At 30.8% G+C, this 64202-nt stretch overlaps 1 protein-coding gene across 1 annotated transcript; it reads left to right on the top strand.

Moving 5' to 3' along the window:
• Nucleotides 1-8424: 8424 nt before the first annotated feature.
• On the top strand, nt 8425-55077 carry LOC132720434 (procollagen-lysine,2-oxoglutarate 5-dioxygenase 2-like). The gene is given in 14 exon segments (XM_060704582.1): nt 8425-8710; nt 12670-12758; nt 17631-17764; nt 18969-19023; nt 40853-40984; nt 41883-42004; nt 42416-42517; nt 43308-43433; nt 44592-44724; nt 47049-47231; nt 47711-47788; nt 47790-47816; nt 48658-48804; nt 54925-55077. Coding segments are annotated over 14 exon segments (1560 nt in total). The 5' UTR covers nt 8425-8631.
• The last annotated feature ends 9125 nt before the right edge of the window (nt 55078-64202 follow it).

The raw sequence follows: 64202 nt of genomic DNA, 5'->3' as shown, positions 1-64202 counted from the left end.
ATCGCGAAATTCATCATCGTACCATCGTGTTTTTACCATTGTACCATCGTGCCATCGAGTTTTCACCATCGTACCAACGTGCATCGCGGGTACATACTAAATAAAATGTCACGCTTGTACAAACGGAACACCGTTATCTACAATTTCATTTACACGAAATAATACAATCAGTGTTTGCCTTAAAATGAATTTTCATACCGTACAACCTGGTAGCGGTGTTGATGGTAGTTGGCGCGATAGCTCTGTTGGTTAGACCAATGACTGAGGCTCCTGAGGTTCCCGGATCGATCTTGGGGAACACCGCTTGGATTTTGCAGAGATACTTTCAGTGTTTCCCACCTACCTAGAAGTTTACTGGTAAGAAACACAGCTAGGTAATCCTCGCATGTATCAGTGCTATATACACTGGGCATGTAAAAGAACTAAGGGGTCTTTTCAATAAGAGCTAGGGACTGGTTCCCGGACTCCCTTGTATCTAATAGCTGTCTCTAGAGTCTGGTGAGGTAAGGACCCTAGCTACTGGAATTAAGTGCATGCACTTTCGTAGGTTATCCTTGACCGCCCGGTATAAATAAAATTAATCAATGGGAAGGAACTTATGTACATGCCAGAGCAGAGGTACAAAACGAATAACTGTAGAAAGGATTTTGTAATCAATCACAACAAAAGTGACGTGCAAAGTCCGGGAATTCGAACAGAGTTGCCGAGTTACATTTACATGCTGTACCTATTTAGGTAACCGGACGGTTCACGGGATGTAACCACAAATTATTTTAGATCTATAAATAGCGGTATCACACGTTAAAATTGCAGACATATCAATCACACACTTGTCTTCTTCTATGTATGAAAGAAATATATGAATATGTCTTTTTGAGATAAAAACACTTAATAAATATGTATATTTGTACTACTGTACACATTTTTGATATGACGGTTACGATATTATTTTATTTCTTCTTAATAAACATGTGCGGCGACTTTTGTGCTTTACATAAAAATTGATAAGTAAATACTGACATAAAATATTTGAATATTTTCTGTAGCATCTGTTACATTGTAAATGCACATTTCTTAAAAACGATGCAGCACTGTCTGGATACCACAGCTGTTTCTGGCGTTTATGCTAATATTTTTTGTTTGTATTACTGGTTATACACTATAGATTTTATACTGTATTAATGACATTGTCTTCGATTATTACCTATCATGCCCGGAGAAACACACAATCATGTTTTAAAGAATCTTATTGGAATTAAAATAAAACATGTTTATGAGGAACTAAAACAGCCAGATAGTATTATTCAGAGTTTGCAATGTCCGTAATAACAATTGATTTTTGCCAAATGTTGCTGTTTACCTCCCTTGTAATCCAGCTGTTAAGTGGTGTAAAGCAAAACAAATCAGCCGTCATATAATTTTGTCAAATTAATAGTATCTTTTCAGATCCTGTAGAAGAAAATCAACGACATTTCACACAATCAAATTTCATCGTGTTCCAATGTTTTCAAGAAGAAAGGCCCCTATAGCAACACGAAAAAATATGAGACCAGCAGAGGGCGTTTTTGCCTGCATTACCGAGGAAGATTCGAGTTCATCTGAAAGTAACGTGAGAGAAAAAAAAACAGAATTGATTGACACTTTGTCATATCGACAAAAATGTTTAAAATTAGCAGACATTATTAACCATGGTTGGCGAGTCTTGCAAGAATATGTTGCTCATACGTTTGCGGAATATTCCGACGACGAAAAGAATATCTACATGGTACAAGTTTCAGTAAATAAGTTTTTCACGGTACCCTTCCACAAAAGCTTCGACTGCTGTAGAAATCCGTCCCCAGAATCAGCAATCAACAAACGGGAAACCAGCTTCATGCTTAAATTACGGGAAACCCGGGCATATATATATGAGCAGCGTGCCACGTGGACGTGCCAGTGGATAAGAAGGAAACTATTTTATAATAATAGTAATGTCTCCGGTCGGAAGATTTCAAAGTTGCATTAACTAAAGTACTGACAAGTGGAGGAGCCAGGGGAATCATTTATATAAATTAAAGTGTTGTTTCGGAAGGATACAAGTTTCCTTTTTAATCGTTGCAAATGGTCTGTTTAGCTGACAAAATAACAGGTCTACCAGAATAAAATTTATTTGTATTTGTTTCGCTTGAGATTCGTACCCTTCTCATTAATGACTGCATAGAATTGGTTTCCGAGACGCAACATGTAGTTAACCCCTTCACTTTCGCAAATACTTAGTATAGTAAACAGCCTTTGGTCTTAGACTGCCGACATATGAAAGTACAAATTTTGCTATGTTTTAGTTATGTGACAAAAAGTGGAATAATAAAAATCCAAAAAGAAAGAGCTAATATACCATTTATTCAACTATAATGTGATGTTAAACGATATATAAGTGGAACTGGGGATAAATGATTAAAGACTTGCTTCTATTTCATCATTTTATTGTTGGAAATACAAAAAAAAAAACAGTCTATAAACAAAATACAAAGGAATTACAAATAATTGATTTACAAAATAATAAAATTACACATTTCATCCAATTCATCAATGAAAAAGGATATGACATTAGAAATTTATAAATTCTTACCAGGATCAGCACAATAAACGATGCTCAAGTTTTAACCCTTTACCTCATATATACGCGAAACAACGCGCTTTCGACCCCCCCCCCCCTTTTTAGGCCTGAAATAGTGAAAAAATGTCCTATTTGGGCCCCAAACACATGTTTTCGTTTGAGAAATGTTGCTAAAAAAGTGAGCACTTTTTCGGCGCCGCCCCCCATCCAAAAGATACTAAAGAAAGTACAGTGGGGCAAAATTGAAAATGTTACAGGCTCGGTGTGATTGAGCTTGTTCACGGGCGGTACTGGGAAGTGCAAGTGTATATAAAGGTAAAATTTTTGAATTTATAAGCATCCACAGATAAGTTCATATGGCGGCTTTATCATGGACATGTAAGTGTCATTCCATGAACAGCAGCGTATAGTCCCAAAAGTGAAAAATGCCTTTGCTCTAAACGAGAAAACAGTGGGCGGAACTAAGCATAATGAATTTTTGAAAGAGGATCAGAGGTTATGAAGCCTGCATATTACAGATAAGCTGTCAAAGACCTTTATGCTACACATAGTCTGATATTGGAATTCAGCTTTGTTTATGATCCGCAATGTTTGCTAGATAAAATTTAGTATCGGTTATAACTCTTGCCCGACCACTTGATAATATGTAACACGATTTTCATGAAGATGACGCGGTCTGTTTTTAAAGATTCTTGTTTTGCTTTGTTATCCTTTAGTGATCAGTCAAGCCTAGAATACTGCCAGACGTGAAGCTTAATTAATGTAAATTGTTGAAAGACTAAAGTCATTGTTTTGGCACCAATAAATAAAGAAGGTATTCCTTTTACACAAATAACTATGTTGTTGAGGTAGTGAAAGATTATGAATATTTAGATGTATATCTATTATATTTTCTGCTTCAGGTTTAGTCTGATTTTATTGACCTGTGCATTATGAATACATTATAGCACTGCTTTTATTGACGTGTGCATTATGAATACATTATAGCACTGATTTTATTGACCTGTGCATTATGAATACATTATAGCACTGATTTTATTGACCTGTGCATTATGAATACATTATAGCACTCGTTTAAATATTCGATCCAGCTTCGGCTATTTCCGCATAGTTTACGATAATTAATATGGAATATATAACTTATGTTTTGAAACGTCACACTAGCACAAGGTGAAGGTCCTCGTCACATCCAAAATACACAGTCGGTTAAGTAATTGCCTTATATATGAGATGTCTGTGGTTCGATCCCTTCAGTTGCCATTGTTTTAGACCTTTTCTTTATTTTTAGAAGTATATTTAAATGAAAGCGGCCAAGTGCTTGCAAAATTGTCTACACGGATATGAAACAACTTAGAAACGCTGATTTTGTCTCGTTTCGTATTGTATTTGTCGTGTAATTTTGGTCAAAATTTCTAATGATATAGAAAACATTGGACGTGGTTTAAGGCGTTGACGTGTTTCAGGCTTTATTCTCAAATTTGATGGATGAGAAAGAAAAAATCGCATTTGTAAAATGTGTAACCAAAATGCTATAGAAACCGAAGTCATTATGTCACATTGTGATTGACAGCTAACTTCCTACCCACCGACCGACCTATTTATTTTTATTTAAATCTATTGAGAATATTTAAGTTTTTTTTTTCTTTAAATACAGGATTTATTTTCATCATACCACAAGATGAAAATAAATCCTGTCTTTATAGAAAAAAAAACACTTTAATTTTCTGTTTATTATATACACTTTTCTTTTGATATTACAATTTGAAAGAGTTCCACTTAAATGTTTGTGTATTGGTTGAATTTAGAGAAAAAGGAGTCCGGCAAGACACCGGTGAATATACGGAAAATATGTTTCACTGCAGTGAAAAATAATTTCTACAGTGAAAATAAGGAAACGAAAAAACACATTTTATTTTATCAATATTTTTCCATATTTCATTTAGATCTATAAGTATATCGATCTACATAATAAATTTATAGAGGATATATATAAGATTGAAATATATTTCACTCTAAGTGAACACCCGATGCAATATTTTCACGAGTGGCTACGCCACTCGTGAAAATAGAATATCTGTTGTTTACGAATGAAATATATTTTAATCGTATATATTAAACAAATAGATTTTCTTTTTAATTCATTCTTTTTTTTTAAAGTGAGTTCAAGTATTTTTTTACTGATTTTGCCGCGTAACAAGTTTCAAGTTTCAAGTTTTTATTGATATCTCAAGGCCCAACTGGGCATGTGAGAAAACAACAATATAACAAATGTTTACAAAACAAAGTAAAGTGATACATAATTGAAATGGCAATGTTATGAACATAATTATGTACATAAAAAAGAGAACAAAATAGAATAAAAAAATAGAATAAAAATATAACATATTTATACTTAACAATTTAGAATCGGAGAATGAGATCAAAATGAAGAAAAAAATATATCAATATGTATTATTAAGCACAAAGATTATTTTCTTACAGAATATTGCTAGATTGAATAAAACATTTTTGCTTTCACTATTCATTAAATTTGAAAATTAATAATGTTAGGTCTATGAAAAAATGAATTGTCTAAATATGTCTTTCTCATGTGTTGAAAATAGGAACAGTGAAATAAATAATGAAATTCATCACCTAACAAATTATCAGAACATAAACAGCACACTCTTAGACTTCTATCCAAATTAAAAAATCTACCTGTTTCAATTGGCATTTTGTGGTTCATACATCTAAATTTGAAAAACGCTATTGCTAAATCTGATGGTAAAATGTTAAAGTATTTTTGAAAACCAAATTGAGTTTTAAAAATTCTATAATTCAGACATTTACTGGATTCATGAATAGAAGATTGCCAATCTTGAATAAACTGATCCTTAATTCTAGCAGAAATAATTTTCTTAAAATGTGGGACAGAACTAACTGTTTGAAAAATCCAATAACTTGACAGACCGAGAGAATCTAAAGAAGTATGCACAAATTTCAACCAAGGAAAATCAACATCAAAATCAGAGTAAAGTATCTTTGACATGCAATACAGCATAGAACAAATTTTATCTTTTTTATCATTAATCAGTTTGCCCTAATAGTTCAGAACTCTTGACTTAATTTGCAAAGACAAAGGCAATATTCCTAGCTCGCCATAAATCATACATGATGGGGTAGATTGCTTCAGTCCGAAAACTAATTTAATAAATTTCAATTGGAAACGATCAATTATTTCTACATTTTCTACTCCCCAGACCTCTGATTCATATAAAATAATAGGAGCCAACATTGCATCAAATAAACTCAATTGTATATCAAATGGTAAGGCAAGTTTCCGAGACTTTGTTAACACAGAACACATAGCTTTTCGAGCTTGATCAATCAGTTTTTTCTAGTGCCTAAACAAATTTCCGTTAAATGAAAACTGAACCCCAAGATAATCAAAACAATCTACAATCTCAAGTATGTTACCCTCAAATTCTAGAGGATTAATATTATTCCACCCCCTTTTACTTTTACAGAACACAACAATTTTTGCTTTGGCAGTGTTTACCTTTAAACCCCAAGTATTACAGTAATCAGACATTGCATTTAATGCTTTTTGTAACTCATTAGGACTTTCAGCTAAAATAACTGTATCGTCAGCATAGAGCAACATAAACAATTTAAGATAAACTTCAAAATCATCTGTGCTTAAAGTGTTACTAACACTGTTAGACAGGAAATTTAAACCTTCAAATCTTTGAGACAGGAACGAGTTCAAGTCATTTAAAAACAAAGAGAATAAAACTGGGGATAAGTTTTCTCCTTGTCGGACGCCAGCCAGACTTGAGAAAAAGTCAGAAAATTGGTCACTGACTCTAACACAGGACTTAATATTTTCATACATATTGTGTATTATCTTAAAACATTTACCATCTATATTTGAACTTAATAACTTGTTCCATAAAGCAAGTCTATTTACAGAATCAAAGGCTTTTCTATAATCAATAAAAGCACAAAATAGTTTTCTTTTGTTAGCCAAGTACAAATCTATTAAACATTTAAGTGAAAAAATATGATCAACTGTACTGTATTTCTTTCTAAACCCGGCTTGCTCTTCACAAAGAATATTATCAGATTCTAAAAATTTATTCAACCGACTATTCACAACAGATGTAAATAATTTACCAAAACAGCTCAAAATTGTTATTCCCCTGTAATTGTCAGGATCATTAATATCACCTTTATTCTTGTATAAAGGAAGAATTACCCCTTTACTCCAAATTTCAGGGAAGAAACCTGAATCAAAAATAATATTAAATAGTTTGCAAACAACTGGTAACATTGAACAGGACAAATTCTTAAGATATTCATTTAAGATATTATCCATTGGTGATGCAGATTTGTTGTTCTTTAAAGCCTTTAAAACTGACTGAATTTCATTTACTGTAAATGGTAAATTTAATTCCTCATTATAGCTGCTTATCTTATCAATGTCTACCTCGTTAAAATTTTCTTCATTATGAAAGTCTACATTATTTAGATCCTTAAAATGATCATAAAAAACCTCGCATGAAATTTTATTTATCACAGTTTTTCTTTCACTGGAGTACTTATTAAGAAGATTCCAGTAAGATTTGGGATCACTGTTTTTAAGACCTTTAATTTTGTTTACAATGCAGGTATTAAACTCTTTAAATGTTTTGTTAATTTCCGTCTTATAATGTTTGCTTCTCCTCTGCATATCTTCAAAATTTTCTAAAGATCTGTTTACTCTATACTTATTTTTTGCTAAAAAATAACCATTCCTAGCATTTCTACAACACTGATCAAACCAAGGCTTGTCTGAACATGCTGGCTTCTTAACCTTACTTTTTTTATCTTTTAAAGGATAACTATTCTTGATCAAATTACAGTTTTGAGCTGCAGAAAAAATCACATCTGAAACTTTTTCTGTAAGATGATTTATTTTACGCTGATCAAAAACATTCAATTGATTACAGTCATCTAGTTCTTTCATAAGATCTGATACTACTAGATTGTCATCAAATTTACTAATAAAATCTGCTCTGGCCTCATTGTCCCACAATGCTTTGTGGATTACACTATCAGATTGATAACCATCATTACCCTTGTTTTCATCATCATCCTCTGCCTGAACCTCACAAGAATAACAAAGTTCTAAAACACAGTGACAATAAAGGATCAAATTCTTTAACATCAAAGAAGGTTATTCTTGGAAATAAATTACCAGATAACGTCGCGCATTCTACTTTAAGACGTCATCACATCATGACGTCACATCATCAATTTTGAAATATTGTTCAGATAAATTTCTCTAATTTGAACGTTACATTTTTAACATGATATATGATCAAATCTTTTCTGAAAGAAGCAAAATTTAGTTTGACGTCATTAAATTTATTATTGCCTGTAATTCCATTTAGTTATGATATTCTTTTCATCCGCATTCAGATTTAGTCCGGCTACAGTGAAAATTATATTTTACAAATTTCACTAGATGTTTATCAGACTATAATCACAGTAGAACACTGGAAAGCATGAAATAAATTCATTTCTTTGTTTTCTATTCATTTATTCGTTAATTTTCATTTGAATAAATATTTTTATTCTTATTGACTAATAATTATTGTATCAAAAAAGAACAAAAAGACAAATTAAGGTTAATTTCCCTCTGACATTCACAAGTTATAATAATTTTACCAAAGGTGAAGGAAATGGAAAAATTAGGGTCGAATTGACTTGGGAACAGTTTGATATAATCTAATTTCGGAATACCCATGCTGGTTCCCAGCATTTGCGCATGCGCGAAAATTTATAAAGAAAATCGGAAACCAATCTGCCAAAACCGATTTAGATGGGGGGTCAAATGTCAAACACTATCAAATTTCACAGTGTTTCTTATAAAAAAGAGTTAGTGATGTGGCAGTAAGAGAGAGAGAAGAGAAACGACATTCTCTATCATTAATAACGCTATTGATTTATTTTACATTGCGATTTTGAAGGAATTATTCAGTAGAATCTACACACTGTTAAATTCACAAAAGATGGCTAGAATTCTTTTGCATCTGTTGATGCTGATTTCTACAACGATTCCAAGTTTTTGTTTTGAAAAGGATAACAAAGGTAAATATATTCCACATTTACTTGACGAACATCTAGAGTTACAATATGTAAAGTATTATTATTTTATAAATTTATGACATTTGATTTGCATTATTCAGTCTATGCGAAAGACTTCTGAGTTTTATTGGACAGTTATAGGTCCTGTAAACTGAAACTTTTTACTGGACCAAACATGATTTTACTGGACCGAAAAAAAACCCTGATAAGTATAGCATTTTGAGTCACTTGATAAGTGTCAGCAGTCAAAACATTTTGTGTACAAAAAGAAAATTATATTATCAACGAAGTGAAGTTATCTTTTTTCACCACAATCAAAATGTAAACATAAATATTGTTATACATGTATTCAATGGATTTTGCTATTTAAACTTTAATTCCATACAGACTATATACTAGCAAAATGAGAGGGTAAGTCTGGCATATGTAAACAGAGTTATATTATATATCGGTAATTTAGTGAAGTTGACAGATTAATTGTTCAATGATTTTGGCACCTTCACAGTATAGTTTAATTTTTGTCAACATCTTGGACGATCTTTCATATCCTAATTCGCTGCTTAACACCAGTTGAGCACACGTGTAATTTAGCATTACTCTATGTCTGTGGATTAAAGACGTAAATTGTTCCAATTAATACTCTGACACTTTTTTCTGTGTAAACAAACTAATAGCGGGTAACCTTTCACATCTGGGCCGCTTATGTAATTTACGCGGCCGCTTATTGACTCTTTATTGTACTAGTTGTCGGATGCTTTTATCTTACGTTGTTACATAATAGTTTGCATTATGAGAATGGATAACAGTTGACAAGCATTGCACGAGCTTATATGATGTAATGACAACATTTTGATATGTTTTGAATTTAGGTAAATTATCGGTCTTTGCAAAATGTTGAATGTAAGGTTTTTATAAAACCTTAATTTTTTACCGGACCGTCGGGCCTTCAATACATATATTTTTATCGGACCTTCTGATTTTTTACCGGTCAGGGCCGACGGTCTGACGGTCTTTCGGAAAGACTGATTATTGAGTTTGGGAAAATACTGTAGATTCTCTTCTGTAGTCACTGCCATAGACAGACTAAATAGAACAGTGTACAAAGTTGATGCTACGTGACAACTAACATGTATATGTCAAATGAATGTACATTCATACTAATATACAAACTATATATTAGTATATTGTGTAATGGGAATGGACTTAGAATTCATTTCTGACTTAGGATAAATGTTTTCTATCACAAAGATAATAATGAGACCAAAGATCAAATAAAGACGTTAAAGAAACTAAAACTTCAGTTGTATTATAGTAACAACAATGAACTTAAAAGAATATAAAAACAAAACAAACACAATGGCGCCGACAATGTGTCAGTTTAAATATACAGAGGGAGGAAATAAGAATTAATGGAGTGAATTAGAGTGGGTGGACCAACGCTCGGGGTAAAAATACTATATCTGATATTAGCGAATTCAAATCAACGTCAACAAACCTCAATGTTATATGTCCATTTTCAAGACCGATGATATTGTTTTAAATAGCCATTGTGTAAAATTCGCTAATCACATAATGATGTGCATGGCTGGAACTTATATATAATAGATAGTCCGGATAAACAAGAGTGGTTGCGTGAAATTGTACCATAGCTCGGCGTACAATACAACATGATGCAGGATTGTTTTTCGAATGAAATCTCTTTTTTATCTTATGAAGAAAACACATTGAATAAATTGTAACAACCAAATTAGGTTCATACATTTACAAGTACCCAACCTTTAATTTAAATTTTACAGCGCCAGAACTCTAGTGTTAAAAGATTTTAATAATTTATATGTTGCGGATTACATACGGTTGTTTGTCTGCTATTAGCATATTCAAGTGACTTTACCAGCAGTGAACCACACCAGGATAAAATGGTGAAAGACGTAAATAAAAGCACCTGGGTGACCTAAATCGGAGATAACTTGGGACATTTTTAGATATTCTAAAAAAAATATTTTTTACGCCGAGAATTGGTATGTGCCGAGCATTGGTCCAACCACTCTAATTGATGTGAAGTATAGGCTAATAATAGCATGCTTCGGGCCTTCTTTGTTTATATTTACAGAAATCTCCTATAGTGATGAAATTATTTTTGAGCATAATATATGACATCAACAGAAAGAAATTAAATATTTGTTTACTAGCACCTTTGTGAGAATTATTTCTCCCTTTTCATGTTTTCATATATTTTTGAAACACATAATTTTTGAAGTCTTAAAAAATAAGCTACATATATATGCAAAGAACTAAACAAAAAATTAGTAAAATAACTTCTTTATGTTCTTAAATTCATTGCGTCAACACCTGTCAGCATACAATTTATCAGTTTTCAGAGAAATCTTCAAATTAAAATCTGTTCAGTGATAAATTATTGTCAAAATATATAGTGTTTGAAATTAGCAGTAGTCCGCGAAAAAAATCTTGTGACAAATGAAGTATCTTACTTTATATTATGTTTTAATAAACAAAAGTTAAAGAAGCATATTAATTATTTTTATAGGTATATGATTTTTATGTGATAAGCCTGATCGGGCATTTTAACCAGTTAAATTATCCTCCAGGTACAGTAGTATACTGGCATGCAAGTATTTCCCATTAGGCATAAAAAAATAGTAGTTACTTAAAAACTATGATTTAATATGCTCATCAACAAAATTATTGATTGTTACACATCATTCTAACACTCACGTGATTTTGTCACTATAGACAAAGAAGGAAAAAAACTGGTGTTAAACTGCCAATAAACACCCGTTAGGGACTACTTGTATATGTGCTGTTATGTTTTCACCCTCGATTGTATAGTTTACAAAGCATTTTAAAGCAACAATTAAAAGCATTTTTATTTAAATTTTCAGTTTGTATAATGATTTCTTTTCATACAATACCGAAATAATATCTCACATACACTAACACCACATATTAGATCCATATCAGTTAATAAATATTTTGACAAAACGGCGCCAATCAGTAAGCAGCGTAATGACGTCATCGTAAGTAAACAACTCATTCATAAACACGCTGACGTTATTTCATACAGACAAGAATGATAAATGGGGCACTGATGTAAACACAATACGACGTAAGTTTTTAATGTTGAAAACTTGATAAAATAACGTGTTTTTTCTTATTATTTCTTTTGTCTAATAATTTCTCTATCTTCGCAACAGTAGGGTGCGAAAATCGAACAGCGTTATAGGAAAATCGGCACCGGAAGTTATTTCCGCTTGAAAAATAACATTAGTGATTTTCCTTATTTCATCGTGTTAGAATCGAAATAACATCGGCCTGAGAGGTGTATATCGGCTATTTAACACCGGTTTTGTCGTTTTGATGCGACAAAATTAACCACTCAGGCCTACGGCCTTCGTGGTCAATTCCTACGCATCAAAACTCCAAACCGGTGTTAAATACCCGATATACACCTCTCAGGCCGATGTTATTTCTTAAATATTTGGCTTGTCACACAAATTATGGAAGTCGAAATATGTTCTTAATATAGAAAAAACTTTAAGTAATGAGGCCTGATACGGGGTATTGAAATTACCCATTACTCTCTATGAAGGGAAGTGTAGTTTCCATAAATAAAATACAACACATATAATAATAATACAATGTTTTAATATCTGTCGTATTTTTCATTTAAAATCTATGAAGAAACCCGGGTGAGGGGACTGATGCCAGACCTTTCACTCCCAAGACTTTTTACTATTGTGAGGTTTTACTCCCAAGACGGTTCACTCCCAAGATGGTTCACTCCCAAGATGTTTCACTCCCAATTATTTTCATTCGTTTTTTCAAAGTTTTGTCTTCCTTCACTGTGTACAATATTTGATTAGTCAAGCGTGCTGTCTCCTCCGAAAACTCTTGTTAATTGTATTCATAGTTTGAGTGTATGAATTTGTTTTTCTTTTTTCAAGAACTGCTACTTGTGACCATAGCAACAGAAGAAAATGATGGGTTAAGAAGATATATAAGAAGTACAAAGAAGTATGACTTGGAAACAAAGGTAAATTCATTATAACATTCTATATTTATTATATAATACATGTATGTTACATAAGATAAATGTATATCAAGTAAAGTAAGAATAGTTTGATTGTTTATAATATATAAGTAATAATAAACTCATTGTTTCATGCTTTGTGCAGTATATCAGTATGTTACATAAGATAAATGTATATCAAGTAAAGTAAGAATAGTTTGATTGTTTCAGAATGTTTTTTAATATATAATATATCCACTCCAGAAACACACATATGTCATTCATGAAAACTTAAACAAACAATTGTATATGACTCAGTTACATTTGATGTAGGTTTTTTCCCTTTACATTCAATTTGACAAAACAACATTGTAATAAAGACTTTCTATTTTAAGTATAACTAACTATTGCTGGTATGCCATGAATTTTAAGTATTATGTACTGTTACATTAGCTATAGTACACTATACAGTGAAGATTTTGTACATGTCCAGTATGTTACATTTGCTATAGTACACTATACAGTAAAGATTGTGTACTGTTACATTAGCTATAGTACACTATACAGTGAAGATTTTGTACATGTCCAGTATGTTACATTAGCTATAGTACACTATACAGTGAATATTTTGTACATGTCCAGTATGTTACATTAGCTATACTACACTATACAGTGAAGATTTTGTACATGTCCAGTATGTTACATTAGCTATAGTACACTATACAGTGAAGATTTTGTACTGTTACATTAGCTATAGTACACTATACAGTGAAGATTTTGTACTGTTACATTAGCTATAGTACACTATATAGTGAAGATTTTGTACATGTCCAGTATGTTACATTAGCTATAGTACACTATACAGTGAAGATTTTGTACATGTCCAGTATAAAATAATCTAAAATTTAATTTGCCAAAGAATAACCAATATTTTATATTTTCCTGTTCTGTTACTGATTATATGAGCTAAGAAACCCCTTTAAACCCCTCCATATGTAAATATCTTTACAATCACACATAAATTTTAAGTTGTACCTTTAGGATTAAATAATATCGAGAATTTGTTTCCGAATAATAAAGTGTACCAGTCTATAGTTTATTATAAGTTGTATACAGTACGCTCAGCGCGGCTTTTTCAAAACCCGCGTGACCCCGTGGATGAGGTTTACCGCGGACGAAAATTTGCTCAGATATTGTCCGCGTGACCCCGTGGACAGAAAATTTTCACCACCGTGGACAAATATCGGCGGCTGAAACCGTTTCCCCCGCAGAACGCTGTGGTAAATTGCGGAGGAACGCGGCGGTCAAACACCGGTCAACGCGGTGGAAACCTTAAATTTTAAAAATTAATTACTGTATTTAAACATCAGTATACATACGTACATGTACTGTAACACAGTACATGTACAAATGCAGTCACTCTCCCTGTCGAGATTTAATTCATGAACTGATGAATTTTGATGAACATTCATAAACTGTTTGTGAACTTCATGAATTGTTCTTCAAAAGTTCATTAATGGAGTTCATCAATAAGTTCATGAACCTAACGTTCATGAACTGTTCTCCAACAATTCATCAACATAGTGTAACCAGAGAGTTCATGAACTCACTGATCATCAACAAGAGTTGGCTGACCTTAATTGGTAACACCCATAATGCAAAAGTCAACATGGCCGCCAGAAACAAAGCACTACATGTGTTTTAACAAACTTTCGGTGCAAACTTACTTAAAAATGGAATAAATAACAATGACTTAGCAAAATGAAGAAAAAGTGATGTATTTACATAATGGACTATATAAAATCTTATGGAAAATTGTGTCAAAGAAATAAATTGAAGAGGAAACTGGCAAGTTGTGAATTCTAATGACAATTCAATTTGTACATAGGGAATCAATGAGCACAGTGTTTAACAAGTTTCATTACCTGTGTAATGGGCTTTTGTGTTTTGTATTTGTACTAAAACACTGTCTATTGTGCATTTTATGGCTGGTACAAATCAGCAGTCTTAGAATTAAATGAAAATTGATTGTGATGTCACATTATTATGACCCCTGGGAGAAGTTTTTGAATTGTTCGTGAACATATTCATGAACAATTTCATGAATGTGCATTTGAACAAGTTCATGAATGTGCATGAACAACAAATGAGACTTTTTTTCTTTTGATATATTCATGAATGTTAACGAACATATATTCATGAACATGTTCATGAATATCTTGATTCATGAATTGTCCGTGAACGAAATAAAGTCTCATTTGTTGTTCATGCACATTCATGAACTTGTCCATGAATATGTTCATGAACAGTTCATGAATTATTCATGGAATTCTCGCAGGGGTGTTTTTCTTGTTCTTCTTCTTGTTATTGTGTTGGGTAATGTATAATATGTATTCGACATCAAGATAAATCATTGTCGTCGCAACTTCATGGTAGTGAGAAACTTGAAGTCAAATAATGAAAAATTCAGCATATGACATTTATGAAAAAGATACTACAACAATTTATATGCCAGCTTTTGTTTCTTATTTAAAAACTTTGAAAACGTAACCCTCAACAATTTTATTCAGGCAATATTCCAGGACGTCTCTTTCAATTGTCAGATGCGTTTTACTGTTTCTGTTTATTTGCATGTTGATCATAAAAAATATGACAATATACAATATCTGACAATATCTGACATGATGGCAAAGAGAATCTTTTTGAATTTGTGTCAAATATATATACGGTATGTACAGTATACATAAACTTTTTGGCAAGTGTCATGCATATTTCTCATGTCCATTTTCGACGGGATTTTTACTGTAAAAAAAAAACAAAAAAAAACAAGTCTACCCGTTTTTAAAGAATATAATTGCATACAAATAAATTCTTATAGATGGTTTAAATATCTTTTTCTTTTATTTCTAATATATGTACATGTATTTTATTTATGTCCTGTCTTTTATTCACATTCATCGACCTCTTACAGGACATGTACTGTAGAATTACAGTCAACCCGGCCCCAAGTAAACCCGGCCCCAAGTCAACCAGGCCCCAAAATTGGTCAATCCGGCCCCACAGTATTTTTATTTGGTCAATGCGGCCCCAAAATTAGTCAGTGCGGCCCCAAAATCGGTCATTCCGGCCCCAAAATATATATTTTCAAAGAAAACTATTCAGGTCATTTTGTTGTATGATAGAATAAAAATGATTTATTATAATTTGAATATTATTAACTATAGAACAATAGTAAAAAAACATGAACTGGCATAAAAGTGTCAGTAAATTTAATTGTGCCGATTAAGACTTTAACAGTTTAATTAATACGCAATAGTGATAATGAATAATTAGGCTATATAGCATCAACAATTATATGTACATCAACATTATTCCAGCTACTTGTGATAATCAAACAGTTTAAAAAGGTATAGCTGTGAAAACAAATTCTTTAAATAAGTTGGTAGTATCTTTCATGTCTTTATTCGATGTAAATTAAAGATGGTTTTATGAGTGTAAATGAGATAATTAGGAAGAAATGCATAGAATTTCGAGTTAAAAGGTTTGTATAAATTAAGTTTCCATCAATCTTTTTTCAGTTCATTTGAATGTTTTTATTTAATACGTTCATCAGTATAATTATAATTTGTTTCGTTTTTTATTAACTTATTTTCAAAGAATATTTACTGTTTGTAATAAGTGTTTGGAAAATTGATGTAGTAATAATAGTGTAGTAATGTAGTAATAGTAATGATTTGAACGATGAACACATTAAGGTTTCTTTTCCATGATATTTCAATAAAAAAGTTTAGTTTAGTTTTTTCTTAATACTTCTATCGTAGAGAGGTTAAGGTTGAAGACAGACGTCATCTTATTTTCGCGACGGTATAAATAGTAAACTATGCATGTGTTGCTTGTTTGTTAAAATTGATAGTTTTTATATAAAATAAATAATAAAAGATATCAGCGTTAAACTTTTGTTGTTGTTTTTATTTTATTTCTTGATAAGTGTTTATATTTTAAAGCAAAATAACTAATAAAAAATGGGGCCGGGTTGACTAGAAATAACATTGGTTTGGGGCCGGGTTGACCAATTTGGGGCCGGGCTGACTTGCGGCCGGGTTGATTTGCTTGGGGCCGGGTTGACTTGTACCGGTACTGTAGCGTCAGTCGTCATTGAGAAATCAGCACAAATGTCCTTTTTTTTACTAAGTATCATATTTATGGCTCCCATATAGTTTAACAGCAATAATACTTATAGAACCACAAGGAATGAACAAGTAAAGATGACAGTGATAAATGACGATTTCAGTTGTAAAATTATATTGGTATGTGGACGAATAGTTTTGTGGACGTTTATAACAAAAATATTAAAAACAACAACAAAAACAGGTACAGCTGTAATTATTTTTATTTCAAATTCCGTTCAAATAATTTAACGTATAATAACATTTAAGGAGACGATTGTGGTCAATTTTCAAGTCATTGTGTAAAAAAGATGACGTTAAAAAATGATAAAATGTCTATTATTTTTGGAGGTTAATTTATACTGACCAACTGACCATGGCATTCCCCCGCGGGAAACGGGTGACTGATTTTATCGATAAATGAAGAACGGTCGTCAGAATTTTGTCCGCGTTGGAAACAACTGAACACCGGGGATCGCTGGGAAATTAGGCTTCTCATCGCGGACGAACCCCCGCGTTTGTCGGCGATAAAAAAAAATCGTCCGCGGTGGTATCGCGGAAAAAGCAAAACCCGCGGTGAGAGTACTGTATGTCTGGTATTGTCATTCTTAAGTTTTGTGTAAAAAGGTCAGAAATTAATAATAGATTTATCAAAGAAATTTGATATTTCAGGAATTTGCTCTGTTTTATATTAGATAAGAAATAATTGTGAGCTATTATTTCTCTGCAGGTCTTTGGTTTAGGTTTGGATTGGCGTGGCGGGGACATGACCAATACTGGCGGGGGTCATAAGATCAATATATTGAAAGAAGAACTGTCCCAGTATAAAGACAGAAGTGACTTGATTCTTATGTTTACAGACAGGTAAATATGTATATATCTTTAATATAATTCAGTCATATGTTGAAAAGTTAAACTGATAAAATTGTACAGACAGTTTGTATGTTTAAAATATGTTGTATTTACATGAATACTTTTCTTGTTCTACTTGTAAAATTCTAAAACAATCTGATCATGAAGTTGTTGACATTATTTACTGATTTATAAGTTAAGGTTGATCAAGTCTCCTTGACTGTTCCAGTAATTCTGGGTAAAGTGGATATCTTTATGTGTCAGAAAGGTTGTGGATTCACAATTACTGAAGTTATCTGTTTGTTGATACTTTAATAATAATCATCTGGTAATAGCTGGTAATTGATTGGCATCATTGTTTCTTTGTTATTAAGGAATGATTGTCAGGTTGAAAATTGTTAAAAGTTTTTCAAAATATGGTTACCCGAAACACACCCCAGACACATAGGAACTTTGTTACCTGAAACATATAAAAACTTGGTAACCTAAAACAAATAGAAGCTTGGTTACCTGGAACACATAGGAACTTGGTTACCTGGAACACATAAGAACTTGGTTACCTGGAACACATAGGAACTTGGTTACCTGGAATACATACGAACTTGGTTACCTTAAACACATATGAACTTGGTTACCTAAAACAAATAGAAGCTTGGTTGCTTGGAAAACTGGTACCCAGAGCGAATAGGAACTTTGATGCCAGTAAGCACTATTAAATGTTGGGAATTGAGTACCGATCAAGCCAGTGCTAGGGAGCGTGAGGGATGTTGCATTTATTCATTATCTCTCATGTACAGACTCAATCAAACCAAGTCTGCAATTTTCCTGTAATTTTGTTCTGATTAATGCTTCCGAGGAATCACTTTGTTTACCTTAAACACATAGAAACCTGGAATGATGACATTTTCACAGACTTGATTTTCATGGCCATTTCAATGTTACAAATTTTACCTCTTCTAAAGTATAACTCCCAATATTTAATCGGTGAAGAAATTGATATAATTTGCTAAAAAATAGCAGAAGAAATAGATGGTTAAGGTAATTGGCTTGTAAACTAAGTACAAATTATTTTTTGGAAAAACTATAATAGGATACCAAAAAAATATATTAAATGCTTTTGAATATTATAAACAAAAAAAAAACATTTCTGATGCATAATGTGGCCTTTAAGGTAATTACATATATAATATAAATTTGATCATTTTGTTTGTTTAAGTTATGATGTTGTTGGTCACAGCTGGAGCATCAGAGATTCTAGAAAAGTTCAACAAGTTTGATGCACGTGTTAGTTTTCTCTGCTGAAGGATTTTGTTGGCCGGACAGGTCATTTAGCGGTAATAATTACTGTTTTATACCTTTAACCTGGTGACGAAATCTAACCATTGTGACCAGTGTAGACCATTGATGCTAGCTCATTGTTGATTCTATTTTTGATATGCCCGGAAGAATTTTGGGCATATTATGTTATACCCCCTGGCATCTGTCTGTCTGTTGGCATACAAGTATGTCAAATCGGAGTCAAATCAGCTTCAATAAATTTTCAAGAAGTCAAATCGGTCCTAAATCAGTCAATTTTGCCCCAAAATTAGTCAAATCGGCACTAGAATTACTTTTGTGAAACATCCTATTTCATGTTTATAATTTAATGTCAGAGAACAAAATTTCAAAAAAAGATTTGATCTGAATTTTAGTTCTTCTTTTTTTTCTAACTTAATACTTGACAAACTAAGGGAGATTATGAATTAGATTTTTTTTGCAATAAAAAGACAACTTTTGCCATTACAAAATGATATAATACTATGAACCATAAAGGGTTTTGGAAGAATATATCTGTATTTTCATGTTTGCTTATTGACCAGATATTTAATTTAGTTTTCAGAATATTTTTATTGTTGTCAAATAATTCATCTTATGACATATTTCTACTGTTGTATTAAGTGCCACCCAGCAAATGTTGTTTAAGTTTAAATAAAGAACATATGACAACAATCAGATATAAGTTTATTTATAGAGGAGAAAATAAATTATTGGTATATGACAGTGTCACAATCAGATATAAGTTTATTTATAGAGGAGAATAAATTATTGTTATATGAAAAGTGTCACAATATATGATTTATTATAGTAAATTTTGTATATGACAGTGTCACAATCAGATATAAGTTTATTTATAGAAGGAGAATAAATTATTGTATATGAAGTTGTCACAATCAGATATAAGTTTATTTAGTATAGGGAGAATAAATTATTGTAATAGAGGAGAGGATAAATTATTGTATTGACAGGTCACAATTGTATATAAGTTTATTAATAGAGGAGAATAAATTATTGTATATGACAGTGTCACAATCAGATATAAGTTTATTTATAGAGTTATAGAGGAGAATAAATTATTGTATATGACAGTGTCACAATCAGTATTATTTATAGTCAGAATAAAATTATGTATATGACAGTGTCACAAATCAGATATAAGTTTATTTATAGAGTTATAGAGGAGAATAAATTATTGTATATATGACAGTGTCACAATCAATATAAGTTTATTATAGAGTTTTATTTATAGAGGAGAATAAATTATTGTATATGACAGTGTCACAATCAGATATAAGTTTATTTATAGAGGAGAAATAGAATTATTGTATTGATGACAGTGTTCACAATCAGATATAAGTTTATTTATAGAGGAGAATAATTATTGTATATTGACAGTGTCACAATCAGATATAAGTTTATTTTAAGAGGAGAATAAATTATTGTATATGACAGTGTCACAATCAGATATAAGTTTATTTAATAGAGGAGAATAAATTATTGTATATGACAGGTCACAATCAAGAGAATAAAGAGGAAGAATAAATTATTGTATATGACAGTGTCACAATCTGATATAAGTTTATTAATAGAGGAGAATAAATTATTGTATATGACAGTGTCACCAATCAGATATAAGTTTATTATAGAGTTATAGAGGAGAATAAATATTGTTATATGAACAGTGTCACAATCTGATATAAGTTTATTTATAGAGGAGAATAAATTATTGTATATGACAGTGTCACAATCAGATATAAGTTTATTATTAAATTATGTCACAATCTGATATAAGTTTATTATAGAGGAGAATAAATTATTGTATATGACAGTGTCACAATCTGATATAAGTTTATTTATTTAGAGGAGAATAAATTATTGTATATGACAGTGTCACAATCAGATATAAGTTTATTAATAGAGGAGAATAAATTATTGTATATGACAGTGTCACAATCAGATATAAGTTTATTTATAGAGGAGAATAAATTATTGTATATGACAGTGTCACAATCTGATATAAGTTTATTTATAGAGGAGAATTAAATTATTGATATATGACAAGTGTCACAATCAGATATAAGTTTATTTATATAAATTATGTATATGACAGTGTCACAATCTGAGATATAAGTTTATTTATAGAGGAGAATAAATTATTGTATATGACAGTGTCACAATCTGATATAAGTTTATTAATAGAGGAGAATAAATTATTGTATATGACAGTGTCACAATCAGATATAAGTTTTATTTATAGAGGAGAATAAAATTATTGTATATGACAGTGTCACAATCAGATATAAGTTTATTTATAGAGGAGAATAAATTATTGTATATGACAGTGTCACAATCAGATATAAGTTTATTATAGAGGAGAATAAATTATTGTATATGACAGTGTCACAATCTGATATAAGTTTATTTATAGAGGAGAATAAATTATTGTATATGACAGTGTCACAATCAGTTTATTTATAGATAGAATAGATTATTGTATATGACAGTGTCACAATCAGATATAAGTTTATTATAGAGGAGAATAAATTATTGTATATGACAGTGTCACAATCGAGATATAAGTTTATTTATAGAGGAGAATAAATTATTGTATATGACAGTGTCACAATCTGATATAAGTTTATTTATAGAGGAGAATAAATTATTGTATATGACAGTGTCACAATCTGATATAAGTTTATTTATAGAGGAGAATAAATTATTGTATATGACAGTGTCACAATCAGATATAAGTTTATTTATAGAGGAGAATAAATTATTGTATATGACAGTGTCACAATCAGATATAAGTTTATTTTATAGAGGAGAATAAATTATTGTATATGACAGTGTCACAATCAGATATAAGTTTATTTATAGAGGAGAATAAATTATTGTATATGACAGTGTCACAATCAGATATAAGTTTATTTATAGAGGAGAATAAATTATTGTATATGACAGTGTCACAATCAGATATAAGTTTATTTATAGAGGAGAATAAATTATTGTATATGACAGTGTCACAATCAGATATAAGTTTATTTATAGAGGAGAATAAATTATTGTATATGACAGTGTCACAATCAGATATAAGTTTATTTATAGAGGAGAATAAATTATTGTATATGACAGTGTCACAATCAGATATAAGTTTATTTATAGAGGAGAATAAATTATTGTATATGAAAGTGTCACAATCTGATATAAGTTTATTTATAGAGGAGAATAAATTATTGTATATGACAGTGTCACAATCAGATATAAGTTTATTTATAGAGGAGAATAAATTATTGTATATGACAGTGTCACAATCTGATATAAGTTTATTTATAGAGGAGAATAAATTATTGTATATGACAGTGTCACAATCAGATATAAGTTTATTAATAGAGGAGAATAAATTATTGTATATGACAGTGTCACAATCTGATATAAGTTTATTTATAGAGGAGAATAAATTATTGTATATGACAGTGTCACAATCAGATATAAGTTTATTTATAGAGGAGAATAAATTATTGTATATGACAGTGTCACAATCTGATATAAGTTTATTTATAGAGGAGAATAGATTATTGTATATGACAGTGTCACAATCAGATATAAGTTTATTTATAGAGTTATAGAGGAGAATAAATTATTGTATATGACAGTGTCACAATCTGATATAAGTTTATTTATAGAGGAGAATAAATTATTGTATATGACAGTGTCACAATCAGATATAAGTTTATTTATAGAGGAGAATAGATTATTGTATATGACAGTGTCACAATCAGATATAAGTTTATTTATAGAGGAGAATAAATTATTGTATATGACAGTGTCACAATCAGATATAAGTTTATTTATAGAGTTATAGAGGAGAATAAATTATTGTATATGACAGTGTCACAATCTGATATAAGTTTATTAATAGAGGAGAATAAATTATTGTATATGACAGTGTCACAATCAGATATAAGTTTATTTATAGAGGAGAATAAATTATTGTATATGACAGTGTCACAATCAGATATAAGTTTATTTATAGAGGAGAATAAATTATTGTATATGACAGTGTCACAATCTGATATAAGTTTATTTATAGAGGAGAATAGATTATTGTATATGACAGTGTCACAATCTGATATAAGTTTATTAATAGAGGAGAATAAATTATTGTATATGACAGTGTCACAATCTGATATAAGTTTATTTATAGAGGAGAATAAATTATTGTATATGACAGTGTCACAATCAGATATAAGTTTATTTATAGAGGAGAATAGATTATTGTATATGACAGTGTCACAATCTGATATAAGTTTATTTATAGAGGAGAATAAATTATTGTATATGACAGTGTCACAATCAGATATAAGTTTATTTATAGAGGAGAATAAATTATTGTATATGACAGTGTCACAATCTGATATAAGTTTATTTATAGAGGAGAATAAATTATTGTATATGACAGTGTCACAATCTGATATAAGTTTATTATATAGAGGGAAATAAATTATTGTATATGACAGTGTCACAATCTGATATAAGTTTATTTATAGAGGAGAATAGATTATTGTATATGACAGTGTCACAATCTGATATAAGTTTATTTATAGAGGAGAATAAATTATTGTATATGACAGTGTCACAATCAGATATAAGTTTATTTATAGAGGAGAATAAATTATTGTATATGACAGTGTCACAATCTGATATAAGTTTATTTATAGAGGAGAATAAATTATTGTGACAGTGACACAATCTGATATAAGTTTATTTATAGAGGAGAATAAATTATTGTATATGACAGTGTCACAATCAGATATAAGTTTATTTATAGAGGAGAATAAATTATTGTATATGACAGTGTCACAATCTGATATAAGTTTATTTATAGAGGAGAATAAATTATTGTATATGACAGTGTCACAATCTGATATAAGTTTATTAATAGAGGAGAATAAATTATTGTATATGACAGTGTCACAATCAGATATAAGTTTATTTATAGAGTTATAGAGGAGAATAAATTATTGTATATGACAGTGTCACAATCAGATATAAGTTTATTTATAGAGGAGAATAAATTATTGTATATGACAGTGTCACAATCTGATATAAGTTTATTTATAGAGGAGAATAAATTATTGTATATGACAGTGTCACAATCAGATATAAGTTTATTTATAGAGGAGAATAAATTATTGTATATGACAGTGTCACAATCTGATATAAGTTTATTTATAGAGGAGAATAAATTATTGTATATGACAGTGTCACAATCAGATATAAGTTTATTAATAGAGGAGAATAAATTATTGTATATGACAGTGTCACAATCTGATATAAGTTTATTATAGAGGAGAATAAATTATTGTATATGACAGTGTCACAATCAGATATAAGTTTATTTATAGAGGAGAATAAATTATTGTATATGACAGTGTCACAATCTGATATAAGTTTATTTATAGAGGAGAATAGATTATTGTATTATCTTTATTATTTGAGTTTTTCCTCTGGAAAAAGTTTTTTTTTTCAGGACTTAAAAGTAAAAACTATCCCCGGGTAGACAAAACCCTTTATGATGGGAAAATTTCAAAGGCTCCAGGTTTTCCTTAATGGAGCATCGTTAAAAACCCTCAATGATTTTGGGGGGCCAGAGACACTCTTAGAGATAAAACAAAAAAATAATGTTACTTTGATTGTGTTTGGGGGGCAACGTCTCTTCGTGGGCTGAAGAGAGACAGCTAGCCCAAAAATTTTTTTAATGTCGTCTATAGGTTTTTGGTTTTGGCTCCAGTGAACTCCGGTTTTAAAAATCAGCAGATTATCCCAAGTAATTGGAAAACTTAACTTTAAAAAAACCCCCTAAAAAAGGATGGGTGAAGCATTCTAAAGAGGAATCGGAAATTAAAAGTTGTGAACCACAGAAGTTACCTTAATCGAGAAAAGAATCCCTCAGCAAAATTATAAAAACTATTCATGGCTGCCCACTTTTAAAGAAAAAATTGACTATTGACCCAAAAAATAATCAATGTTGATGAGAGGGGTTTCCAAACTGAGAAACAGACCTCAAAAGATTGTCGTGGAAAGCAGTTTAAACCCATTTGGGATCGAAAAACAAAAAAATGTTAAGTAATTGGATCTCTAATGCCTTGGAAATCAAAACCCCTTTTTTTTCTTCCTGGAAAACGTGGTGGGAACTTCTTGGGAAGGGTTTTGCCCTGGATTGATGGAGAAAAATTTGAGAGTGGGGTTTTTAAACCCTGGCTGTTTTTAGTATAATGATTAAACCACTTTTCAAAGATTTTCAAACTTAGAAAAGATACTAAAATTATTGTTTTAATGAGATGCAAACACATTACTCCTTGACTTTAACAGACTGGGCAAAAGAAAAAAAATGTTTTTTTCTTTGACTGCCCCAACTCATCTATCTTACACAACCCCCCTTGATTTGGCATATTTTCCTATGACGCCACTTTTACAGTGAATGAAATTAATATTTGCAACCAGGGAAATATATTTCCCCGATAGAGGTTGCAAAACTGATGCCAGGCCAATTTCTAAGGTTTTTGCCCCACAATATTTTTATCCATTCTTTTAAAAAGCTGGATTATCCTTTAATCCAGATGTGATATGCAATAAGCAAACTGCTCCAGCAGAGATTACCCAATCAGGGTGCTCCCCGCACAACAGAGGTGGAAATGTAAGTTACAGGTTTTTAAAGTCCGTTGAAAAATGCCTTCCCCGAAAATCAACTCTTTAAAAAGAAATCATTCCTCAAAAGTAAAAAAACAACCCCAGTTGTAAAATCAAAAACCAAAGAAAAAAATTTTTTCCTCCAAAAAAAAATTTTTGGAAATTTTTTCTTCTGAAAAAAAAAGGAGATTCAAAAAAACATGACAAATCGGAATTAAAGAAAAAAAATTTAGGGAAAAAGTCTGAAACTGAAAAAACAAAAGTAAATGCAAATTTTGTCAAATAAAAAAACCCAAACCATAACATCAGGGCTAACTAGTAAAAAAAGGGGGACCAAAAATCTTTATGAAAACACTGAAAGTAGGACCATCTTTAGAAAAAATGATTTTTGAGCCCCGTTGCAGTGCAAAAATTCTTTTCCCCCCACTTTGAAAAGGGTTCCAGGTCTTACCTTAAAATGGGCTCAATGTGACACATGTGGTCACTGGGGTCTTCACACACTGTTGTGTATAAGTATCAAGAGGTTCAGTTTTTTCTGCAAAAACGTGAAAAAATTTAACGTCTTTTAAAAGCAAAAAATTTTTATGTTATGTTGTTGAAAAATTTTTATTAACTTGTTGTGACAATGATAGATTGAAATCCCCCGTTAAAAAAAAAAGTTGTTTTTTTAAACCTTAAATAGACAATGTGCTTGTTAAGTCTACCGCGAGTTTTTCCCCCTGATTGCAAATGGCTGCCCCAATATGACATTTGGGGACCCAAAAATTTAAAATGTTACGAGTGATTCTTTGTTGTAACGAATTGTCATTTCGAAAATTGGATTAAATTTAAAGTTTCTGAAAAAACATTAGATTTTGGGAATTTATTTACATAAATATTCGTTGTAAAAGCGTTATTGGGGCCCGGGTTCGTGGGCCCCCGGTATAAGTTTATTTATAGAGGAAAATAATTATTGTATAATGACATGTAAACTGATATAATTTTTATAGGGGGAATAAATTATTGTAAGACAGTGTCACAAAACAGATATAAGTTTTTAAAAGAGAATAAATTATTTATATGACAGTTCAAAAAACTGATATAAGTTTATTTATAGGGGAGAAAAATTATTGTATATGACATGTCACAATTGATATAAGTTTATTAAAGAGGGAATAAATTATTGTATATGCATGTCCCCAATCGATATAAGTTTTTTTTATAGAGAGAAAAAATTATTGATATGACAGGCAAATCGATATAAGTTTTTTTTAAGAGGAGAAAAAATTTATTTATATGAAGTGTCACAATCTGATAAATTTTTATTAATAGAGGGAATAGATTATTGTTATACAGTGTCACAATCGATATAAGTTTATTTATAGAGTTTTGTAATGAAGTGACAATCAAATAAAGTTTATTTTAAAGAATAAATTTATTTAAAAGTGTCACAATCGATATAAGTTTATCTTAGAGGGAATAGAATTTTGTATATGACAGTGTCAACAATCGAATATAAGTTTAATTATAGAGGAAATAGTATTGTATATGACGTGTCACAATCAGAATAAAAGGGTTTATTATAGGGAGAATAAATTTATTGTATATGACAGTGTCCAATCGATAAAGTTTATTAATAGAGGAGAATAAATTATTTATACTGACAGGTCCACAATCAGATATAAGTTTATTTATAGAGGAGAATAAATTATTTGAATGAAGTGAAATCTATAAATTTTATTTTAGAGAAGAATAAATTATTTTTTAAAATTTTGACAGTGTCCACAATAAGAATAAGTTATTTATAGAGGAAAATAATTATTGTAATATGACAGTGCACAATCTGATATAAGTTTTTTATAAGAGGAGAATAAATTATTGTATATGACAGTGTCACAATCGATATAAGTTTATTTATAGAGGAGAATAAATTATTGTATAGGGACAGTGTCACAATCTGATATAAGTTTATTAATAGGGGAAAGAATAAATTATGTAATATGACATTTGTCACAATCGATATAAGTTTTTTTATAGAGAGAAATAGATTATTGTATATGACAGTGTCACAATCGATATAAGTTATTAATAGGAAAATAATTTTGTTTGACAGTGTCACTTGATATAATTTTATTTATAGGGGAAAAAAAATTATTGATAGCAGTGCACAAATCTGATATGTTTATTAATGGGGAGAATAATTTTGTATATAAGTGCCAATCGATATAAGTTTTTTTATAAGGGGAGAATAATTATTGTTATGAAAGTGTACATGATTAAGTTTATTAAAGAGGAGAATAATTATTGTATATGAATGCAAAATCGATATAAGTTTATTTATAGGGGAAATAATTATTGAAATTTTGACGTTCACAATCTGATATAAGTTTTTAATAGAGGAGAATAAATATTGTATATGACGTGCAATCGATAAAAGTTTTTTTAAAAGGGGAGAAAAATTATTGTATATGACATGTAAAACGATAAAAAGTTTTTTAATAGGGGGAAAAATAAATTTTGTAAATTTGCAGTGTCACAATCAGATTAAGTTTATTTATAGAAAGGAAAAAAATTTATTGTTATGACAGTGTCACAATCTGATATAAGTTTTTTATAGAGGGAAAAAATTATTTTTATATGACATGCACAATCGATAAAAGTTTATTTTTAGAGGGAAAAAATTTATTTATATGACGTGTCACAATCTGAAAAAATTTTTTATAGAGAAATAAATTATGTATATGACGTGTCAAAATCTGATATATTTTTTAAGAGGAGAAAAATTATTGTATATGAAAAGTGCACAATCAATATAAGTTATTTATAGGGGGGAAAAAAATTATTGTATATGAAGTGTCAAAATTTTGTATAAGTTATTTATAGAGGAAATAAAATTATTGATATGCCCGTTCACAACTGATTAATTTTTTTTATAAGGAAATAAATTATTGTATATGACAGTGCCCCAATCGATATAAGTTATTTATAGAGGGAATAAATTATTGTAATACAGTGCCCAAAAATCTATTAATTTTTTTTTATGAGGGAAAATAATTTTTATATGAAGGTCACAATCTGATATAAGTTTATTTATAAGGAGAATAAATTAGTATATGAAGTTCAAAATCAAAAATTTATTTTAGAGGAAATAATTTTTGTATATGACAGTGTCACAATCTGATATAATTTTTTTTATAGGGGAGAATAATTATTGTAATAAAGTGTCAAAACAAAAATAAGTTTATTTAATTAAAGGGGGAATAAATTATGTATAGACAGTGTCAAAATCATATAATTTATTTATAGGGAAATAAATTTTGTATATGAAGTGTCACAATTGATAAAAGTTTTTTTTTATAGGGGAAATAAATTTTGTATAGACATGTCAAAATTTGATATAAGTTTATTTATAGGGGAAAAAAATTATTTGACAGTGCCAATCTATAAAAGTTTATTTATAGAGGAGAATAATTTTTGTATATAAGTGTCAAACAAAATTAAGTTTTTTTATAAGGGGAAATAATTTTTATAAACAGGCAATCTGATATAATTTTTTATAGAAAGAATAAATTATTGTATATGAAGTTTTCAAATCAATATAATTTTATTTTAGAGGAAAAATAAATTAGTATATGACAGTGTCAAAATCAGATAAAAGTTTATTTATAGGGGAAATAAATTATTGTATATACATGAACATCTGATAAAGTTTTTAAAAGAGGGAAAATAATTTTTTGATATGCAGTGTCAAAACTATATAAGTTTTTTTATAAGGAGAATAAATTTTGTTATAAAATGCAAAATCAGATATAAGTTTATTTATAGGGGAAAATAGATTATTGTATATACAGTCACAATTGTTTAAAATTTTATTTATAGAGAGAATAGTTTATTGTTATAAAAGTGTAAAATCAGATATAAATTTTATTTATAAGTAGAATAAATTACTTATTGAAAATTATAGTTTTAGATCTTTCACATTAAACACCAGCATGTTTTAATATTAAAACTGCCCATTTTTCCCTGACATGCTAACATTTAAAACCAAATGTTTTAAATTTTTACACGACCATCTTTTCCTGGTCACATGTTTATACGTTACACCAACTGTGTTAATTTACACTGCCCATCTCTCCTGGTCACATTGCTGATACAGTTAACCAACAGTGTTAATTTTTACACTGACCATCCTTCCGGGCCCCCTGCTGAACTTTACACATTTAGTTTTAACCTGGTGAATATTGATAATAGATTTACCCAGCTGTTAGTTCAAGACATGTATTTAAGTGGATTGGTCTATAAAAGGCAGTTTTTCCCTACATATTTGAAATATAAAACTATAGAAAAGTATATTTGGATTTTTAAAAAATTTTCTAAAACTATTTATAGAAAGCGAAAAAAAATAAAAAACAATAATTCCCACCGGGTTTGGGTTAAGATATATTTCTTAAATATTGTTTGGGTTAAGAAATTTATTAAGTATATTTGTTTTCAGGATGAAAAATTCTTTTGAACAAAGAAATTTTGTTGGTATAATATTTATAGTGAATATTAATATTATTTTTTTAGAACAATTAGTCTTTCTGCTAATATTAATGTTTTACCATCATATACTCAACCCCAAAAATAAACACCCTAATTAATTTATTTTGGTTTGTTGTCATGTATGGCTAATACCAACAACATGAATTCATGGTAACTTTTTCCCATTGGGGACCAAATTTCCCCTTTAAAAGGATTTAGTATAGCTTAACAATGCTTCAAATTATTCCCCTAAAAAACATCATGTATAAAAACACCAATTCCTTTAAAGGGATTTCAATTTATTTTAAAACAATGCTTAAAAATTTTTCTCCTAAAAACATGATGTATATAAACACCCAAAATTCCCCTTTAAAAGGGATTTCAGTTTAGCTTTAAAAATGCTTCAAATTATTCTCCTATAAAACATGCATGATATAAGCCAATTTCCCTTTTAAAGGGTTTTAGTTTGTTTTAACAATGCTTCAATTTTCTCCTATAAAACTGCATGTATATAACACCAATACCCTTTAAAGGGTTTTCTTTTTATTTAACAATGTTTAAAATTATTCTCCTAAAAAACTCATGTTAAACACCAACCCCCAAAAAGGGATTTAGTTTAGCTTTAACAATGCTAAATTATTCCCCTTAAAACATGCAAAATTAAACCCCAATTTCCCCTTTAAAGGGTTTTCATTTTATTTTAACAATGCTTCAAATTATTCTCCTATAAAAATTTAATATGACAGCTAAATTCCCCCCTTTAAAAAAGGGTTTTTTCAGTAAGCTTTAAAATGCTTCAAATAATTCTCCTAAAAACCCTACAAAAACAGCAATTCCTTAAAGGGATTTCGTAACTTTAACAATTTCTTAAAATTATTCCCTAAAAACATACAAGAAGACAGTACAGTACAAAAAATTTTTGATCGGGTCACGATTTTTTATTCCGGATGGCCCGGTTTTTTATCCCACCCGATTTTTCAAAATGGCATCGCTAAAGGTGCCATACCCTTGGAAAAATAAAAAAATCTCATAAGGGAACAGCAGAACAGCAGTAAAGATAAAAAGAAAGACCTGAGACAAAAAATTTTAAAGAAAAAAAAAAAGCGACAGTGAAACTTTTTTATATAGGGAGGGATGAAAATTGCTGTAAGGAATGGCCGATTTTTACAGCGAAAAAAAATTTAAAAAAAAAGTTCTTAGAAAAAACAAAAAACAACTTTTTTTTGATCAATTTTTTTTTTGGTCCACAGATTTCGTTTCGGTTGACAGATTTTCATGTTTTCAGACCAATGTCTGACATTTTTTTCAACTTTTGGGGAAAGGCCTAAGATTTATATACATGAATTAACCAAAGATCGATATAAAAAAATTCCAGTTCCTTCTATCCCATGCTCAAATATTTTAAAAAAAATAGTAATCACCCCCAAAAACATTAAAAAGGCTTCTTTTGTGTTTTCATCATAGTATTATAATGCCCAAATTTTTGGTTTTAAATGATTTATTAAAACCTTGGGTTTATATTACTGTACATTTGAACTTTAATCATGCCTTATTTATCTTTGAAATTTTTAATTTTAGCAGCTCTTATTTTAAATTAATGACAAAAAACATAGAATCATATGAGATACGGGGTTTTCATAAAAATTGTGCACTGCAGTTTTGTCGTGAGGTAATGATAGAAAAACATGAATTAACATCATTGAAGGGGGGAAACTGTCTCAAATAAAAAAACAAAAGAAAAAAATGGAACCGGCATGTGGAAAACAAATCGTAAAAACAGTAACCCCTTTGGGAACTAAAACCCGGGGCACGACAAAAATTGGGGTTTGTTATTACTTTGACGAACAGGTAATTTAAAACACTACATATAAACGTTAAAAATTCAAGGAAAGTGTCTGCGTATTCCTAACGTCATAGAAAATACTTATTCCCCCATAGTAACGGGCGTAAACGAAATTTTGTGGGGTCTTTTAAAACTGTATTCGGAAAAGTCAGCGCTAAATTTTGAAAAACGGGCATCATTTTAAATTTTTTTTCAAATATTGGGAAAAACCCACAATACCTAATAAAAACTTAAAAGGGCAACGGGACAATTTTAGTGTCATGAAGCGTTTTTTTTAATGGTACACACGCTTTGTAGAAGGGGAGAGTCGGGAGATGATGACAACCCTTAGGGGACGTTGTCCCTAAAGCCGGCGCATGTGAGAGGTTGCCAATATAGTTGTGCCTTTTGGGAAATGTTACATGTACGTTTTCATAAGAACAAAAAAAAACAAAATGCTTTGCACAATCATTTTCCTCTATTGACAGTAAACAAATATAAAATTAAAAGAAAAGCTTCTTTGCAAACAACAAAAAAAATACAATAAGAAAAGAAATAACCCAATGTTTTTTCTTTCCCGGGAAACTTACTAAGGGAACTTAATGACCATTCTTTTACACGGACCCCATTACTGCTTTTTTTTTAGTTTCTTTTTTAGACAATTTCCCCCCTTTATGTGAATATAATTCATTTGTTTATATTTAAAAGCTTACAAAACTGCAGTGCACAATTTTTTGGGCAACCTCTATTAACCTGAAGTTTGTATAACATTTTAAATGTTTTTTTTGTTTTTTTTTAAAAGCTGATCCTGATGTGAAATTACATGAGAAAAATTTTTGTTCAGGAGGTTTTTTCTTTATCTTTTTCATTTTTAATTTTTTTGATTTAATTTCTTTTCATTTTTTTATAAATTTTTTGCACTTTTAATTGTGTTTATTAAAATATAATTAAGTATTTTGCATAATTTAAAAAATCAGGTAGTAAAACCCTTTACAATAACATGTAGGTCACATAAAATAAATTTTTTATGCTCCCAAAGGGGAGCATAAAATTTACCACCTTGCCTTTTGCCCTTTTCTTTTGCCCTTCCGTTCGTTGTTTTGGGTCTGGGGGAAATAACATATAAATTTTTTATGCCCCCAAAAGGGAGAGCATATAGTCGCCACCTTGTTTGCCCGTCCTTTAAATTTTTCTTGTCCGGATAACTTGAAAACCTTTGGGGGAAATTTTGTTTAAAACTTAAATACAGGGGTAGGGGGGCATTAAAGTGGATGCAGGCGTCAAAAAAACCATAACTCTTTTTTTTCCCAAAAGTTTTGAATTTCCCCTTTTAAAAAAACCTTTTCCCGGGGACATAACTCTAAAATTTAGAGATATAAACATAAAATTTTGTAGGAAAATTAGATCTAAAGGGGGTGATGTGCTTTTTAAAAGGGAAGAAAAAGGTTTGTTAACCCCTCTTTTTTGGGAATTATCTCCCTTTTAGAAAAAAACCTTTCCAGGAATCTGAAAACTATAAAAGATATCAACAGAAATTTTTGGTGGTTTAGATATATCCAATGGGTAGATGTGAAATGCAGAAGAACATAACTCTGCCTTGCCAAATTTCCCGGGGAATTTTGTTTTTTTGGGTTTTAAATTTTTAAAACTTTTTTGAATTTTGGGTCTGGAAAAATTAATTTTAAAATTAAAATAAGAGAAAAATCAAAAGGGAAACCCTTTTGGTTAAAAAAATTAAAAAGATTTTCATTTTGGGAAGAAAAAGGTTTTTTGAGTAACAAAAGGAAAACAAATCGTTTTTCCTTTAAATTTTGTAAATTTTTAATGTTTTCCCCTTTTTTTAAAAAAAAAATTTTTTTTCCCCCGGAAATTTTAAAAACCAAAATTTTTAAAAACTACAAAAAGAAAAAATCAAACCATGAAAACCCCTTTGAGGTGGGTTTTAGATTTCAATATTTTTAGTGTCCCCCATAACAAGCTTAAACCCGCCGGGGGGAAATTTTTTTGGTTTAGGTTTTTGGGGCCCCTTTTTTTTTTTTTTTCCTTTTCAAAACCTTTTTCCAAAAAAAGTAAGAGGTTATTGAAAAATATTTTTCCTGAGGGGCCCGTTCCCGTTCCCTTTTTCCATTAAAACCTAAAATTCAAAAATATTTTTAAAGTTTTTTTTGGTTTTTAAAAATTTTGTTTCTTTTTTAACTTGGCCAAAGAACCCTTAAAGAAAGAATTTTAAAAGTAAAAAACCCCCCTTTAAAGTTGCCCTTCATTAAATAAAAAGGGGAACCCCTTGAAACCTTCCCAAGGGTTTAAAAAAAGGTCCCCAAATTTTGCTTTGTTCTTTGGTTTATTTTTTTTGGTGAAAACTTTTGGTTTGGGTTTTTTTTAAATGGAATTTTTTTCTTTGAAACTTGACTTTAATATTTTTTTCCAAAGGTTTTTAAAACCCTTAAAAATTTAAACAGGACGGCCTTCCTCCTTATAAATTGGTTTTTTGGGGAATTTTTTCACCGGGCCCTCAGTGAAAAAGTTTCAAAACTGTGTTTAAGTTTTTTTTTATTTTTTTTAAAATGTTGCACATTGGGGTTTACCTTTTTTAAGTTAAATTTTTTTAAAAATTTTTTGTTTTTTTTTTTCGGGAAATTTTAAAATTGGGGTTTTGGTTTTAAGGGCGTTTTTAATTTAAAAATTTTTTTTCCCCCTTTTTTGTAAGTACAATAACCGTTTTGGAAATAAAAAAAGTTTTTTACCTTTAAATTATTTTTAAACAAAACCCCCTTTTCCGGTTTTTAAAAATTCAATTTTAATGCCCAAAAAACTTTACCACTTTAAAAGAAAACAAACATAAAATTTTATTTTTAATTTTAAAGTTTCCATTTTTTGTAGTTCTGTGGGGGAAAAAGGTTTACAAAAAAGTCAGGGAAGTCCCCGGGAAAAATCAGGAATAAGGTCCGCCCAAAAAAGTAACTTTCCAAAATAAAACTTATTTGTCTTTGAAAAAAACAAAAAATCAGAAGACAGAGATTTTTTTTTTTTTTAAAAACCCCCAAGGGGTAAATTCCCCCAAAAAATTGGGGGCCCCCCACAACCTTTTAATTTAAAATTTTAAAATAAATTGGAAAAAATTTTTCAAACGAAAATACATAATATACCTTTTATCATTTTAAAAGTTATAAATTAAAGCATAAAAATAGTAAAAAATTTTACAAAATTGCAGAAAAATAAAAAAAAGAAAAACCCCTAACATAAATATAGAATGTCAGGGGAAAATTTTAAATTCATTAATAATCTTATTTTTGGGAACATCTTTTAAATTTCAGGGTCAGTAAAAATGGAAATTTTTTTTGTAAATATTCCGGGCTAATTTAAAGGGCAAAATTTTAAACAAATCAAAGAAGGTTTTTTTTGGGTTATTTTTGTCTTAAAAATTGGTCTGAAAGTAATTTTCGGGGGAAAGGGAAAAATTGTGTTTTAAAAATTCCTTTGGGGGATTTTTTCCCAAACCCAAAAGAATAGTGAATTCAGTGGAAAAAAAAACCCCAAAATTTATCTTTTTTGTTTGTTTTAATTTTGCAAAATATATCCCAATTTTGGCTTTTCCCCCCATAAAAACTTTTCTGTCATTGTGTGTTTTTTGGAATACCCCGGGATTTTTTTTTTTTTCATTTGGGGAAACTTACTAGCAAACCGAAACTTATGGTTCTACTTGGGTTTTGGGTCCCTGCTTTTGGGCCTATATAATGCCCCAGGGGGGAAAAAACCCCCAAAGGGTTTTTTCCCTCCACCAGAAAAAGCTGGAAAATAAACAATAGTATTATATTTATTTTTTGCATTAAGTTTTAAAGGGGGTTGTAACAAAAAATTGCTTTTTTTAAATAATGTTTTTTTCTTTCTACAACCCCTTTGTTGGGTAAAAATTTAAAGAAGGTACTTTTAACATAAACAAAATGGAAAAAAATTGGAATAAAGATAGAAAAAAAATTTATGAACCAAAAGGGACTTTGGGTAAAATAAAAAAGAATTTTGGTTTTCAAAAAAACCAAAGTCTTTAAAAAACTTTTAAATAAATTTTTTCCTAAAAATTAAAACTTTAAAAAGGGTGTTTTGGCAAAAAGAAAAAAATTCTTAAAAAGTTTTTAATTTTTTTAAATTTTTGGGGGGTTTCCAAAAAGGGAAAGTAAATTTAAAAATAAAGGGTAACAATTTTACTTAAAATAAATCCGTCAAAAAAACCAAAGTTTATAAAAAAAAAAAACAAAAGCGGGTTTTAAAAATTTTTTGGAAATTATTACAAAAAAAAATTTTGGCCCTGTCGTCCCTACAAATTTTTTTGTAAATATAAAAACATTTAAAATTTAAACCCTAACTAATTGCTGTTTGGGAATACCCGCCCAAATAAACTGTGAAATAGCGTCCCAAAGGTTTTAAAGTCTTCATTTTGTATTTAAAATTTGATACAGATTTTAAATTTTCCCGGGGGGGTTTCCTTTTAAAATTTCCTTTTTATAAACCCAATATTTAAATTTTTCAAAAAATTTTTTAAAAAATTAATAAAAATTTAAATTTTGGGTTTTTAAGGCTGAGGGAAAAATATTTTAATATTTTTTTAAATGGTTTTAACTTTTTTTTTTATAAAAAATTTTCACAAATTAATTGCCTTTTAACAAAAAAAATTTAATCCCTTTTTAAAATTTGCCTGTTCCCCAAGTATACGAACCGGTCTTTTTTTTAATATTTCATGACTTTCTTTTTAAAAAAATTGGGTAATTAAAAAAAATGGATTTTTATTTAAATTTCATAAAATTTCAATACAAAAAATTTGTAATTTAAATTTAAATTACTGTGTATTGAAGTGCATCCAAAATTTCACAGTTTTTTGATTACAAGATATGTTGTGGAGTTTATTCCCAAAAACAATCTTGTTACCCAATGAAAAAATTTATATTATTTTTCAAAATTTTTGCTAAAAAATTTTAATTTTTTAATTTATTTTTTTTTAATGAGTCTTTTAAAAGTAAAAAGGGCAGCACATTTTTCTCTACAATTTTAAAAAGGGCACGTTCCATTTGTTTTTTCTGGAAATGGCCCAATTAAAGGTTTGATTGTTTAGGGAGAAATTTTTTTTTGATATAAAAAAGAGTTTAAATAGAAATTTAAATTACTGGTTCCCCTATTTAGGGAAAGAAAAAAAGGTTTCTGTCAAAAAAGGGAAATGAGGATCAGGGAAAAAGTTTGTTTGGGTTAAAAATTTTTCGGGAAAAATTTCCCTTTTTTTAAAAATTGAAATTGGTTTGGGGAATTTTTTTTAAATTTTTTGGTTTTTTATGAGTTTTTGGAAAATTTAAAAAAAAGTATAAGAAAAATTTGGATAACCTTTTGGAAAATTAAAAAGAATTTTGTTTCAATGTTTTTAAAGGTTTTTTTTGACGTTTTTCAAAATTTAAATTTTAAAAAATTTTGTTAATTGGTAAAATTTGGGAAAGTTTTTTTTTTTGGACCCCCGGGTTGAAAAAATGTTATTAAAATTAAATGTATTGGGGTTTTTTCCATAAATGAAATTAAAATTTTCCCAAAATATTTTTTAAACAGTATTGGGCAAAAAAAAAAACCCCCCGAAAAAAAATTTAATGATAAAATGTTTTTTAATTTTTCCCGGGGGGTGGGTCTTTGGCCCCAAATTAAACTTGCTTTTTAACCCTTGCCCCTATTTGCAGAAAAATTAGGCAATTAAAGTCAAAATTTGTAAAGTGAAAGGATCCCTAAAGGAAAAATTTTTTTTACGTGTTAGCAAAGTTTTTCTTAATACTAAATGAAATGGATTGAAATTTACACACTTTTTCTGTGTGCTTTATTTCATAAATCGCACAAGTCCTATAACTTTTGATTTCCCTTTTTTCCCTTTTTATGCTTTCTTATTTTTTAGAAATTTTTGGGGTTTTTTGCGGTGTCAGGGGGTAATTTCCAAAATAATTAAAAAGGTTTTTGGGTTTTTTTTTTTTAAACCCAATTTTTAAAATGCTTTCCCCAAATTTAATCCATTTGTTTTTATTTTGAATGAAAAACCCCTTTTATTAAAAAACCCCTTTTGGGTTGTGTTTTTGGGAAATAATTTTTATGTATTCATTAAGGAAAACATTTTACCCCCAAAAAACCCCCTTGGGTAAATTTTTAAAGCATTGCTGTCCACTAAACACTCTTTTTAAATAAATGAAAGGGACAGGGTTCCTAAAAATCAAAAATATCATCAACTTTTTTAAAGGGTTTTAATTAATTTTATAAAAAAATTTAGGTGGAAGCATTTTTAAATTTAAATGTTTTTATTTTCTCATATAGCCAGAGTTTTAACAGACTTGCTAATTATTTAGCGGATTTTTGGACATCAAGTTCAGGGTGTATTAGCTTGTCAGGAAAGATACCATTAATCTTGAGGGGATTGCTGGGTAAGTTTATAATTTATCATACTATTATAATATTAGGGGGTGGCAGGGATAGGTTGTGATGTCAGAAAATTATAGTAGTCCTTTAAACCAACAGGTGACAAGATGATTTTTTTGTGCCCCCCACGTTAGTGGCGGGCATTTACACTTTTGTGTCGCACGTAACTCAAAAAGTATTTGACCTAGAGTCATGAAACTTACAGGAATGTTGATCAGCATGTGTAGTTGTGCACCTGGGTATTTTCGTCTGGATATTTTTAGTATTTTCAGAGTTATTGCCCTTGACTTAGTAAAAAAATTTTGCAATTTTTCAACTTGTGTCGCATGTAACTCCAAAAGTATTTGACCTAGAGTCATGAAACTTTACAGGAATGTTGATCAGCATGTGCAGTTGTGCACCTGGGTATTTTCGTCTGGATATTTTTTAGTATTTTCAGAGTTATTGCCCTTGACTTAGTAAAAATTTGGCAATTTTCAACTTGTGTGGCATGTAAACTCCAAAAGTATTTGACCTACAGTCATGAAACTTTACAGGAATGTTTGATCAGCATGTGTAGTTGTGCACCTGGGTATTTTCGTCTGGATATTTTTAGTATTTTCAGAGTTATTGCCCTTGACTTAGTAAAATTTGGCAATTTTCAACTTGTGTCGCATGTAACTCCAAAAAGTATTTGACCTACAGTCATGAAACTTTACAGGAATGTTGATCAGCATGTGTAGTTGTGCACCTAGGTATTTTGGTCTGGATATTTTTAGTATTTCAGAGTTATTGCCCTTGACTTAGTAAAATTTTGCAATTTTCAACTTGTGTCGCATGTAACTCAAAAAGTATTTGACCTAGAGTCATGAAACTTTACAGGAATGTTGATCAGCATGTGTAGTTGTGCACCTGGGTATTTTCGTCTGGATATTTTTAGTATTTTCAGAGTTATTGCCCTTGATTTAGTAAAATTTTGCAATTTTCAACTTGTGTCGCATGTAACTCTAAAAGTATTTGACCTAGAGTCATGAAACTTTACCGGAATGTTGATCAGCATGTGTAGTTGTGCACCTGGGTATTTTCGTGTGCATATTTTTAGTATTTTTAGAGTTATTGCCCTTGACTTAGTAAAATTTTGCAATTTTTAACTTGTGTCGCACATAACTCAAAAAAGTATTTGACCTAGAGTCATGAAACTTTACAGGAATGTTAATCAGCATGTGTAGTTGTGCACCTGGGTATTTTCGTCTGGATATTTTTAGTATTTTCAGAGTTATTGCCCTTGACTTAGTAAAATTTTGCAATTTTCAACATGTGTCGCACATAACTCAAAAAGTATTTGACGTAGAGTCATGTAACTTTACAGGAATATTGATCAGCATGTGCAGTTGTGCACCAGGTATTTTCGTCTGGATTTATTTAGTATTTTTAGAGTTATTGCCCTTCACGTAGAAAATTTTTGCAATTTTCAACTTGTGTCGCAAGTTTCTCAAAAAGGATTTGACATAGTCAATAAACCTTATAGGCAGGTTGCTCAGCATATTTTAGATTTGCACCTGGGGTTTGGCTTGTGGATTTATCCAGTATTTGTAGAGTTATTTCCCTTGACTTAGTAAAAAGATTGACAGAACAGTGTCGCGGTGGGGGCACCCGTGTCCTATGGACACATTTCTAGTTAACTCCACATTTAGCTTCAGAAATGAAGAAATTCTTTCATTCTGTAGTGGTAATATATGTTGTATATAATGGTTATGTGAAATTATTTGTTGTATAGGTAGCAAAATGAATGTTAGCAGTGTCTGTATAATGAATAAATAATGACAACTAATTATAATTACTTTTGCAAATTCAAAGTTCTGATTGCAAATAGTTATGCAGGGCTCTCTATAGGGTTAGTCCAACAAACTGTTGTACTGTAACTTTAACTAGAATGATAACAGAAAAATGGAATTAAAGTGATATATAGATAAATTAACCATGGAGATCAAAAGAAAAATGTAATTAAAGTGATATAAAGAAAAATGTAACCAGAGTGATCAAAAGAAAAATGTAATTAAATTGAGATACAATATAGAAAAATGTAACCAGAGTGATAAAAAGAAAAAAATGTAATCAAAGTGATATATAGAAAAAATGCAACCAGTGATAAAAGAAAAATGTAATTAAAGTGATATATAGAATAAAAGCAACCAGAGTGATCAAAAGGAAAATGTCATTAGAGTGATATGTATATATAGAAAAATGTAGTGATAAATAGAAAAAAATGCAACTAGAGTGATCAAAAGGGAAACAATGTTATTAGAGTGATATAAAAATGTAACTTTTAAATATAATATTTTGTGACAATTTATTTAAAGGAAGAGGATTATCCATCTATTGTACTGGGAGTGTTTGTGGAGCATCCAACACCATTTCTTAGAGAAGCCTTACAGAAGATTGCAGCATTAGATTATCCTAAACAGAAAATTGATTTCTTTATTCATTCATCAGTGAGTGAGCATCTCTTATACTAGATAAACTTGTATTTCTTATTAATTCCATTTTTAGCTCAACTTTTTTTCAAAAGAAAAAAAAAATAGAGGTATTGTTACAGTCATGGTGGCATTCCTGTCTGCAAACTTCAACCTTGATCATTACGTTTTAAGTTATTGGTGCATTAACCATCTAAAATATAAGAATTTAAAGTTATTTTTTATATCTTTATATGGTAGCCCTGGTTTATTTGTATATAATATGTAAGCCTAATTAATTAAGCATGAACGTTTTGACTTATTTAGCTAACTTTTTTTCCTACTGCCAAACTGTTGAACATTGCAAAAAAGACATCCCGCAGTCAAAAAATATGATGTCTCTTTTACAAGTCTAATTACTCTGACTAATTTTATGTACAGTCAGTTAGTACATAGAGGATATTGAATGAGTGTAAGTTCAATACTGAATTTATTGCACGAGTTGAATAAAATTATATTATGCGAGCCTCTGGCGAGCATAATATTATTTTATTCAACGAGTGCAATAAATTCAGTAATGAACTTACACGAATTTAATATTCTATTTATCACATACCCAAAAATAAAGACCGTTTAAAGTGAAATAAGAGTCATTTTTCATTGACGCGTCTATAGTATAACGCTAACATTTAGCGCGTCTTTACACTATGTTTGTATAACGCTAATGACGTCACGTCAAAATATATGCAAGGCCGTGCAATACCATATTTACGGAGTCACAAAATCGGCATGGGTGTGTGATAAATGTATATACGCTATAACAAGGTGTGTTATCTACAGGATATTGTTAATATATTGATTAACTTATTTTTAATTTATTTATCTACTGTATGAACTAACTTCATGACTGTTTCTCATTTTGTATTTTTATTTTCAGTTAAGAAATCACCAGAATGAGATAGATTTATTCTTGAACAAGGTTGGAATATTGTACAAGTCTGTCAATACTATAGGTTCATATGACAGTATTGGTGAAGCAGCAGCCAGGAACTGGGCCATGTAATACATATATATATATAATTATTATATACTTATAAATGAAATATTGAAAAATATCTCAAGTGTCAATGTGAGTTAAAGTCCAACTGAATAAAATGAATAAAAGTTCTGTAACTTTAGGAAGCAATTATCAAGCATACTAATCAGTGACTAAAATACCTGCTGGTGTTTGAGTTATTTAATGTTTTGAGTGAACACAAGTGACTGTCCTTCCAATTGATAGCTGGAAAATTACCTGATGACCATTACAGGCAATCTTTGACTTGAAATACTACCAAATTAAATTCTCAGCATTAAAATGGGCAAAATGTCACTTCACTTGAAATAGTACCAAATTAAATTCTCAGCATTAAAATGGGCAAAATGTCACTTCACTTGCCATGGGTTTTATATTGATTTGTTTGTTTCTAGAGAAGAATGTATAAAGAAAGATTGTCAGTATTTCTTCAACGTGGATGGTGATGTTCATCTTGAAAATGATCAAACATTAAAACTATTGATACATCAGAACAGGTGAGACAAGTTTACATTCAGAAAATAGACGTCAAGTTTGGTTTATACAAATTTATTTTAGTTCGATTGTGTTGGAAGCTATAAGCTTATTGAAACACTCTTGAATCTGTTCCTGGAACCAAACAGTACTAAGCAATGAATGTAAAGTTTCTTGCTCAAGGAAACAACCGCTTGCCCCTGGCAGGGTTTGAACCCACGCTGTAAGCAATCCTTAGATTACTAGTCCGACGCGTTAACCACTCGGCCACGCCGCCACTCAGACGTCAAGTTTGAATGGATTGTTGAAGAGTAATGCATGGTTGGTGCTCAAATTAGCAATAAAACATCAATTACTATTTTTAGTAGATCCAGGTGATAAATGACTAAGCATGTGAAAGATGAACCATGTATTACTCTGCTACAACACAAGAAATATTCATATCTATTTCCAATTTAATATGCTAATAGAAAGAGAACTGATAAAAATATGTTGAATTTCATTACACGAAGAAGTTATTTTCAAAACATGATTTGGTTCATTGAAATAAAACTAACAATTTTCAGTAGTCACACATACATGTATATAAATGATAAAAATGCCTCATAGATATTGATATCAGACGAAACAAAAATTGATGTCTGACAAAAGTCAGTGTAGAACAAAAAAAAAAAATGGATTTTGACAGTGTTATATATTTAATATATATTTCTGAAATATTGTATTAATTGGGGAATGTAGAAGGACTACTACATTTTGATCATTTCTTTACAGACAATTAATAGCCAGACATTATATATTTGTATATTTCAGATCAGTTTTAGCTCCAATTGTTACTAGACGTGGTAAGGCGTGGTCTAATTTCTGGGGAGCTCTCAGTGCCACAGGTTTCTACGCTCGGTCGGAAGACTACATGGATATTGTTCATGGTGATAAAATGTAAGATATAAAAACTTGTTCATTTATTTCTTTAAACTCACAAATCTGAGTGAAGGTCACGACAAACATATGTCATCAGGTTAACTTTTTACTACATGAGCATATTGTGAAAAATGGCTGTTTTCATTGAAAAGCCTCCTGTTACAAGTTCAAACTGCTATGAAACTATGAAAAATGCTTCAATAGTGAAGAAACTTGGCACAAATGTTGACTTGACCATAGCCTCTGTAACAGCATGCTCAATCTTAAATTTCCTGTTACCATGGCAACTGGGGGGACGTCTCAAAATTTCCAAAAATCACTATTTTGCATTGTATTTCCTTCAAAACTGATTTCAAAGTGCTGCAACTTCTCAATGGATTGAGATAGAGTAAAAGCCTTTTCAGCGTTGGTTACACGTTACCTTACAATTGACCTGAAGCCATTTTTAGCCTGTCACATGTCAAAAATTTTCTTGGCAAACCCCCGAAACAGAAGGGGTCACATCCCCAATCTGGCAACCCCTTGATGAACCTTTTGAATAGGGGTGGCACCGAAAAAGTGATAACTTTTTTTATCAACATTACTCAAACAAAAAACAGTGTTTGGGCCTAAATAGGACATTTTTTTCACTGTTTTAGGCCTTAACAGGCGGGGGGGGGTGTTTGGTTGAAAAGCTGTCAAAACACTTCTTTATGAGATTAAGGGTTAAACCAGACAGGGCTTTTTAACCCATAATAATAAATGCAGGATAACAGTTCAGTTTTAAGGCATAATATTTGTTGCACATAATTTCAGTGAAAGATATTTGTTCCTTAAATTCTCATTGTTTAAGTTTTTCTTCTGTAATTTTAAGTCAGAAGTAATTATTTCATTAATAAGTATATAATGAATGTAAAATTATAATATAAGGAATATAAAAAGCTGTTTTAAGTTTATTTTAATCTTAAACCTTTAACTGGTGGCTGTTTGTGCCTGTAATAATGCACAGAGCCGCACCTGAGGTCAGTAAGCTGGAAAGTTGCAATATGACCTCTACTTTTTTGGTGCAACATAAAACCCTACATCAACAAAAGTGAACTTTAATGGAAATAATATAGACGTTTGACATTAAAGATTGAGAAATTATAATTCATTTACATTCTTTATGTTGATTTTTTCCCCTATCTTTTTTTACAGTGGATTATGGAATGTTCCATATTTGACAGGGGTGTATCTGGTGCAAGCACATGTTTTACCTGCATTGAGAAATGGGTATGACTCTGACAGTCTGGATGCTGATATGGCATTATGTAAAACTTTGAGAGAAAAGGTATACACACAGCTTAAACCTTAACCTGCTGGTAGTGATACTTTGCCACCAGTTTGTAACCAGACCTGCTGGTACTGATAATTATTGAGCCTTCCAACCAGTCTGGAATCAGAACTGCTGGAGTGCTGGTACTGATAATTATTAAGGTTTCCCTCCAGTCTGGAATCAGAACTGCTGGTACTGATAATTATAAAGCTTTCCCTCCAGTCTGGAATCAGAACTGCTGGTACTGATAATTATTAAGGTTTCCCTCCAGTCTGGAATCAGAACTGCTGGTACTGATAATTATAAAGCTTTCCCTCCAGTCTGGAATCAGAACTGCTGGTACTGATAATTATTAAGGTTTCCCTCCAGTCTGGAATCAGAACTGCTGGTACTGATAATTATAAAGCTTTCCCTCCAGTCTGGAATCAGAACTGCTGGTACTGATAATTATTGAGCTTTCCCTCCAGTCTGGAATCAGAACTGCTGGTACTTATAATTATAAAGGTTTCCCTCCAGTCTGGAATCAGAACTGCTGTTTTATAGGAGCTTCCATTCTCAAGTGGTTATGGTTTCTTATTTTGTACTAGTTGCCCCTCACTACAGAAGGTTGAATTTTAGCTGGAGATTTTTTGATAATTTTCTGTAAAGAACCTGTCCAGCTTGCAAACAGATGGTTGGTTGTTCTACATAGGTGCCAAATAAAAACATGTAAAGATTTAAAGTCACCATTTAATCTTTAAAATGCTTTATAAAGAAAATGTACATAAATTATTTTCTGAAATTTTTAATTTTCAATTAATGTATGATAAATGAATTCAGAAGATTCTTGTTATTTGACTCGATAAGCACAGACACAAAAAACACTCATTTTTAGTTGATGACAACAAATTTCATGCTCTAGATAAATAATACCATTGTATAATTTTATAAAAGTGTTTCTATTGTATTGCTTTATAATTGTGTTTATATTGGATAACATTATAAATTCACCTTGTATTACTTTACAAATGTGTTTATTTTGTATTATTCTATATAAAGTCACCTTGTATTACTTTATAAATGTGTTTATTTTGTATAACTCTATAAATTCACCTTGTATTACTTTATAAATGTGTTTATTTTGTATTATTCTATAAATTCACCTTGTATTACTTTATAAATTTGTTTATTTTGTATAACTCTATAAATTCACCTTGTATTACTTTATAAATGTGTTTATTTTGTATTATTCTATAATTCACCTTGTATTACTTTATAAATTTGTTTATTTTGTATAACTCTATAAATTCACCTTGTATTACTTTATAAATGTGTTTATTTTGTATTATTCTATATAAAGTCACCTTGTATTACTTTATAAATGTGTTTATTTTGTATTATTCTATATAAAGTCCCTTGTATTACTTTATAAATATGTTTATTTTGTATTATTCTATAAATTCACCTTGTATTACTTTATAAATATGTTTATTTTGTATTACTCTATAAATTCACCTTGTATTACTTTATAAATTTGTTTATTTGTATTACTCTATAAATTTCACCTTGTATTACTTTATAAATGTGTTTATTTTGTATTACTCTATAAATTCACCTTGTATTACTTTATAAATTTGTTTATTTTGTATTACTCTATAAATTCACCTTGTATTACTTTATAAATGTGTTTATTTTGTATTACTCTATAAATTCACCTTGTATTACTTTATAAATTTGTTTATTTTGTATTATTCTATAAATTCACCTTGTATTACTTTATAAATGTGTTTATTTTGTATTATTCTATATAAATTCACCCTTGTATTACTTTATTAAATTTGTTTATTTTGTATTATTCTATATAAATTCACCTTGTATTACTTATAAATGTGTTTATTTTGTATTATTCTATATAAAGTCACCTTGTATTACTTTATAAATGTGTTTATTTGTATTATTCTATATAAAGTCACCTTGTATTACTTTATAAATATGTTTATTTTGTATTACTCTTATAAATTCACCTTGTATTACTTAACAGATGTGTTTATTTTGACATTTCAGGGTTATTTTATGTTTATTTTGACATTTCAGGGTTATTTTATGTTTTTATTTTATGTTTATTTTGACATTTCAGGGTTATTTTATGTTTATTTTGACATTTCAGGGTTATTTTATGTTTTTATTTTATGTTTATTTTGACATTTCAGGGTTATTTTATGTTTATTTTGACATTTCAGGGTTATTTTATGTTTATTTTGACATTTCAGGGTTATTTTATGTTTATTTTGACATTTCAGGGTTATTTTATGTTTGTTTTGACATTTCAGGGTTATTTTATGTTTATTTTGACATTTCAGGGTTATTTTATGTTTGTTACAAACAGGAAAGAGTTTGGTTACCTGATCAACTCAGATGGAGCACAGACTGGTAGACTTCATATTGAATTATGGGAAATATTTAATAACCCGTACGATTGGGAGAAACGATACATACACCCAAATTACTCACACAGTTTAGCAGAAAATGCTGTCATAGAACAGGTAATGGCAATCATTAATCATTTTGAAATTTTAATTTGAATACATTCCTTGTCCAGTAAGAACACATGTTACGACAATGGTAAGGTTTACAATAGTATGTCTAGTTTTGTGTTCCTCTGTCATATAACTTACACGGAGAAGTTGGCAAGTAATTATAGAAAAAATAATTAACTTCTAGTATTAAGTCTATCTGCATTTTTCCAGGCCTTTTTGGTCGTGGAGTTAAAGTAGTGGACTGTGAACCACTTGCCCCTAGTGGTTTGAATCTTTCCAAGAACTTAAAGAGTTCATTTAAGTGAAGAAGTTGTAAAGAAGATTGTTTTACTCAGGTACCAGCATGTGCCTGAAGAAACATTTTGTTGTGTGAATATATGTCAATAAATAATAATGACTGGAATACTATTAAACAAGTTTGAAACTCAACAAAATAACTATCCTTTTAAAAAGTATGAACATGAATATTGTTCATATATTTACAGCCATGTCCTGATGTTTTCTGGTTCCCGGTAATGACAGAAGTGTTTTGTGATGAGATAGTAGCAGAGTTAGAAAATGTTCAACATGTGGTCGGGGGGCAAGAGCGAGGTATGTTTTGAGCCGCTTCAGGACAAAACCAAGATAATGAGTTTGCGACCAGCATGGATTCAGATCAGGATCCATGCTGTTTGCTTACAGACCCTATAACAAGTAGAGAAACTGATAGTGAATAGCATGGATCCTGATCAGACTGTGCAGATGCGCAGGCTGGTCTGGATCCATGCTGGTTGCAAACCCATTATGTTGGTTTTGTCATGACGCCACTCATTTGTTATTCTGTTTTATCTTGTATTCCTTAAAGATCATTAATTTCACCATTATTTATTTGCTATGGTAATCAGTAAAGATGATATTATAACTTATGAAAACATAAAACTGTTTAATGATAAACTGTAATACATGTAAAATAAATAACTGGATTTTGTTTATCGGCATTTGATAAATGAGTAATTTTAAAAATATCAAATTTGGCTGTATGTTTTAATTAAAAATTTGTAGTGTATAACAATACATTAAGTTAACTGATAGCTGTAAAAAGCTTGAGTTTATTTTTTGCTCTATTAAATTAAAGATTATCCTGCTGTAACCCAAATTGTTGAGCCCTTGTCACCAGTATAGAGCCAGTGTGCAGTCTGACCAGGCTTAATTTTATATATTTTAATATTAAAATCCCTTAAATTTCATTGACTTTGAAATTCAAAACCTGACAAAATCATTCCATAAATTTGGCAGATTATTAATTTGATTTCATGATAATTGGTCAATAATTGGTTAAAATGGTTTAATACATTTGTAATTTGGTTAATAATTGTTGTTAATTGGTTAATAATTGGTTGATAACTGTTTTCTTGTAAAAATAAAGTATTGATTAAATAGAGTATTATTTTAGGATACTAGGTTAGCCGGTGGTTACGAGAATGTTCCTACTGACGATGTCCATATGACACAGATTAACCTACAGAATCAATGGCTGGAATTCTTACGTGTTTATGTAGCTCCCCTAGCAACCAAAGTTTATCCTGGATACTATAGTAATGTAGGAATACTGAAAGTTGTTAATGCATGTTTTGATGCTTGACATTGCTAGCTCTTGCATCCCCTCCCCCTACTTACCCTCATTAACAAAACTATCATCTTCGTCTCTAGGATGTATTCCAGCATGTCAGATTAGGAGCCTGAATTTCTACTTGCCTTTTTAGCTCACCTGTCACAAAGTGACAGGGTGAGCTTTTGTGATCGCTTTCGTCCGGCTTCCGGCCGTCGTCCGTAAACTTTTACTTTAAATGACATCTCCTCATAAACCACTAGGCCAATTTCATCCAAACTTGATGTTCCTTTGGTGGTCACCTTTAAAAATTGTTCAAAGAATTTAATTCCATGCAGAACTCTGGTTGCCATGGCAACTGAAAGAAAAAACTTTAAATATCTTCTTTTAAAAAACCCTAAGAGCTAGAGCTTAGATATTTGGCATGAAACATCTTCTAGTGAGTGTCTACCAAGTTTGTTCAAATAAAAGCCCTGGGGTCAAAATTGGCCCCACCCCAGGCGGTCATTGATTTTCCCTATATGCATGTAGTAAAAACTTAAAAAATCTTCTTTTAAAGAACTCAAATAGCTAGAGCTAAGATATTTAGCATCAAACATATAAAATAGGTGTCTACCAAGTTTGTTCAAATAAAAGCCCTGGGGTCAAAATTGGCCCCGCCCCGGGGGTCATTGATTTTCCTTATTCGGTATAGCAAAAACTTAAAATCTTCTTTGAAAAAACCCAAATAGCTAGAGTTTAGATATTAAGCATGAAACATCTTCTAGTAAGTGGCTAAGATATTTAGCATGAAACATGTTGTAAGGGGCGTCTACCAGGTTTGTTCAAATAAAAGCCCTGGGGTCAAAATTTGGGCCCCGCTCCGGGGTCATTGATTTCCCTTATATGTGAATATAGCAAAAACTTAAAAATCTTCTTTTTGAAAAAAACCCAAATAGCTAGAGTTTAGATATTTTAAGCATGAAACATCTTCTAGTAAGTGTCTACAAAAGTTTGTTCAAATAAAAAGCCCTGGGGTCAAAACTGGCCTGCCCCCAGGGGCGTCATTGTTTTTAACTATATGTGTATAGTAAAAACTTAAAAAAAATCTTCTTTTAAAAAGCCAATGAGCCTAGAGCTTTAGATGTTTAGCATGAAACATCTTCTTATGGGTGTCTACCAAGTTTGTTCAAAATAAAAGCCCTGGGGTCAAAATTGGCCCCACCCCAGGGTCATGTGATTTTCCCTATATGCATGTAGTAAAAACTTAAAAATCTTCTTTTAAAAGAACTCAAATAGCTAGAGCTAAGATATTTAGCATCAAACATATAAAATAGGTGTCTACCAAGTTTGTTCAATAAAAAAGCCCTGGGGTCAAAATTGGCCCCGCCCGGGGGTCATTGATTTTCTTATTCGGTATAGCAAAAACTTATAAAATCTTCTTTGAAAAAACCCAAATAGCTAGAGTTTTAGATATTAAGCATGAAACATCTTCTAGTAAGTGTCTACAAAGTTTGTTCAAAAATAAAAGCCCTGGGGTCAAAACTGGCCCCCCCCAGGTGTCATTGTTCTTTAACTATATGTTGTTTATAGTAAAAAACTTAAAAAAACTTCCTTTTAAAAAAGCCCAATGAGCTAGACGCTTAGATGTTAGCATGAAACATCTTTCTCTTGGGTGTGTGTTTGTGTGTGTGTGTGTGGGGGGGGTGGGGGTGGGGTGCTATATAACAGGTGGAGCGACCTCAGGGCCATCATGGCCCTCTTGTTAAATTGCTGTTTAAAAATGTCATAAATTGAGTTGTCCATCTTGTAGAAACTTATATAAAACAAGTCTACCAAAAAAGTTATTAAAGTGAGCCTGTAACAATATAATACTTCTAGACAAGTTATGATGTAAGTTTCTGTGAGATGACAGTGAATGTAAGATTCTTTTGAGCGCATCATGACAAAACCAACATAATGGGTTTGCATCCGCGCAGTCTGATCAGGATCATGCTGTTTGCCTTACAAACCCTATTTAACAAGTAGAGAAACTGATAGCGAACAGCATGGATCCTGATCAGGACTGTGCGGATGCTCCAGGCTGGTCTGGATCCTTGCTGGTCGCAAACTCACTATAGTTGGTTGTCGTGACGCGGCTCATTTATTATCAGAATTTTATGACATGACATAAAAAAAGGAATAGGGGAAATCTTTTGAAAGCAGTGTAAATAAAATTGGAGAGGTAACAAATTGCCAACTTAAGGTGTTTTTTTTCTATATTTGAGGGATTGGTTATTCAAGATATTGGATCTGTCATGCTCTCCAGTGTTAGCTTATGTGGCATTAAATTGTACAATCTGATTTAAGTAATGGAACCAATGATCTTGACTGGAAAAATGTGTCACAGCATCATAAAGTTTTAAACACATGGCAAAAACACCATTTAAATTACATGTTCATAACGGTAATAAGCTATGTCATGTGGTAAATATATTGTTTGTTTCAAAATTAATGAAAAGATTGTCATTTATTATGTAGGTTCACATGTAATATGGGGACAACTTTGTCTCAACCTTCATGTATAATTGCATGATTCTACTTTTTTTTCTGTAACTGTAACATATGTGGTGTTACAACCAGTCATTGTAACAGATGTGGTGTTACAGCAAGTAACTGTAACAGATGTGGTGTTACATCAAGTAACTGTAACATATGTGGTGTTACAGTCAGTAAATAGTAACAGATGTGGTGTTACAGCAAGTAACTGTATCAGATGTGGTGTTACAGCAAGTAACTGTAACAGATGTGGTGTTACAGTCAGTAACTGTAACAGCTGAGGTGTTACAGCCAGTAACTGTAACAGTTGTGGTGTTACAGCCAGTTACTGTAACAGATGTGGTGTTTAAGTCATTCACTGTGACAGATGTTGTGTTACAGTCAGTAACTGTAACAGATGACATGGTGTTACAGCCAGTTACTGTAACAGATGTGGTGTTACAGTCAGTAACTGTAACAGATGTGGTGTTACAACCAGTAACTGTAACAGATGTGGTGTTACAGTCAGTAACTGTAACAGATGTGGTGTTACAGCCAGTTACTGTAATAGATGTGGTGTTACAGCCAGTCACTGAAACAGATGTTGTGTTGCAGCCAATAAATGTAACAGATGTGCTGTTACAGTCATTATCAGAAAAACAAGACATACAATTGTGATGACCACCTTGAACCTTCAGCTACAATTTTCTTGCATGTTTTATGTCAATCGTTCTGTCGCCTTATAGTTGTTTTTGTATGTCAGTTAACCTTAAACTCTTATTACTGACTGTACATTAATATGTGAATACTGAAACAAGCAATAATTGACCGGATTACAAGATTACCTTAAATGTTTAAGAGGTCAAAGATTATCACTGTTAACATATTGAAGTTCAAGGTTACATAATCTTACCTTGTGCATTTAAAGTCAGGTTATTGAGGTCACATTGATGTAACACCGTTACATGGCTTATTACTTTAAAATATTGGGATATACTAGGTGAATATTTCCTAATTATTTTTAGCAAAATTATGTCAATACACAAAATTTACAGCTGGTAAAGGTCAAGGTCATGTCCTATATAACCCTCTTGGTTTCTATATATTCTGCTAAAGTCAGATGGTTTTAGAGACTTTAAATCATTCAAAGATTCCTTTATAAAATCTACAGTAAACCTGTTTCAGTTTCACTAAATGAAATAACTTTTCAAGTATCTTGTACTGTTTCAGTTGTGTCAAAGACAAGGAACCTGAAAAGACTTTTGGTTGGCTGTTATATTAATATATATCAATGGCATATATGCTAGGATTATAATACAGAAAGTAACAGCATGTACAAGCATGTTTGATTATTTCTAGGATGCAAGATTAAGCAGTGGGTACGAGAATGTTCCCACCGATGACATACATATGACACAGATTGATCTGCAAGATGGTTGGCTTGAATTCTTGAGAAAATATGTATCTCCTCTACAGCTAAAAGTTTACCCAGGCTTTTATTCAGATGTGAGTGATCACGTCATGTGACATAGAGTTTATATTTTGTATATCTTTGACTGATAATGATGAGGGTCATTTTATAGGGTTAACGCACGTTTTTCCGTGTTATAACGTCTGCAGAGTCCCGAGGAACGGTTGGTTCCCGAGCCTGGTAGGTCGAGGGCTCCAACAGTTCTGAGAGACTCTGCAGACTTTATAACACAAAATAAACATGCGTTGACGCTATTATAGCATAAAATTTTAAAACAAATTCGTGATGTATAGTTAATACAAAACACAATTACATTAATTTCTTGTGCTTGGACGGTATTTATCCAATTCTACATGTTTTATGTATGCGTTTTATTATTCCGGGGCCAACAACTTGGAAAATTCTCAGAACCGAACAAAATTTCGAATTTTAATTGATTTAACAAATTGATTTTTTTTTCAAGCAAACAAGTTTATAAAAAAAAATTAGGCACTAAGCATTATTCTCTCAAAGAAATATAAAGAGCATTTATCAACATTAACATAAATAAAACAACATTTTCTCATATTCATTTTTTTGTAATCTAGTTTTGTATGTTAATCAGAGTGTTAAACTGAATGACAGGTACTGTATTTGTTTACATTGACAACTGTCCGTTTCTTAGAAAGGGCAACAACCAAGATTAGCAGCGATGTCTATATGCGGTACTTCTGGCATAGTTACTTGAATGCTGCACGTCGTTATGCGATTGGGGCCCTCGAATCAATAATTTCAATATAACAAGAGCGCATGACTCTTTGGCAAACAGTCCAAATCGTCAAATTTTTGTTTGTTTACTGGGCCCTGTATGTATTGCGCATAGGTGAAACCGGGCTATAACAAGAGCGCGTGATTATGTTAACACATGGTTTTGGCCCGTTATAACATGGGCAAAATAGGGGAAAATAGCCGATTTTATGCTATAATAATGAATTTATCGGGAAATAACGAGGATACTGTTCCCGTATCATCTGTACAAATGGCATTGGTATTTTTTTGTTAACATCCATGTTTAAATTATCATCTTTTACAAAACTATTTTGTTCAGAACTGTTCTCCATTTTTGATATTTACATGTTGCTCCCTTTTCTTAAAAAAGAAATTTTTGATTTTTGCTAAGTGATTTTCTTTGTCCAAAATTATCAAGGTTAAATTAATTTTTTAAACCAAAAAGAGAAAAACAAATAAAATAAAAAAATATAAGTTAAACTCCAAACTGAATAAATGAAAATATTTTTAGTTCTAAAAATAAAGAAGATAATTGAAGATAAGGTTTTTTAATTCAGTGATACAAATTTGATTTCCTGCCTTCTACACGAGCATGTAGTGAAGCTTTTGTTTGTTCTACTATTTACTGAATGCTAGAATGCCTCTTCCATGACTAACACAGTCTTTTGCTTTGATAATATTTTGTTTCTTTAACTAAAATAGAGAGTTTGTGCAAGTAAATATGAGCCGCGCCATGACAAAACCAATGTATTGCGTTTGCGACCAGCATGGATCCAGACAAGACTGTGCATCAGCATACCAACCCTATTACAAGTAAAGAAACTGATAGCGAACAGCATGGATCCTGATCAGACTGCGCGGATGCGCAGGCTGGTATGGATCCATGCTGGTCGCAAATGCACTATGTTGGTTATGTCATGACGCTGCTCATATAAGTATAAATATTTGATTATATAAATGTTTGTGAGATAAAGCAGATGAATTTGAATTCAATATTTTGATCACAGTAAGTTGTTATAAATTTCTTACCTTAACAGAAAGCTTTATTTACATTCACCATTGCATATATAAGTTACAATTACTGTCAGTTACAAATTACATCTTTATGTAAGAAATATGCTTAGTACATGTTAGTAAATAAGTAACATCTTTATTTAATGAGGTTTCAAGATCATTCATGTGGGCCTCAGTATAAAAATGATGTATAATAATTATATATTATATACATAATTTTGTCAACATGATATTTGAAATAAATGTTTAATAGAATTATAAAGCTATTACAGTATATGTACGTAAGTCAGTTTCTCATACATCTTACATGAAATTATTTATATATATATATATATCTTACTATATTATTTATCTTTTAACAGCTTCCTCGAGCTTTATTAAACTTTGTAGTGAAGTATAACCTAGAACGTCAGAAAGAGCTGCGGCCCCATCATGATTCATCTACATTCACCATCAATATTGCCCTCAATACTCCAAAACTAGACTATGAGGTAATTATAGTGACTACAAGGTAATTATAGTTACTACGAGGTAGTTATAGTAGTCCTCTTAGTTATCAATTTGTTATTTTGTATTCAAATGTTAAGAGGATATTTTTTCGTTTGAGTGTAATATGTAATATATTTTCACGAATCATGATAAAATGCCACATATTTTCACGAGCCGGCATATCTCATGACAAGTTTGTTCATTTTACATTACACCTATAATGCAGCAAGTATAAAAAGTCTTCACAAAAAGTAGTATGCAATCGTACCTATATTACATACGAATGTATGTAATATTTTTCTTGTTTATGATATGCAATAGTTTTAATTTTGATTGTTGTTGGAATTCATTCCCTGCGGTCTGTAGACCGCAGGGTATTGGTACGCGTTTAACTTTTGAGGCATGGAGGAGCACGTGACCTGTTTTCGGTACATGGAGGAGCATGTGATCTGTAAACCGTACACGATTGGTTAATTGACCTTTTTGAAAACCTAGCTAAATACCGTTTGCCGGTTACGGTTTTACTTGTAGGGAATTAGTCCGAATTACACCTAATTAAGAACAAAAAATTATTACGTGATGATCTAATTTTCTATAATTATTTTACCGTTTAAGGTGGAAAAATTGAATGATGTGTTTGAAAATTATCAATGTTTCTTTGATATCTATCTCAAATTTTACAAACAATAAATTGTATATACTTAAAATCTACAAAATTAAAATATTCGTAGTGGCATCTGCCATAATAAATAGAGATATTTTCTGTGTAAACTTGTGTGTTTACTTTATTTATTTTTTGCTCGGAATTATTCATATAATGGTAGTCCTATTTAATCATTTTCTTTAAAAAAAAATTGTTTATGATCGACCTTCTCCGGTCATCAATGGTCACCAGTTTCCAAAGACCTTCTTCTATATTGATCGTTTATTCAATTGTCAACAAAATTCCTGATACAAACATTGATCCCCCACCCCCCCACCAAAATAATGTTGACAATAGTTAAATGAAATATTTTATATCATTAAAATGTTCACCGCAGGAAACCATTTTACTTGTACCTGTATGGTTTGATTTTGGGTGCTTCAATACCTGCGCCAGTTATCATTTGCTTCATGATATTGTAAATTTTGGTAATTCCCATTGCAACTCTCTTGTACCATGCTTGACCCTCGTTTGGTCTCTCATTTGCCACTGTCAAGAAGAATGGGGCTTCTGGATCAAGCATCTCATTAGGCCTCTTTGATTGATATAATTTGTATAATGTGATAGGGCACTTTTCAGGGGTTTCTGGTATAGGCCAAGCCTCTGCAAATGAAACCAAAATTTTCAATTTTATATTTAATGCAGTAAATTTGTTAAACTGTTGTTACTTATAACCTATAAAAGGGAGACATTTTAAATTTAATATTTTATTTTTATATTTTAAAATTTAATGTTATTTTTACCATACTTAAAAATTGAATATTTATTTTTTTCAAGTGTTATTTGATTTTCTAAGCCAGGTAGCTTAATTGGTTAGAGCATCCCAAATTTAGTTTCTATTCAGATTTGGGAAGGTTTCAGGTTCAACTCCTGATCTGGCTGAATTTTAAATGCACTATTTATTTTTATTTAATAGATTATCATTATCAGAATTAATAAGAGGATATTTTTTCGTTTGAGTGAAATATGGAATATATTTTCACAAAACATGATAAAATGCAACATATTTTCACGAGCCGGGACGGCATTTTTCCAGATTATATCTTTTTAAAAGGTGTTGTACCTGCTATTCCTAGGTTCAGCACCACTTCTAGTTTTGGTTTGGCTCTCGGTGTCATAAATCAGGTACTCTCCGTGGACTATCTGATCTCAATTTTATGTCTCCCCATTTCAGCGTAGAAGCTTCTTTTCCAGTTTGCATACCAAAATTTGATGTGCAAACAAGCCACATGGAATTGAGTAAAGATAGTGGGTTTCCTGTCCCAAGTGTTTCATTTTCAATCATTTTTTGTAGATGGTGGTCTTCTAGGCACTCAGCAGCATGAGGCTTGTTTCATTACCTGTAGCATTTTCAAAAGCTTTTTCAATTTCTGACTCAGTCATATTATCAATAATTGAATTTAATGAATAATTAGTTAGATTTATATCAAGTTCTTGTTGTGCTTCCATTTTCTTTGCAGAAGACAAAAATTAGTTGTTGTGGGATAAAAGTTAAAATAAAAATTCAACTCATTTTTAGCTCACCTTGCACAAAGTCTGTCCACATTTTATTCAAACGACATCTTCTACAATACCACTAGGCCAATATTAATGAAACTTGGCAGGAATACTCTTTGTATGAAGCTCTATCAAGATTGTTCAAAGAATGCCAATCCATGCTAAACTCTGGTTGCTTTGGCAACTAAAAGAAAAAACTTAAAATTCTTATACTTCAAAATGGAAAGGGTTAGAGCTTAGATATTTCTCACAAGGCTTTAGCTTGTTAGTTTTTACAAAGTATATCCAAATTATGGTCTAGAGTTGAACATTTGTCTCTGTTTTGGGAGTTAAATGGGTTTTTTATTGCAAGGTTATATAGAATTTCTTTGAAGCGATAAATTGAGATAGTGTATCTTGTATTTTTTGTCTCAACAGACATTGTTATGAAGATTTTTCTGTTAAAGCATAAGAAAAATGAAAAGTTTGTTGAATGTGAATATTAATTCAAAACAGAGTCAATCAGAATAGCACAAATTTGAGAGCTACAGTGAAGTTGAATTCCCCATTTAATAATGGATTCTTCCATTAATTTCGTAACACATCGGAAAGGAAGACTGTGTCATTTCCGAAATACAATGTGTAAAATATTTCGGTTCTTGACAATGACTTGCACATTTTATTGTGTAAGATATTGCACAAAGAAACGAAAGTGAACAAAAAATGTTTTTTTTTTCCAAAAAAATTAGTTGATTAAGATAAAAGTTTAATTTACATTACGGATATTATTTTTTGTATCCTTCTGGTCTGCGGGAAAAATCATATATTTAAACATCGTCTACACCGGTCTTACTGACGAACGAATTATGTCTAATATTTCATTCTGAGAACAAACAAACGATTAAAATCATTAAAGAATGCATACCAATCAGTCCTTAAAAAACTTTGCCTCAGAAAACATCTGTATCAAATAGAACTAAACCGGTGGTACCACTAAGATACGCAACGGAGATTTTTTGGCGCCATGGACGCAACGGGCGCAACGGAGTGCAAAGTTTAAAATGTGGCGATAAAATACGATTAGCAATGCATTGTTTAAATTTATATTAGTATGTGCTGAATAGAATAATATTTTGAATTTATAGAAATCATCTAAAAACAATATTTTCTATATTATAAGCATTGTATAACTATATATAATGTTGTAATACCACTCATATCTCTGTTGCGCAAAAATTCATTGGCGCAACGGAGATTTATTTTTTTCAAAACTAGCAAACAAAATACTTTTAATTGAATTTGCATTAGTATATACTAAATAAAGTCATATGATGATATTACAGAATCAATGTTAAGGTGACAACAGACACTTTCCGTGGTACTCATATAAATGTCATTTTAACCATATTATTTTAGTAATAATTGTTATTTATTTGAATCTTTGTGCATTAAATGTTGTTCACCATTATAAAAAATCAAAGGGCTGTAAGCTCTGTGGTATTTTCTGATCTTTGCAATCTAAATCATACTGACTATCTGTATGTATTTTCCTATATCAGTTTATTTTTATATACTATAATTCATCTTACGCAGCGACTTCTGTAACAGTTTGAGATTGATACATATGGAATTTTGCATGACTAGAGTTGCATCAAAAATCATTTTTTATGACAGCCACACTTTATCCTTGCATATTGTGGCTAATTCCTTAAAAAAGACACTTCAAAAAAAAGTTGCCTCGACTAGGATTTGAACCTTAGGCCATTCACACCCTAAACGAGCCCGATACGAGCGCGATACCCCTGCACCACGGTGAAGTAATACGTAATATGTAGCCTGAATAAAAACAAATACATTGTAATTCTAAATTGAGAATTTCCATTTCGTGTTTGTAATCCTTATCAATTTCGAGGTATTTTGTTCACAATAAACCTGTTTAACACTGATAAAAATAATTTAGCGAAAATCTTCTCGCCAAAACAGTCCGTCATGTATATATTCCACTACTCGGCAGTGTACTACGCCCTGGAGTATTCAGTAATCGACATAGCATTTTCATTGATTAAAATGATATTCATCCGCGAAATTTGTGATTGTAACCTCATATTTCTATTGACTAATCTGAACTTCCAATGCACTGTAATTCGTTAAATGCCTACATTAAAAAATATTCTGTCTTTTAAATTGCTGGTATTTAAGCAGTTTTGAGTGAGAACTACTTTGCGTTGTTAGGTCTGTTAGGAAATTTTGTGTTAGACCGTGGATGTTAGCTATGTATTTACTGATCTTGCGATCAGAAAATACAAAAACATATTTGAAAAAATGCCTTTGTAAATGATTGATTTTGAATAAAAATCATAAAATTTTAAATCGTCATATCAAAGTCATTTTTATTTTTTTTTTCTCTCGGACCCCTATGTTTCACGCTAAATAATTGCATAATACACAAATATAGCACCAGAGAGGGTCACAAGTTGCGGTAACATACTCTCACAACATTTTATGACCCAGTGACATCTGACCAATTAAAGAGCTGCAGATAAATATCAGTTAATAGCAAAAATTTCTTTAAATCTTAATTTGATTTACTGTCCGTCTGGTATCTGTCGCACATGTCACGTGACTATCTGTAAAATTCGAGGCACTCGGTGGGGGGGGGGGAATGGAACGCATTTGCGCACCGCTAGCGGGGTATTTAATTGCAGGGTTTTACATCTCTTTGAAATTTTAGGGGTCCAGTGGATGCACAGCCTAGAAAAGTAGGGGTCCAGGCCTGAATTTTAGGGGTCAAAAATTATATTCACTATAAAAGACTATGAAGACCACTCTATTTTGCTTAAAATCATTTATTTACCCTGTAAGAAATATGCATGTATATTGTACTGTTTTCGTAAGATGTATATGATTTCAATATATTTTCTATACAAAAATAAAATCTCTGTTGCGTCCGTTGCTCCAAAAATCTCCGTTGCGTATTTAAGTGGTACCCCTAAACCGGAAGTACATGTGACGAAACGTGATGACGTTCAAGAAAATTGAGAAATTTTGTAACATTAACTCGTATTTCATAACAAAGAAGTGAAGATGAATACAATTATCGGTGTGCTTCGTTGAAACAGGTATTTTGTTAACTATCTGTGAAGTATTAAGGCATGACATTTAGTATTTATGTAAGTATCAGCTCCCGTCGTCCCGTGTTATGATGTATAAAATTATAGAGTGGTTGGACCAATGCTCGGCGCATACCAATGCTCGGCGTAAAAAATTATTTTTTTAGAATATCTGAAAATGTCTCGAGTTATCTCCGATTTAGGTCACTGGTGCTTTTATTTACGTCTTTCACCATTTTGTGGTTCACTGCTGGTAAAGTCACGTGAATATGCTAATTTAGCAGACGAACAATCGTATGTAATCCCCAACATATAAAATATTAAAATCTTTTAACACTAGAGTTCTGGGGCTGTAAAATTTAAACTAAAAGTTGGGTACTTGTAAATGTATGAACCTAATTTGGTTGTTACAAATTATTCAATATGTTTTCATCATAAGATAAAAAAGAGATTTTATTCGAAAAACAATCCTGCATCATGTACAGTGAGTTTGCCAATAGCGGATCATAGCCAATAACGGATCAGTCAGTAATTTAACGAAATACTCGTCTAACAGTTTTGAGCTTAAAAATGTTTTTACCTAAGGCCAAAATAAAAAATATGTCTGGTTCAGGGAACCCGACCGACCCTATTTTTTTACCGCCGACCCTAAACTTTTTTTTTTGATTTTCGGTACGAAAATTTTTGGGTACGAAAATTACAAATGTGAAAATTTTGTTTCACGATGCCTGTTGAAATAGCCGATGAGTAACAATCTTAAAATAATCAAAAAATATTTAATCTTATATGATCAAAATCAACAACAAGTAGAATTGTGAATGTTTCTGCAGGAAACAGACAAATTTTCAATTGTCACATATTTTCGCGATGCCGCTTTTTATAATTAAAAAAATCGTAGCCAAAAGAAAGATATGTTGTGTTAAAATGTGTGTAATAACACTTAAATATAGTTTAGGAATTAAATTTATTATTAATAGTTGAGATGGAACAGTATGTGTTTGTAACATACAATGAATATTTTCTTTTTTAAGGGAGGGGGGTGTAAGGTCTGATGATGTATCTTTTTTAAATTATATTTTAAATCTTTTCAATCACTTTTATGGTACAGTGTTTTCCATTTGGGACATATTACCATTTTCCTGAATAAGCTTTTTCTCTGTCCAAACTCTGACTCCCCAACCCCTTACTCTGCTATACATCATATTTGTCAACTGCATATAAGTGCAGCAAAGATGGCTTAACATATTCAATGTGATCTGGAACTCCTACTTTTTTGTGCTTGGGAGTCTCAAGACTCCTTCTCTGTGAGAACCCTGCAATTGTTGGTACCAGTTGCACATATATATCTATACACTTGGGCCCCCTGAAGACCATTTGAATATGTTTAATATTAATTTAATTATATATACAGTAGCTGTGTTATTTTGGTCCCCGGAATAGTGCATGTCAGATGCTCTAAGCTTATAATACAGCATTATCATTAACTTGTTACAGATGTGACCCTTGATCTTTTAATTGTCAGACCTGTCAGATGCAGGTTAGCAATTAGTACAGCGGGTGATTCAAAGGGAACGGGTACATAATAAGCAGAATAGAAAGCAAATTAGTATGAATACAGGTGCTACATATGGTTAAATGACTACATACAAGAAATAAACAACACAATATCACATGCTGATAGTTTATTACAAAATGGTGTTTGCAATGATTGATTACAATCTTTGTTTAAGTATGTTAAGCAAGCAACACATCTATATATGGAAAATAAGACATTCTCCCAACCAAAAAAAAAAAAAAAAAAAAAAAAAAAAAAAATCCCTACCCTCCTGATTTTTTGGACCAATGTTTCCTGAACCAGACATATTTTTTTTTTTGGCCTAACAGGCATGTGCATTAGGATGTTAGCTACTTGACAGCGGACAAAAAATGTAAACATCCGTGTAATTGATATCAGATTCACTAAGATGCTTAACCAAGCGTTTCCGTTTCTCGTGAAATTTAGCGCCGTTGACAATGCATATTTGAAATTGTTGCCTTATTTATCATAAAAACTCGAAAGATATTGGATCAAAGCTGGTAGATATTTGATGCCCAATATGTTAACTACCTGCAACACCAACCGTTTAAAAAAACTTGAGGAATTATTTTCATAGCGCTATTCAAATGAATTGCACCGAGTTATCCAAACGCGGATAATGTAATTTTCTAGGAAGGGACCGCCTCAAAGTTATCCAACCTGTAATAGAAAATATTTTTTAAAGAAAATTTTTTACTTTAATTACATATTTTTGAAGCTGTTGCTACTGTTTTATAACAATTAATTGTGACATAGAAGTTCATATCCATTTGTCTGCACAATCAGAATTATTATTACATTGCCTTTTATGAATGATAGTCAAAATTGCTTTACACTAGTACATGTATTTTGTTATGATTTTGTTCGTTTTATTGCAGATTTTTCTAAGGAGTAAAGCAGTATATGTTGAAAATTTTGTTTGTTATTCTTTTATTTAGTATATCCTAATCATACTGACGACATAGAAGAACATGAAAATTTCTAGGTATTGCACTTTTAGCTTTTGTTTCACAACAACAACAACACATTAAGGTTACAGTTACTTTGATCAAGTTTTACATAGAAGGTGTTTTAATGAGCTGCTTTGTCCCTTGTTATCCTGAAAAAAATTAATATGCATTTAATGTCAACCATTTGTCTTTTGGTTGTTGCCTATGTTGCCTACACAAATCATTGAGAGCAGTTATCTATATAGTTAACCATTATTACAATCATAACATTACTATGTACACCACAATCATTCAGTTGCCTCCTGAATTCTTTACTTAGTGGTACCCTTTACACTCTGATATTCAAGGGTGACATATATTTGTGCAATATTTTCTTTGTTCAAGACGAATTTGACAATCCCCCATTCGTATGTCACGTGATCCGCTAATGGCTGATTTGACCTGTTATTGGCATGTTTACTAGATGTTTGAAAAAGGTAAATACACCATGATGCATTCAGAATACAAATTCACAAGAAGTATACAGTAAAAGAGGAATAAAAGTACTTCAAATCTACATACATTTATTTAAGAAATTAAAAATCATTCGTTCATAAACACTAAAAGTTTCACTAGTGATCCGTTATTGGCCAACTCACTGTAGTATTGTACGCCGATCTATGGTACAATTTCAAGCAAACCACTCTTGTTTATCCGGACTATCTATAGCTCCAGCCATGCACATCATTATGTGATTAGTGAATAATTTACACAATGGCTATTTAAAACAATATCATCGGTCTTGAAAATTGACATATAACATTGAGGTTTGTTGACGTTGATTTGAATTTGCCATAAAAAATATAGTATTTTTACGCTGAGCGTTGGTCCACCCACTCTACATGTACGCATGTGTTATTGACCTCAATAAATGTAAGTGAAAATGGAACAATAATTATGGTAATTATCCATGGTGCTAGTAATCACAGTATATAAACGATTTGTACCCCAACCGGATCTTGTGATCAGTTCAGTACAAACAGGCGGGGTGACCAATAAAACTTTTTAAGACTGCTTGCATTTAAATTCTGTGACGGTATGTAAACATTTGAAAAAGTTTTCTTTGGTTATAGATACATCTATAACAAACTTCTTTAAATTTATGCGCATAAAACGCTTTGCTCTTCGCTTCGTGTTTTGTTTATGTCAACACACGCCGATTACACAAGCAGTTTTATGCCTAAAATTGTTTTATTTCACTATAACTCATATCTGAATCTTAACTTTATTGTCTTACCTCGTCTTACCGCACAGACACTTGTGTGGATATCTTTGAATATTGATAAAAACATAGTAA

Source organism: Ruditapes philippinarum, unplaced genomic scaffold (genome assembly GCF_026571515.1).
Source record: "Ruditapes philippinarum isolate M1 unplaced genomic scaffold, ASM2657151v2 ctg6997_1_1_1_1, whole genome shotgun sequence".
Taxonomy (NCBI): domain Eukaryota; kingdom Metazoa; phylum Mollusca; class Bivalvia; order Venerida; family Veneridae; genus Ruditapes; species Ruditapes philippinarum.
This window is presented reverse-complemented; position numbering and strand designations above follow the sequence as displayed.